Genomic DNA, 60,542 nt, shown 5'->3' on the forward strand with positions numbered 1-60,542 from the left:
GAGCAAAACCAATAATAATCTGCAATAAAAAATGACTTTTTCTATCAAACACAGGACACGAATTCTTCACAGGCAGTCATCTTATTTGCATTGCATGAGCCAGAGCATGTCACTCTCCATTCTGTCAATATCTCTGGTCAACACATTATTCAGCACTATACTTCCCTTTGAAATGATCAACTTCACAAGATATTCAATTTTTAAGTTCTATAAATATTCCTGGCCTCAAAAGGGTAATATAAATGTGTTGTTGTAGAAATCCTCTTTACATTAAGCAATACTGAATAGCTGTGCCCAATGTTAGTTCACTGCAATGCAGGATAATGAGTAAACACGATTAGTGTTCCGTTGTGCCTATGGTGGTATGCCTTTATGATTTTTTTCCTTTTCAGCATTATTTTTACAAACCTTTTAAATGGGGGTATAATCCACAATGTATAAAAAATGACATGTAATTTATGGATGACTCAGAAAATAAATGAATAACTTTTAGCCCTCAAGTAAAAGAGATCCCTTAATGGAACAAACTGCTAGGTTAATTGATCAGTTCTTCAGGATCTCTTTTCCCAGTGTTAAAAAAAAGTTGACCTATAAGACTAGCTGCACTGAGGCTCCCTAGTTCAGGCCTGTATCATGTTATATTATATCATGTCTGTAGTTTGTGTCTTTTATAATGAAAAGATCTCATCAGAACCTAGAAGCTAAGCAAGGTTTGGTTTAATCAATACTGGAATGGGAGATATGTAAGAGGGCAGCTGTAAGTGGTGCTGGTGGACCAGTAGGGGGCACTCTTTCCACCCCGACAGAATTCCCCAAAGTAACAGACTTCAGCATAATGACTGGAGACACTGTGCTTTAGGAGGTACCATCCTTTGACAGAGCTTTTAAAATGAGGTCCTGATATTTTGGTCCTTAATTCATTTAGTGACATAATTTCTTACTTCTCCACCTGGTCTGCTGGATAGTGGGGCTGCTGACATAGAATGGCTGCTGCATCATCCACTGGGGGCAGCACTTCAGTGTTCAGCAGCAGAAGGAGTGGGTCCCCTTCTATAGGGCTAAGGGATTTAAACCGCTACACACATTTAAGTAATTTCTAACTAATAACTATGAATCTATACAGTTTAATGTTATTCCCTGGATCTTACTGGCATATTCCATAATTAAAGGGTTGCTACAAGAAACACCAGAAAGCTTAAATAATTTAAGAGCTTAGACATTTTATGCACAGTTAAATGAAAAAACATGAACACATTTTAAACAATCATCTCTCTGTAAAATATTTCCCTGTGACATAAGCTAACATTAATACTACCTAAAAGAAATTTCTCTGGAAACATTTTGTAAAGGCAAAACAGTATTTTGTGGTGTGCAGAGTAAAATTACACTTGATACTTAAAATTGATACTTAATTTATTCTTTTAAAATTATCCAGCTGGTTTTGAGTTTTGTCCAGTTTCAAAAGGAAATTTTTCTGTTTCTCCGAGTTTTTCTCTGCCTAGCTGCAAAGTGTGCATAGAGGGGCCCAGCCGAACAATTTTCCCACTTCCAAGACACTCGTCGCCCTTGTAGAACACAGCAAACTGAAAGACAGACAGCAAATCCCCGTCACAGGCTGTGAATTATACGCTGAAGGATGAGAACTCTGCTGACTGTGGAATAAAGTAAAACAAAACTGATCTTGTCTGCAACACACTGAAGAGCTTTGTTTAAAAAGACCAATGACCAAAAATGATGTTTCTAGTACCTTCAGTTGCCAAATCATTTTAACAGTATCTGGCCTCTGGCCCAGTACTGTAGACAAAGCCAAAAGATTTCCATCAGGTCTCCCAGGAGCTAGTTAGGAGATATGTTTTAAAGAAAAGAGTGAGCTTAACTAGAGCCAAGTAATTAGCACACTGGCATAGACTGTCTTAATCGCTTTAATTACAAAACTTTCTCAATAATAAAATAATTCTCTCAGAGCAAAGAACAGTAATCTCACAGAAATCAACTTGAATTTAAAAGGCCTTGTCATAGATAACCCTGGTCTCCTAACGATATATGTATTAAGTCTCTATAAAAACAAATAAAACATCATGAAATCATAAACTTCAAAATGTTGGATTAACACTTAACTTTAGAAATCCTGCTAACATTGCTTCCATGTTTGTTTGTAGCTAATCAAGGTGCTGGAACACACTCTTTGAAAACCCTTTATTTTCAGAAAACCTTGAGTTTTCTTGGTTTTGGAAGAGAGTGAAGGGTTAATAATTAGATGCTAGACAGGTCATTTCTGTGAAAGAACTATTGGAATTTAAATGTGAATACTTAAGTGTTGTTTTCACTAGTTATATGATGATGATTTACATGAGCAGTTTATCTTTGTAGTTACCTGCCCAGGTGTGAGTGCTCTAACCGGCTTAGCTAATGTGACCCAAACTGTTCCATCCTGGTTAAGGGTTACAGTACATGGCACTGTAAAGAAAGACAAAGAGAAAACCACTATATATTATGGAACTGTTTTGTTATTCTTGCTGTTATTACAAACACTAATATCATTATAGTTATTATGAGTACCATTACTACTATGAGAAAGAAGAATTATCTACATTCAAATTAATGGTAATAAAACTGACCAGATCACCTGCATATTGAAGGAGAAATTCCTCCTTTTGCTTGAAACAGGTTTATTTTTTTCAAAACAGTTTTTCATTCTGCCAGGTCCTCTGCATTGCCATTCACAAGAAAAACTGTATTTGGAATTATTGGGTTCTGATGATCAGACGTATGGGCACAAGAGTGTCTTACTAAGTGGCATCTGGTGCAGGAATCGGAAATGACATTCCATCATTTTTGTCCTAATGAGCTCTGCTGGAGGTTCTTCAGCAATCCAGTGAAATCTGTCAGTACGCAAATTGTCTCTGAACATAGCTGGGTGGTTGGTTGTTGGTGCCTAGAAAAATAAAACACAGAAAACACAAAAATCTGAGCTGCTGTAAGTATCTCCAATAGCATCTTAAATCCATCTAATTTATACAAAGAGCAGGGCAAAGTAAATCTTAGATCTGTCACTTGCTAGAGAAGCAATACGTTTAAAAAAGTTAAAACATAAATATTTGAGTTAAAAAGTATTACAGGCTTGGTATGGACCACTGAATTCATTAGGAATTTGTAGTTTTCTTGAAAAGCAGATATGAGGGATATTCTTTATTTCTCTTATCTTCACTTCAATAAGCTACAGTACTAACAACTTTGATAGACTGGCATCCTGTCCAGGATGTATCCTGCCTTGTGCCCATTGCTTGCTGGGATAGGCTCTGGCTCCACCACAACCCTGTATTGTGGAAAAACAGGTTAGAATATGGATGGAAGGATCCATATTCATAACTAAACAAGCTAGATGGGCTGAATGACTTCCTCTGTTTGCAATCTTTCTTATATTCTTATTTCACAAATGCCTCTAAAAAAGAAGAGTTAGGAATGTACAGTGCTTAATGGCTTAGAATATCCTTAATGGCTTAACATATCCTTACCACAAAGACATCTCCAGTAGTTACATCCTTATCCACAACAAACCAGGCATCTCTTTGACCACCAATTCTGGCTCTCTGTCCCAAGGTGAAAGTGAACCAACCTATAGAGGAGGACCAGAGTAGTGTAAGAACAAGGAGAACTGCAAAAGAATGAATGATTTTACAGCCCTTTTTCAATTAAAAACCTACTAGGAACCCCTCATGAAATTCAACTTTCTACTCTTTCTGGTTAAAAGTTTGGTCATGTTCTATTCCCTGTTGTGGGCTGAAAAATGTCTGCCTTAACTTATCCATTTTGTGTATGTCCATACATGCAATAAGCCAGATATTTTCATTGATACCCACCACGCAAACAGGTGTCTGCTTACATTATGTATTGAAAAGAGACACTGACGAACGATTGGGGATGAAACAAATAATTCCTATTTTTCTTATATCATATGTGTAAATACACTAACAGTCAAGTGCTAAATGCTCCACAAAATTATGTCCATTTTCAAATCATTAAAACATACCATTATAATGTACAACACATACAGTGTCTAAAAGCATTACGTTAATATTAAAAATACGTATTTTTAAACTAAGATTAAAAGGCTTAGAAATGGTTAACATGAAAACAATGAATCTTTTTTCCAGTCCTTTCTTGTTGAAGTGGAGAAGTATTTTGTAATTTTACAGAACCCTAAAAAAGAATCTTCACAATGCTCTAGGAATGTAAACATATCAAGCAACCATGAGGCTCACAATTTAACAAGATCAAAATAACAACTTGCCAAATTAATCTCAATTAGGACTGGGTTTATTAAGAGCATCTACTCTGATCTCTACATCTTCTCGACACATTGATTTTACTATGGCATGTTTGTACCTTTGTGGGTTCCCATAATCTTTCCATCTTCTATTGAAACAAAATTTCCAGGATGAGGTTCTAAATACTAAAAAGAAAGAATTCAGTTGCTTATTTTCCTTAAAGTAAAAGAAACAATGTCTAATGTAAAACTTATTTACTTATTTTAGTTAAACCCAGATGGACCTGTGTTACAGTCAAAATGCAGTATGTGCATTATATCAAAGAATCTGAGTCACATTAATGCTGCAATATACTAAGAATTTCCTTACCTCAAGAATAAACTTCTCAAAATTTCTTTCTCCAATGAAACATATCCCCATGCTCTGATCAAGAAAAAATATTTTAAGTTTAAAATGTAGTAATCTAATTCACAATTCAATCACATTCAGTATTGTTCCATGATAGGTGTGTCTTAAAAAATGCCTATAATAAGTAGTACCTATTGTGAAGGAGAACCTCCAACTCCATGCTCCAGTGTATCTGGGGTCACCAGACAAACTGGGTATCAATCCTACAATTACATCCAACTAAGTCATCAGTCTGATCTTTTGGAGACAGGAGGATGGACCAGGATGGCACTTTCCATAAAATTACTAGCAACTAGCAACAATGAAACCACGTAATGTAGTCACAAAAAACAGCAAGGAACAGAATAACAGAATACAGAGATTCTGGCAGGAGAGCAGGAAAGAGTGAGTTAGTCTACACTCCCACCTTTATCTTTGGTTTCGTCCTTAACTTAACAAGAACTGAGTACTTAAGGGACATACAATTAAATCAGGAAAAAACTCTGTATTTTTATATTGGTGGAACCATTAATGTTTCTTTTTTAAATCAATCCCTTATGTATTTTTTTGGGATTATTCAAATCATGAGAACAGTTTAAGTAATGCTTACAAAGATTTGAGTCTACTCCTGAGTGCCTTACGATGGCTACTGTCCACAATGGTAGACTCTCAGAACTCAAACATACTGTAAATAGCACTAGTAACTTCAGTTGTCTTGGTGTTTTGTTTCTATGCGAGTTCTGTAATAAATATTTGTCTTTATTGCCCGTTCCTTTCTCCACCACCAATTGTGCATGAACCGTTAAAGAAGCCTTCTAATGAAGCTGGTGTCAGGACTGATTATGTTTAATAAATTTAACTATTAAAGAACCTAAACTTCCTTTGTCAGTAAAATATTCTTATATGCTGTAACTATTTGTTATCTGCTGTGCAAACTGCACAGATTTAAGTCCACATTCTACCATTTATCGGAAGATGTGGTGAAATGTTGATTAAAGATAATGTCTCAAAACAGAACAGACAAAAAGCAAATAAGGCATTTGTGAAGTACATGGTAAATCTGTATGGCCAGTAGGACAACATAAACATATGGAGCAAATCTGGACGGAGTACCTCCTTTTTCCTGAGAATGTGTCTAAAGCCTGCCTCGGCTGCCACTTTCTTGACAAAATCCTTAGTGAGTCCTGCTAAGGGGAAGATTGTCCTTCGTAGTGCATTCTGGGATATCTGACTGAGGAAAAATGTCTGGTCCTTAAAGAGGTCAGCCGCCTGATACAGTCTTACAGCTTTGATAAAAAGATCAAGAAGTAACAAAAGTCACTATTCATATGAATGAAGTGAATGTGACACAAAATATTCTGGATTAAACAAACATGTTTCAGCCTAGGATAGTGTTTCAGTAGAATACATTCTAGAGAAACTTTAAAGGTATTTACAATTAACAATTTACATATTTGATGTAAGGTTTGATTATTAAGTCTTAAATCTTTTTCTTGAGAGTATAATCCTTTTATTTTTTTAATTTAGTAACTAAGACTTATTTATGTAAAACTAGAAAATGTTAAAGTAATTGTCTAACATTTTTCTAGATTTTCCTTTGTCAGTGAAGCTTAATTCTTATGTGCCAAGATAATTAAATATGTAAGCTACATTTCAAAAGTTTATTGTCAAATGGTAGAAGAATCTTCACAATGCTTTCAACTATTCATAAAGAAATACCTTATGGCAGAGTAAAATTGAAAAATACACCTATGTTAATATATTTTCCTTTATTTAGCTTTCTGAAGCAGTTATTTCGGAAAACCTAGCACCCTAAATATAAACCACAGCAAATATATTGATGCAGAAGATGCAAATTTGTAAGCATTCTTATCATGTAGGGTTGCAGAGATTGGAAATTGCTGCCTAACTATGTTAATGAAAGAGCTTCCCTATGATTTTTCAAGAAATGGCTGTGAAAGATCCTTGAATATAAAACTACTAGTGAAATTAGGAAGATGACCCACAAGGTTTCCTCTCACTTTCTTTCTTTCTTATGTTCCTAATAGAATAAGATTCATAACATAAATGGGCTGTCGATTAGAGTCTCTTCAAGAAAAATATAAAGGCATTAAGTTTTATGTGCTTACAATTTCTTATCTCAAATCTATCTCTGAAGAGTGATTGAGGTGTTGTATAATGTCTCTGTTGAAACACATCTTCATCTTCCAGAGATGTTCTTGCATAGTGACCAGTAGCTATAGCGTCTGCTCCTGTAACAGTTGAAACAAATTAAATCTAGGATCCTCCATATTTTCAGTTATAGTTAAAATAAGTTACTTAACATAATCTAAAAATCACCATAAAATGGATAACAAATCAATTGGTAATTTTAACAGCTCCTTATACAATTGGTGCTTAGTATGATTTGCTTCTGAAAAAATACAACTTATCTTCTTTCTTTAAATGGACAAGTAAAGGTTTATTGCATGTTGAAAAGAGAAGAAAAAAACACAACGTTTCGGCTGTGGAGCCTTCTTCGGTTGTGTTTTTCTTCTCTTTTTAGCATGGAATAAACCTTTACTTGTTCCTTTGCAGCCTACATATGCTGACGCAGCTACCTACTTTAACTACTTATTTGTCCTTATGTTGTTGAAAACAAAAATAGAACACAGAAGAGGCATTACCTACCCAAACTGTTGACAGCATAATTGAAGAAGTGTTTAAACTTAATATGCTTATTACACAATATATCAGGATTCGGAGTTCTTCCTTTCTGGTATTCCTTTAAAAGATTACTACAAAACAGAATACATGATATGCACTAATACACACAAACACGCAGAGATCAAAACATCTGCTCTTTATAATCTAATAACAAATGTAAGATTTTTCATTATAAAATATAAATTTAAATAAGTTTTTTAATACACTGTATCTTACATTTCAGGTAACAGATATGAAGAGATGTGAATATCGATCATTCATTCTTCATTCACTGGGCTACATCAAGAACATTTACTGAGACTTAAAAACAAACACTGTGATTTTTATATATTTGAAGACTGTCTACACTGTCTGACAATACCATGCCATCACTGTTTTGCATGTACAATTGTTCAGATTTTTTTAGCACCATGGTCTCAGACTCAATCCATACAGGGCCTGGTGTCTTCTGTGCCACTCCAGCTATCATACAGTGACACAAGTGGTCTCATTATTTAAACAATTACATAGTTGCAATACTTCTAACCAGACTTCAGGGTGTTTTACAGGTAATTCAACCTTTAAACAAGTAAATGTTTTTAGTTATCAGGTGTAAAAGACATTTAATGTTTAAGAAAAAGTCTAAGAAAATAAAGGTTAGTTCTTCAATTAAGTGCTCGAGTGAACAATCAGAAGTTACTAGGCACTACAGAAAAGAAGACTTGTTTCTTGATATTTTGTTTTCCATGCTTTAATATTATTCTTTAATTTAACTCAAAGTAACACCATGTGTAGCCTTCTTAATGCAACCCAGTAAAGATAGATAGATAGATCTAAAGGTCATGACTTTGTAAAGTACTTTGAAAAAGTACAACCAGTAAGGATTTTTATTAAGCAATTCATTTATTCTTAAACTGTGCAAAGAAAAACCATTGTTTTGAGATTTGGATTACCTGAAAACTTCATGCCAGTACTCTTTAACATAAGAGACCTGATGAAAAGGAATGTCCAGCATGTGACAGACTTTATAAGCATCCTCACAGTCCCGCTCTGAGGTACAAACACCTTGTTCATCCAAGGAGTCCCAATTCCGCATAAAGACACCAGTTAGCTGGTAACCTAAAGATGAATATACATAATGTGAATTATTTAATCATAATTATTAATATAAAACTATAACGATTACGGGTTCGTGCAGAGCGCTACAATACAACATAATGTAGAAACAAATAAATTACCACTAAATAGTGGCCGGAGGGACGACTTCAATCTAGTTATTCTTATACGTAGGTTATCCTAAACCACCTCTTATTTAGAGATCAGTAACACTTGTTTAAGGAATTAATTAAGCAGGTAAGATTTAATTGAAAGGAACACTGGTCCATGACGGCTGAAGGATATTTCGATTTCGGTTCCAAATTATCTCTAAATTACTTAAACACACAAACTCCACCATTTTTAACTGATCACGGTAAAACTGTTCAAAGCCATTATAAATTATAAGGCTACCTTAAAAACCCGGAAAACTTTACTAGACTGGACTTTTTGCGACCAGCGTTTGAGTCCTCTTGCGTAATAGAAAGTTTCTTCGGCTTTTTAAAGCTTTATGAATATGAAATAGTGAAATAAGTGAAATCACTCAAACACAATCATTCATTTCCCCCTTTCTTTTGTTGTAGAACTCTTATTGAAAAGTAAGTGTGAAGTAATCTATCTCACACGTAACAACGATAAACATCAAAATCAATACACACATTAAGTAATTCTTATTCTTACCTCTTCTTTTCAACAGCAGTGCTGCCACGGAGCTATCCACTCCGCCAGACATTGCACACACTACGTGTCTCACAGCGTGCATACTGTACAAAATAAATGATCAACTACAGAAAAGCAGTACGGGGTCAACTAATAAGCTAAATAAGATATACACTCCTCGGGCATGTTGTAGCAGCACTTGGAAGCCGCCATATCTCACAGTCCCACTATCAAATATGTTCCATGGGAAACAACCTCCATTAACGAAAAGTAACTTCCTTTGTTTTCCATTGCTATTGCAGGACAGTAAAGGTATTCAGTACTCCTGTATACGTGTTTATTGCCTTTTTGTAAAGAATGTCTCAAAGTAAACTTACTTTATTAAAAAATACTGCTTTTTCTTAGCATTACCATTAAACGTGTTTAATATTCAAATATTTTGCTTTGTCAGGTTTTGTATTTCTGCCTTGTTGATGAATACTTAATTTAGTAAAGTACATACTTCGCAGCAAACTGATGTACAGCGCCCGTACCCGTATATTTGTTTAAAAACCGGTGTCATCTGTATTAAAGCGAGTGCTGTACAGGTTAATACAGGAACAGTTTGGATTTCGATTCGGTAAAATTCCTATTCTTACACAGCATGGAATCTGGAAAGGTCATCAGTTTGGAGATGCTGAAGGAAGCTAGAGAGACTGTGATGTCAAGTCCGTTAAGAGTCGTCAAAACACCATTGATTCCCTTGCATCAAACAACATTACCTCTCAATGTGGAATGCAATCTTTATATCAAGATGGAAAATATGCAAAGAACCGGTTGGTTTTATTCCTTGATTGTTATTTCCTATATTTCACTTAAAAATAAATGAAAATAAATTGAAAAGTAAAGATATCTATAAGAACATGTGATAGATTTTAAAAGTTGCTTGGAACTTTTAAAAATCATTAAAAAAATCATAAGTAACTTGTAATTTCTACACACAGATGAATGTGGGATCTTTTACTTTTTTCTTGTATGACCTATATACTACTATATTTTGTCAATGGACAGGTTCCTTTAAAATCAGAGGTGTGGCGAATCAGTTTGCCAGAAGACCAAAAGGAGGTCATTTTGTTACCATGTCTGCTGGGAACTATGGCAAGGCATTTGCCTATGCTTCACAACTCTATGGCTGTCGAGGAAAAGTAGTGATGCCGGAAACAGCCCCTTCATCTAGGTCCTCTGTGATTGCTGTGAGTAATTGGTATCCAATTGTGAAGGACTCAGATTCAAAAAGTAATATAAAAAATAAAATGTAAATACATGTGTGACTGTCTAATGAAACGTTGAAAACAATATTTAACAAAATGCAATGTTTTCACATTAAATTTTGCATAGTGTAAAACAAAGTTTTGACTAAAGTGGTAAAGAAGTTTGCAATTCAATATTAAGAATTACATCCATCCACCCATTTTCTAACCGCTTCATCCATTTGAAATTAAATGAAAGTGGTGATTAAGTTGCGAAAATATTCTACAAGCACAGATAATTAATCTTTTATTTCTTTTTCGATTACACTAACCATAGATTATTTCATGAACTGTTGCCTAGACGTTTTGAAGTAGTAAAAACATAAAAAGCTCACATTTGTTTAGGGAAAGAAGTTATAATGAAATTGTAAAGACAATAAGAAAGGTTAACAATCAAGAAGCTCCTCAGGAAATCTCTCAATTTCGTTTCTAGTAGCTAAATAATCCAAGGACCTCATCCAGCTGTTTCTTTAAAGAAAGCAGCATGGACCAAGTTACTCATTCTGTTCTTTTAGATACATTTTCCAACTATGAAAATAAGAGTTTTGTACTTTGGTTGTATCACATTATCAGTAAATCACTTCTTACATCTTTACCAATAATACAGAGTTTTGGAGTTGAAGTGGAACGCGTACCAACAACCTCTTTGCTAAATGCTGTGGACCGTTGTGTACGAGAAGATAATATGCTGTTTCTGCATTCTTATGATGACATAGACCTAATTGCTGGGCATGGGAGGTACAACCTAATAAAGTCAGTTACTCTTGTCTAAAAACTAGGTCAGTTGGACAAACTGTGCCTCTGCCATTTTCCTCTTCTTCTCTAAATCTTTTTGCTGTCTTTTTCTATCATTTTGCATGCATCTTATGTATTGAGTGTGCTTTTGCACAGTGTTTTGAGCTTCTTGAAAAGAACTCATGAAATTGTTTAACTATTATTTACCAAGAACCCCACTAGATGCATTCTTAGGAAAATAAAGCATTACAGTTGTTCACTCTAGATGATTTAAAATCATTACATTACATTCTTAGAATCAGAAAGAGATAAGAACTTTATATCTATTGATGTTTGCAATATTTCTAAAATGCTAAAAGGAAGGACATTTTAATATCTTTTAATGTGACTCAAACCTGCAGTCAGTCAAATAGATCCAAACTGCCCAAGTCAAAAAAGTAAAGGTAGTGCTGAATATCACTGGAGGCAAGATATTACCAATGAAAACAGCAGCAGTCCTCCATCTAATGAACATTGCTGTAAGCACGATGAAACTCACAATGAGAAAAGTTGCAGAGGCATTCCCATTATAAATTGCCCCTCTTTTATGTCATTGATGAACTGAGGAACTCAACATAAAATGGCTCTGAACTCTCTATATTGGTCTTATGTGGGAAAATTCACTTTTATATATATATATATTTTTTTACACATTGCAGCTTTCTAATCCCTACCCCCAATGTACCGTATAACAGGGACCACTGTAGTTTCATCGAGAGTGCATGTTGAGCTAGGTGGCTATATTATTCAAATTTGTGCCAATATAAAGAAATGATTTTACCCCCAAATTATATATTTAGAAATCATTAAGAACTAATGGAATTTTATTCTAGATTGCAGCAATTAACAAAAACACCCAATAACTGTAATAACCGAATGTGAGTCAAATGTCAGAAGAAACTAGACTTCGTACACAGTTTTTTAGCATTTTGGTACATTGTTTTTCCAAATGTACTTTTAAAAGTGTTAGTATATTGCAAATCACCGTTTTTCACTAAAAAGTCACCTAAAACAAAACTTACCAATAAATCATACATAAGATAAAACGTTTATTACTTATGTGTGACAAAAACTGCCTTCATTTAATGTACAACAGAATATCACAGTCTATGAATATAACGACCTAGAACTGTATTGCAAAAAGTTTGAACACTGTATATTCCTTGTAGTCTTGGTTTGGAAATCCTGGAAACCATCCCTAACCCAGATGTCATAGTTGTGTGCTGTGGAGGTGGAGGATTGCTTGCTGGGGTTGCTGCTGCCATTAAACTTTCCAACTGTGGCAACACAAAGATATATGGAGTGGAACCAGAAGGAGGTAAAACTGTCTTATTAACAGAACACTATTTTAGCAAGGTTAGATTTGACCTTAGTGAAATCTACAGTGTTTACTACTACAATCTGATATTTAAGTTACCATTTAGTTTTTTTTTTCTCCATACAGAGATTTCACACGTTTTACAAATTGAGCTATTGTATACATTTCAGCAACATAAAATTGTTTATAATAGTTAAATAGTTTATCTGGATTTTAAGACAAATGTTAATGTAATTAGAATTTGAAAAATATAATGCTATGTAGAACAATGGTATTCAAAAGGCCATCCAATAAGATAAGATAAGACTTAGAGCAAAGATTTTCTGCAGTGAATTTATGAATTGATGTTTTGATTATTTAACAGCCTGTACCATGTTCAAAAGCTTTCTTGAGAAGAAGCCTGTATCAATGGATACAAAAAGCATTGCTGCTGGGCTCGCTCCCCCTGTCGCAGGTAAGGTTGTAACAAATTAAATGTTTCTACTTGCTGCCAGTCTCAGCATTAAAATAACATTTTTTACATTTCTGCTGGAAGGCTAAAGGATAACAGCCTCTGGATAGATATACAAAATCTGACATAACTATAATTTAACAATGAATAGAATCATGAGATGTAGTCTACTGTTAAAGAAGATGTGATAAAGCCATAAAGCATGGTATTTTCATTTTATATTTTCTAGGTCAACTCACATATGAGATTTGCAGACAGCATGTAGAAGAGGTTGTGCTTGTCACAGATGAGGAAATTAAAGCTGCAGTTTCTGCTCTGTACAAGGCTGGCATTGTGGTAGAACCTTCAGGGGCAGCGGCCTTTGCAGCCATAACAGAGAAAAGGATTCCAGACATCAAAGGAAAAAATGTAATTGTTGTCATAAGTGGTGGCAACATTGGAAAAGATGAATTGCAAAACTTCCCTGATTAAATAGGTTTCCTAATAGGTTTGTAAAAAATGCTATACTTTACTGGCTTCAGAGATGGGTTTATTGTACCAGTAAACCATATAAAGAAAGTTCAGGTGACATTTTATACAAGACAGAGAAGTACAAGACACTGAAAAATAAAGTAAAAGGCAAAAATATCCAGCCGCATCCTTAAAGTTCTAAGAGTTTTTAATTCACTAATTTTATAAATTCACCTGATTTAATAAAATATGCATAAAAACTCAATTTTAGCAAATTCAATTATAGTTTCATAATCATGTCACTGTTACAGTATGTGTTAATCATTAGCTTTTAGTCTTCTTACAATAACATTTTAAAACATTAAAACTTGATCAATGGTGAATCCATTTTGTTTTCCTTTCTGGCCACAGGACTCAAAGTTATTAGTGGAGAACTCAGGTCAATTAGCTGCATAAAAAAATAAAAAGGAAAAACAAAAAAATCAAATTACACATTGCATAGTAAATTCTGTTCCTGTCTTCGTGTGTAAAAACTAGGGGAGGACTGAACAAATTCATTCCTCTCATGAAATATGTACTGATATTTCCCAGCTTTAGTAAGATACAATAAAGAGCAATGTAATTGGTTGTTATTCCAAAACTGTGGTGTAACTGTTGTTAACCTAGAATATTGGATGGTAATATGATGTCTTTCTTTGCCCCAGAGCTAAATCATTCTGAAATGCTCCAAAGACACCTAGTAAAGAGTTGTACACATTTTTAGGAAGTCGGTGAATGTCAGTGCTAAAAGCCATCACAGATATTATGAGGTATGGTTTAGACTTAATGGTATGGACTATCTAAAACCAATAAAACTTAAAACAGTTTAAATCTCAAAGTACTCTTAAAAAGTTAAATTCACAATGAAAGCAAATGTTTCAGATTTGGAATACTGTGAGTTAATCTCAGTGAAGCACGCAACATTCTATCATTATATCCCCCCATCACAACAAGTGTCAAAGCACAGTAAGTTTATTATTATAAGAAAGATTCACGTAGCATGAAATCAAAACATCACTACCTGGCTGATTGCACTTGTTTGTAAACTAGAAGAGACTGTGTATCAGTTCTGTGGTATATATGCTGACTTGGAAGTTCATTTCATTATACCGCGAGTCTTACTATGAGCATATTTTCCTGTGTAACAAAAAAGTAATTACCTGTCCGTGCTCAGCTGGCTTAATTGGCACTAGTTTAATCAAGTCTAGTGTGTTGGAAAGGTCAATCAGTGGTCTGTCTTCCAACCTAACAGGAGGTGGAGCATCCACTTCAATAAGCAAAATCTGTTAAGAAAAGTAGACTCTAAAACACTGGTGCAAACAATATACAAATTAATTATGACACAAAAGGACAGTACAGAAATCCTAACTGGACCACCTAATGCACATAGCGTTCAGTACAAATAATGGCCCAAAACTGCCAAAATGGTACAGATTATTGCAATACCTATTTACTGGCTGAATCTTAAAATCCAGGCAAAGCATGCTATGCCTCCTTACTTTAAGAGCATCTTTGATTAAAATATAGTTTTAAATAAGTAAATTTACTGGAATTGAATATTCTGTATTCCATATTTGAGTTAAAAAAAGAATCTATTTTATAACTAAGAAATTATTAAATTACACTAATAGGAACAGATAAAGGTTACCTTATCAGCACTCTTAAATGTATTCTCTTTTGAAAAGTCTTCAGGTATGTCAGGACTCTGAACTGCTATGTTTGCAGATGTTTCATCACAATTCTTGACTGAAGTCTGTGCAGGTGTTTGTGGGCTCACTGCTTTAGCAGATGCATCAGGTTTAACAGGTTTTTCCGGTGAAAAATCCAGAGAGCATAGTGGTATTGGTGAAAGGTAATAAGGCTCTTTTACAGGCTCGGAGCTGGACGGAAGATTAACTTTTTGAGGTGTTTCCTTTGCTTGTAATGGACTTGAAAATAAAGTGTGAAAATAAAAAGAAAAATTAATAGTGTACGTTCCTAATAACAATAGAAAAGTGGTTTAAACACAGAAACCTGATTTAATATACCAGCAGATTAATTTTAACATAATGCGGATAATTTAAATTCAAGAAATAAATTGCAATTTTTAAGTAAAAAAAATTGCAACTTATTTGTATTATTTCTATTCTCATGGTATTGTCTACTACCAAGTGCTTAAAAATTTATAATATGCATCTTATTTCCTTGCTTTTTATTTATAAGGATTAGTTCAAATTCTGCTTTCACTTCCTAAAATGTTGGATCTTGCATTCTATCTCTGAAAAGTTCTGAACAAACAACCTGTTAGTTCAATAAAGGATTAATTAAGTGCTCATCAGGAATGAAAACCAGTAGGTAGTGGGTCCCCAGCACTTGGGTTGGAAACTTCTGCTCTAGATCCGTTAATACTTGTGGTGACGGAATCGGCATAACAAACAAGCCTGAGCCAAGTCATTGTCTACATTCTCCACTATATGGCTAGTAAGTACATTAACTGAACACATCTGTAGCTGTTCAGTTTAAAAATGCTTTAGATCTCTTCTGGTATTTCCAGATTAAAAAAACACCAATTGCTTACCTTCTGAAATTATCCTTCTTGGTAGACAGAGGTGCTTCTAATTTTTCACATGTAAGACTGAACACTGAACGTCTTGTTGCACTTTTGGGGGTCGGTGCTGGGATTCCAGACACCCGTCTTTTTACCGGAGTTGGCAAAGCAGAAGAGCGCCTCAGTTTTGACATTGCCAAAACAGATTTTGCAGGTAGATTAAGAATTTGAAAAGAATCTGCTGAAATATTTGTAGCCACGTTTTGCTGACCATCACTGGAAGGCAAAAAATTGAATATTTATTGCAAATTATTGCAAGACATAATATGTCTTGCTGTTCCTAAGTCTAATTATGGAAACTATTCAAATGATTGGCAGAATCATTTAACAATGTCTTTATGTATATTATCGTATTTAAATGTACATGCAATCCATTAAAAAAAACATTAAATTAGCTACTGACCTTTCATTATTACCACATGACATCAGTCTTTTTGGCTTCATAATTCTTGATGCATTTTCAGGAGAAGAAACTAATTTGAAAAGACAAAAAAAGGAGTGTAAACGATTCCAACTCAATTCAATTAAGGTCAAATTTAAATGGTACAAAAAGTATACATACTGTGTATTCCCTCTTTTTGATAAATGTGATTTCACTTTTTATAAATACCATCTATCAAAGGTATAGTTTTAACAATTTTGTAAAACATTTGTGGAAGTGAATTTGTGTATATGCAATAAGGCAATAAAGCAATGCTTTTATACTGACAATTTAAGGATCTATTAAATACTGAAAGTGCCCCATTTGTCTTAATGTACGGTGGAAGTGACAGGTACATTGGAGAATAAGTGTTATTGGTCTTGCTGCACGAAACTGCACCAATATATTTAAGCAGGTAAAAATGACGTAAAATAAATTCAGTAGACACAAACATATCCACATTTCAGAATAAATGTTTTGTTGGGATGTTAATAGGCTCTTACCCCCTGAAGGATGAGGTCCTTTAATGTACCCTGTTGGTGTAGGTGCTATAAATTCTTTAAGTTTTGGACTTCTTTTTACTCCACTTTCAGTTTTGTTTTGTGTTGATGAATGAAGCATACTTGGAAGTGAACTTAACCGGTCTGCATTTGTTTTTGCAGGAGTTTGATGAGGATTTGTAGAATGTTGTTTTTTCAGTGGAGTTGAAAGCTTATTTAGGCTTGTGGATTTTACAAGTTTTGAAGGAAGGACCACAGATTTTTTAAGTTGGGATGACATGGATAATTTTCCACCAGCCAAAGGTGGTTGTTGTCCATTTACATTAGAAGATATCCGAGTCTTTGTTTTATTCATCAGATTTACTGATGCATTAGGTTTACCTGCAGACAAATTATAAGAAAAACAATGGACTAAAAGTAAATTTTCATCATAACACATCATTTTATATCAATTTTAACAATGACAAATGAAGAAAATACAAAATACATTACACTTATTTTACAACTAAAATAAAATACTTTACTACTTCAAATAAAAAAATCAAAATTCAACAACTACGTGCAATTCCAGCTATTCCAGGTTTAACTGATAATGTATTTAATTTGTAAACATGTATTACAAAAAGGTGCTTTAACTTGAAGTTGCAGGACACACATAGTTCCTTGTATTTTAGTGTATTTAAGCATACAAATGTGTAAATCAAGATATTGTCCTACCATTTCCAAGAGGGGATATGGAAAGGCTAGAGTTAAGGCTTGACACTGAAGAAGAGGAAGAGGAAGATGTTTTATTTCTTTTTTCACCACCAGTACTTCTATTCTGTACTTCTGGTGGTTTAATTGCCTGTGGTTTAACCAATCCCACCTAGAGAAAAGCAGAAAAGAAAAATGCAATCCAGCTAACAATTTTCTCTAAAGGCATCAACACCAGAAAGCAAATGACAATGACAAATTTGGGCACATTTAAACAAGCTGATCAATTCATACACCATTCACTGTAATGAGCAGCATAGGAGAAAATGTAAGGAAAATCTGACCTCCTTAAGCCTAAGAACACAAGAATTCTTAAAAGAACAGGCCCATTTGTCAAACAGTATCTAACTAATCCAAATATATTTTCTTTGAAAGAAACCCAGATACCAGCTTTAATAACATGACTGAATAGCTTACGCCATACTTCCACAACACTTTGCATAAATAAATGCCTTCTTCCTTTGTTAGAAATGCATTTCAATAGTCTCAATTTGTGCCCTTTGCACAATGGTAACTCTTGATCTGAAATGTTCTAAGACATTTAGTTTATAATAAGCTTTAAATTATCCATTAACCCAGATGTTTCCAGCTATGTTTTGGTTCCTAATTATGGTGGAGGCTTTCTTTTAACTTTTTGCACAACTAATTTATGATCTCCGATTTCTGGAAATATAATCTGAAATGTTCCAATTATTCTTAGTTCAATTAAGGATTCAATTAAGTAAAGAGCTTAACTGAAACTGAACGTCTTGAAAATTAGCAGGTTTGTGGCTCCCCAGAACCAGGGTGGGAACACTAACCTTCTCAATATTTTTAAAGGTGATAAACAAATCAGGGTCTAAAGCAAAGTACCCTTTCTCTTTTTACCTGTTTTTAATTATTTATATACTTCTTGCCAGCATATCAACGCTTTATTTGACCTGTTATATGAATTATATGCAAAAACGTTATATATGCCATACTCTGCACTCAGAAACACACAGAATTCCCACAAATATGAATAAGATGATTTTCATTATCAACAAAAGAGTGGAGGTGGTGTCATCATAACAATAAAACGATAAAACAAGTCCAGTTATTTAACAATACTTTTTATAATCAAACCAACTAAGTCTTTAACTACATAATGTTTTGATATTTTACTGTTTTAGATGTTTTAGTCATTGGTCATTTTTACATACAAGTACCTTTTTGGGCACTGGAACGTTCTTCTTTTCCAAAATACTGGATTTTAAGGATGTTTCACTCACATTTGAAGCAGTAGTAATGTTGTTGGAATGGAGATCCTCAGAAGAGTCTGCACCACTGTAACAACCTCTTGTTGGACTGTGTTTCAGAACAGCTTTCTGCAGAAGTGAACAACAACAACACAGGTAATAACTAGCATACATTTCTTCCACACCCTTTGAAAAAAAATGACATCAATTGTATAACCATTACCATTTACAGGATCACATACTACGTGCTTTAAGCCAAAAGCTCAGCAACTGATGGCCCTCCACCAATTAATACAAAAGCACCATCATTCCATTGTCTTATCACATTGAAAGACATGTTTCATTTGACCACAAAAGAGTTTGATTTTATCTATTTAAGATCTTAAAATGAGAAAAACACAAACCTTCTCTACAGCCAAGTGTCCTCTTATATTTTGTCCACTCACTGCTGGAGCTAGTGGTCTGCTGGGAAGCACTCGACTGGTGTGGCCATTGGATAATGCAGCCTTACGTCCTAGATTTTGTTTCTGTCCTTGGTTTTTACATAGCCTGGCTGGACTATGCCCACTGGAAGTCTTTTGTGAAGGACTTTTAGCAGAGTTTGACCCCAAGAGACGTCGCTGAACCACTGGAGGAAGCTGCTGTAAAGGGCTGTCCTGAACACAAAATGTTTCTCTCTTGATTGGACTTAAAGCAGCGTTCTTTGGTGTATTAAATATGTTTATTTTAGATTTAGAATCTTCAACAAACTTTTCAACCACTTCATTTTTACCACCGTTGAGTTCTTTTTTGTGTATGCTATCACTGCTTTTTTCAAATTGCCTGGCCAGTAAATGGGCTTCTTTAAAAATCTCAACAAACTTATCCCCAGTCAATGGACTCCAATTTGCACACTCATCACTCTGTTCCATTTGACAATTTTCTTTTTCTTTCACTTGGACCTTAATTCCAGCTGCAACACATTTCTCTTTGTGACAGACTGGACCCACAAATACTTCGTCGTCGTTCTCGTCATCGCCATTTCCACTGTACAGGGGAAAAAAGTCACAGTATGTAAACAGTCATATTTTCATTTTTAACTGTTTCAGTCATGCATAAACATTACAATTATACTACACCACTACTGTACCTTGCAGGTGACAATGAAATGTCGAAGTCAAACCTCTCATCAGTAAGGAGCACAAAATCTAGAAAAAAAGAGTTATTCATTTTCAGCATTAATAAAGGTTAGAGAAACATATTGTTAGATTAATATGGCAGTGAACAGATTCACATGCACCCATCATTAAAGCAGTCAACATTATCTTTTACAGGGGATCAAAATTCCAAAACAGGAGAGCTGCTGTAAATTTGTTGTACAAGTCAGAATTTTCTAAAGTAGATTTAAGATCTTTCGGCCACCTCCTAGAAAGCTGCAATCCTGCATTTTTTAGGCAGCAATTAAATTATAATTTTATATGGAGTATGGAACAACTGCAGGCAATTGGTTAAAAAGATTAACAAAATTGAAAGTCTGAAAGTTGAATTAAGGCCCATAAGTACTGGAGTCTTCCCTACAGCTGTTTCCATTTGAAGAAATTACAAGGTACAGCCTAAGAATTAGCGCTATGCTGTTTTTAGATTATTCTTACAATTTATCATCCAAGTCAATCTGCATAACAAAAAATTACCATTGTTGATCAGAGAATCCATTTTCAGAAAGTATTGCCTTAAGTAAAAGAGAAATCCAGCTGCAAGATAAAATTAAGAGCTAGTTTATAACTTAACTTTAACACACATATAAGTAAATACAAACATGTACAGTAAATGTATACTAACGCTAATATGATCGCAACAAATACATTGTTATTTTTAGAATGACACAATATTCCACTTGACTAGGATTCTAAGACAACATGATGAATTAGAACCATAGTATGGTAATATACAGTATATTTCAATACTAGAGTAATAAAACAAAATATCCTATAATTTACATAAAGATACTTAAAAAAAAGCTTAGACTCACCGAAACTAAGAGATTCGCCAGCGTAGTACAGGCCGCCTGCCTCAGATATAGTCTGGGCAAAAATGCGCAAAAACAGACAAAATGCTTTTGTAAACCTCTTTTGATATATTATACAAAGCGTTAAGCGACGTACATTAGCTGCCTAAATAAAACATTAAACAATTTAAATTTGTATCCTTTATGTAGGCGTAAAACTGAGTTACTTCTGTAACTCACGGTAGTTACAGAAGTAAACTACACGGAACAAAACACTTAAATTTTATAGAAGATCATAAATTATATAATCAAGGTTTTTTTTATATACAACGGTGATTATAATACTGACGAAGCATATATAACTACATAACAATTGAGCCTCTTCAACCGGAATACTACCAAAACAAAAATTCAAATACTGATACCTACGTTTAAACGGTCATGTGTCTAAAAATGCCACTCTGCATTGGTGAGTAGAATCTCGCGGAAAGCCAAGTTTCTCGTTCAGGATGGAGGGTTACAGAGAGTTCTGGGAATTGTAGTTTTGTAGAGACGAGTCACTAGTTTAGGCGAGCTTTTTATTGTTTTAACGATAACTATTAATGAATCAACTATAATAATTGTGTTTTCGAGAAATATATAACCATACAGGTTTTCAAAAATATTCGCATTCTCAAAAATATTCGCAAATCATTTTTACACACAGTAATAGAAGGAATTACGGTATGTAGCTTTAGTGAATGCAGAATGCTTCTTGCTTAAACATAATGAGTACAGTACTGCCCAAACTATGCTAAATTATTCCTGTTCAGTTAAAAGTATGAATTTTAGTGTTTTATTGTCGAGGGACAGAACGAAGCATATATATAGTATTCTGTATATATCTGTATTCCAAACTACTGGCTGTTTTATTTTTTCCACTTGTGGGAGACTTGTCTGGGCATTATTAATTTCTCAGAACAGAAAAGAACATCATCATGCTCTCTACATCGCTTGAAACTTTATGCAAAACCCAGTCGAGAGCTGCTTTCACTAGCCCTGCCTTCTTGGGTGCCGTCTTCACACAAAACGTAATTTAATAATCTCTGCGATGGTCTCAGTTTTGAAAATAAATGGCATACTTGAAGTCTTCTGACATAATTCTATATTCGAAGAAAACCTTGCACAGGCTATTGTTCAGGTCTGATATTTCCACTTGTGAAGGTCGAAATAGAACTCTATTCGAAGGTATTTTTTTATAATTCTTAGTTTTGTTGCGTTACTGTTGCAGGGTGTTTTTGCTATTAGCAATAGTGTATGGGTAGAGAATACCGCCACAGACCATCTAATGTATGCATATATTTTGTAATAAGAAAATCAGCTTTTCGCAAACAGTACTCAATGTTTTCTCTGTTCACATGTTCCTGCACTCTTCTTTATTAAAATAAGGGTGTCTGAAAAGAATTATGGATGATTATTTGAAAAGGATCTTTTACTTATGTGGAGTTAACCGAAATAAACTATAGTTATGAACAGTAGAAATTATATCAGTTCATGGCGTTTATTTTTTTAATCCAAAAACTGGATTTGCTCTTAAACTGGGCCATAAAATACAGTACAATGACTTGTGTTCAAGAGATACAGTATATATTTGTCTTACCATTATTCTGAACAGAACACCAGTCCATCGCAGGGCGCACAAACAAGAAATGTAACACAGAATCTTAGTAAAACAAATTGTATTATTTATTTTGAATTACTCACTCCCGTGTGTAAACCCTCTCCATTTCTAGAAAGGTATCGGGAACAGAGAACAGTATTACAAGGTTTATATACTGTACACTTCAGGTTTTTTTAATGAATAAACAGCTCCAGTCTTGCTTTAAATCCCATACAGGAAATTGTGCTTGGCAGTTCTCACAATCCAGGGTGGTCTGTTACACAACATCTTTTACAGCCATCCTGCAAACAACAGCATCCAGCAGTGTTCCAATCTTTTCCTCCTGAGAGGTGAGTTTGTATATCTGAAAGAAAATACACCGCTCATCAGCCATAACTTTACCAATTTAAAATGATACTACAATAGAGCTAAATTAGCTAGACTATGCACCTCACTGTAATATAAAACAGTACCATGGGTTGGGCATTTTTTACCTGCAAGAAATTAATTAATGGTAATTGATCGTAACGGAATCCTTACTAGATCCCAGTTCAGTTACCCCCTGAAATGTTGATTCATTCTTTATTAATATTTGATTTACAAAATGTACTTGAAATTATTCTGCACTGAACACATCACTATATAGTGTGAAAAAATATTCATACAGACATGTAATTTAAATGCTATTGAAAATAAACAGAACGACAGAAGTGTAAAAATCTTAAAAAATGAACTCTAGACTATGCTGTACATCCATAGTACTGAAATATGAGTTAAACATGCTATAACAATGTACGAAACATACTAGACAAATGAAACCAAGAATTATTATTATCTTCGATTAGTGATTACCATCACTTGAAAATTTTGTCTCGGGAGACTGCTGAAAAAACAGTTTAGTGTTTTTAACTGGGAAATATATTTAGCCTATGGTAATAATAAAAGGAATTCTGTGCAGTTAAAAAATAAACACTGAAAACTTTGAGCACTAAGGTTTGTGCAAATACAAGTAGGATTACAGGCAGTAAATTTCCAAGGAGAACAATACAAACCGAGGGCACTAGCATAATCGGTATCCACTAGAGAAGGATACAAAGATCTTCACCTCTGTATTATCACAGGCCAGTTAAAACAGGCGCCACTAAGTCTGACCATGAAAAGCTCCAATAGTATATCATTAACATGCCAATTATTAAAGACATGGAACAACTGTGTTCATCCAGCTATCCGTTTTCTAATCCCTTCATCCAATTAGAGGTCATGGGGGAGCCAAAGCCTAACTCGGCAAGCGATGGGTGCAAGGCGGGGTACTGGATGTACGCCAGTCTTTCGCATGGCACACACAGACGTGCATACTCACACTAGGGCAAATTTTCCCAGAAGCCAATTAACCTACCAGTATAACTTTGGATTTTGGAAGTGAGAACATACACACTTCACGCAGATAGCACCCCAAGTCTGGAACTAGCCCCAGCGTCCTGCCCACAACTGTATAAAACTGCAGGCAATTTGCTAAATTATTTATAGATCATTAGGAACAAAAATCTTCAGCAATGAATGATCTGAGTTAATTGATAATTGATCAAAAATTAAATTAAGTGTGCGTAAGCATCTAAAATGAGTTAGGGTCACCTATAAAATATAATGTATTCGGAGTTTGCAGACAGGATTGGAGGCTTCTGGGTTTGAACATTAGGAAAGTTAAACATTAGAATTGACCATTCTGCCCATCTTCTTCATTTGGTTAGCTGTAGCTTTCTTACCCAAATAACTTGTCCAGATGATTCTAGAAGACCCTGGGAATCTGCTAATAAAGCATTCTCAGCACTTTTACAGTTTATTGACAGACCTTTTTAATTTTATTGACGTCACTCAAGGATAGGATTTCATCAAGGGGTATCTGCTGGCCTTCCACCTTGGACACAGTTTCCTCCAGGGTGTTTCTCCCATCTTTTTCATGCACCAGTACAATCAGAACTGCGGTGTCATTCTCAGAAATGCCAAATTTTTTAAAAGCATCAGAAATCTAGAAATAAAAATAAGATCTTAAATAATTTCATGCAAAAAAAGCATATTCACATGTGATTTAGAAATATAATTTTCCAGTGTATGTGTTTGCAAATTACTGCAGACTGCCACGGTCAATAACAGCACTTATTAACATTTGGCCATCAAGTCCTGTTATTTTCTTTAATTTCAATACACACTATATGCTGTATACTTTTCTATCCACACATCAAATAAAGCAAAACTAATCTCACTGCTGTATTCTTCATACAAACCCCACCTTAAGGCATTGCGGTTATACTGTAGGTCTTGAACTCTTTTTCCTGTGCTTGAAAGTTTAGATTTCAGTTTCGAAAGAACATTTCTTCCATATCTGTGTGTGCTGCCTTTTTCAATAACTGTATATAAATGAAACTCACATTATTTGTAGGTGAAATATTAAATATAATTTCAGAATAAAGTGTTCTGGTCTTCATTTTGCCAGTCTTTTGCAAGTGAACAGCCTTGTTGGTAGCTACTAGTACTTGGAAAGGGTCGATTACCTGCAACAAAAAAGAACAAAAAACAAATGTTTCACATCTGAAGTTGTAATATGAGTATCTTAAAACGTATCAACACCGTAAAAGTATATCAGATGGATACAACTTTTAAAAATATTCCAATAAATTCTACACACAAAATGTTTAATGGTATTTGTAAGACGGTATTAAATAGTACATCATTCTTCTATAATGATGGTACAAAGTTTAAATTAGTTATGCAGTGTATTTCCAATCTGAGAAATAAAGATACAAGTACAATCAAGGTCTCAATGATATTAAAGACCCAATCTGGAATTGAATAATTCTTATAGAGACCATCTATAAGAAGGGACAGAGCCGACTTTACTTCTTGAGGAGGCTCAGGTCCTTCAATGTATGTAGTAAGATGCTACATATGTTCTATCAGTCGGTGGTTGCGAGCGCCATTTTCTACGCAGTGGTGTGCTGGGGCCCTGGGATTAGAGCATTGGATTCTAAAAGGCTGAGCAAGCTCATCAGGAGAGCAAGCTCTGTCATTGGGTCTGCCCTGGACCCCTTGGAGGTAGTGGCTGAGAGGAGAAAGGTGTCCAAACTAGAGGCCATCATGGACAACATCTCCAATCCCCTCTATGACAGGCTTGTAGAAATGAAGAGCACGTTCAACAACAGACTGATTCATCCACGGTGCGGCAGGGAGCGCTACAGGAGGTCATTCTTGCCGTCTGCCATAAGACTGTACAACGCATCCACCTTGCGTCTGGGCAAAGGCAACATTGACAGTGACCTGTTTCTGGACTGAACACATCTACTGCTACATCTGTTCTCTTTCTTTTCCTGTTTAAAACGTTTTTTTGTGCAATATATGCCAGGGACCCGTGCAATACATTTATGTATAAGCAATACATTTATATCTATATCTACATCTATATCTATATTCATATGTGTGATACAATTTGTCTGCGTACTGTTCTGTTCTGTTCTAGTTTGTTCTGTGTGTCAGGACTGTGAGTAACTCTTTTACTGCTACCCCTCACTGTACTGATTGTATTCTATGTATTGTACTATTATTATTATTGTATCATTCGTTACACTGTGGCTGTGTTGTCTGTGTAAAGCTGCTGTTGCACTGCAATTTCCCTCACGGGATCAATAAAGTCTCTAATTAAAAATACATGCATGGCAGGTAATATGTAACATCTGAACTACCCCTCGTCCTTCTGGTTTTGGTTCCATTTTAAATGTTGGCTAATTAATTCAACACCAACCTCAAGAGTTGTATCCCTTTTAAGAGCTTAATGCAAATGAAAATGACTAAATGAGTCAACTAGGTTTCTTCAGTTTAAATTTCAGCTCAAGGGAAACCCAGAGGAAACAGAGGTCCTTTAGAATCTCAAGTTTTTTCAAGGCTTGAAACTACCAACATACGATCGTGATTATTCGCTTAGGAAACCTCTGAAGAACCTGCATGGGAGGAAAAGAGTTATACAGAATTTATTCTGAAATGTGAAGCACTAACATTACACCCAGCGTCCATTCAACCCGTTGTGTTACTTTTCAAAAATTAATTCTGCACTTGGGTGAATACGAATGCAATCAACAAACTGTATTTGTTTTGCAGACATCTGACATTTTTCTGCCATAAAATGCAAAACATACTTATGAGTGCCTGCATAATTTAAAACACGACCTTCTCTCCACTAAATAGTTGCCAGAATACCAGGCCAATTTTCCTAGCGGATTCAGTGAAATAAATATGGATTTAACCAACATAAAGAAATAATGGAGCTTTTACTGGTGAAATTCTGGGAACACTAAAACAAATTGCGAATAAAATGCACATTAATACATACCATTCTCGGGTTTATTAACGCGCCATCAATATCACCTTCCATCGCTTTTTTTCTTAGTTCTGCAGCATTTCTAACATCTTTAAACAACACCTGTGTCACGACACATTCTGGAAACAGCTCTAACTGCTGAGTTAAATACATTTCTTCACATTACTACAGCAATACCTAATGTTTTACTTAGACACAGTCCAAGTTAGACCGTATCTCAGCAGTGCTGTCGGTAGACTCCCGAAATCCCGAGTTCATAAATAGTATGTTCTATTTTATTAAGGCTTATTCCAAAGGTACTTTAACCAACTGGCAAGAGCACTCTAAAAACATAAACCAATGACGTGATATTGTAGCGTAAAAAAACACGTGATTCATATAAATATTTAATGAGTACTTTTTAAGGTTTAGACATTTTATTGCTCTCAAAACAAGCCCCAGCTTCCTACTTTAACAACACGCTGAATGCTTCAGTAAGTGCCCGCACAGTCTCACAGGTCCGATCAGAACAACATCCCCTGAAAACTAGAATACTGTACATGATATTTATTGGTTTATATCAATCTAAAATGTATTATAACTTAGTTTTTTAGCATATTGATTTTTTTTAAATCACTAATCGCAAAACTGATGTTTTATTATGCTATGTTTAAAGATGCACCATTATTATTCTAGGAGATATTAAGCACCCATGTTCCCTGACGGAATACTTAAATCGCGGACCTATTTTTTAAAAACCATTTTAAAAAACCCAACGTTGTGGAGTATGTTGCTTAATGCATTGAGATAACAATAGTGGTGTTTTTAGCACGCTTTAAATGTTTATTTGAATATATACGTGTTTAGATCAAGCTTTGTTTGAGTATAGGGTTTAAAAAAATAAGTGAACAATAATGGAGAGGTTTGAAATGTACATTTTTTCCACTCTGTGCAGTGTTTATTTTCTTGTTTCTTGTATTCTATTCTCAAAAATTACCCGAGAGCAAAGAGAACCTTACATGGATGAGATTTTTCACGTACCGCAAGCACAAAAGTATTGCGAAGGAAGATTCAACGAGGTAGGTTATGTATTCCTACGTTGTTAGACTGCATATATTGCAAATTAAAAAAAAAACTCAACAGTTATGCATTGCTAACCTCGATTAGCGTTAGATCCAAGATAATGCTTATTTGTCCTGAGCTACTTTTAGGAAATGTTCGCTGAGTGAAATGATGTATTTTTCCTAGCTCATGGGTGTTAGTCATAACTATTTCATTTCAAAGATGTTATTTTAGTATTTGTATTGTTGTTTGGTTGATGCCTCTCTCCAAGGCGTCTTCATTGGGATATACCGATATGCATTTGACTGGAGGAATCTTAGTTGCCTTTACTCAAATTTAAAACACCAGTGCCCTACTCCAGCTTAAACCCTCATCCATACAACTAGGAAACAAAAGCCCTAAACTTTTCTCCACACTGCTCAGAGTGTAGCAGAAAACGTTAATGTTTCACAAGAACGTTATTCCCGTATACAAAATGTATTTATTTTAACGGAGCCCTTTTTATTTTCTTTTGTTTTCTTTGTTAATTTATTTCACCAAAGGTTCAAAATGAAATAATGAAAAAAAAGTCATCTACCGCTAAAAAAAGGTGACGTTGTCTGTGTCTTGTATCTTATAAACCGCTTACTATACAACAATACCTTTGTTTCTCTAAAGTGGGATCCTATGATTACAACACTTCCTGGATTGTACCTGATCTCTGTTGGAATTATTAAACCATCAGTATGGCTGGCTGGATGGACTGGAGAGGTCGTGTGCTCCACGGCTATGCTGCGCTTTATAAATTTGCTGTTCAGTAGTGGAAACCTATACCTGATTTATCTTATTACATGTGAACTACACCGAAAAGATAAGGTATAGTAATTATTTTTATTCAATAACTAATGCAAAGAGTTTTAGGAAACATAATTTGAGATTATACTATATTATGTTTAAATAAAGCTGTGCAAATTATTAATGGAAAGTAAAGTCTTCAAACTTGCATGAAATTAAAAAAAAATAAAATTTTAAGACAAATGCAGAAAGTAATAATGGGTAGAGAGTGCAATACATTTGTACTAGACAACCATATAACATTTTAACAATTTTTTTGTGTCAATCAATGGCAAAACCCCCCAACACAAAATGTGAAAAAGTCTGGGGGGGGGGGGGGATTTGATTGAAAGCAAATGCCAAGGAATCACCCATTACAGTTCTTGTTCTAGGTCCGTTATACAAAGCATTGACAGTTAACCGATATTTTTACCATCTTTTCCAGGCTGCATCTGCTTTTCGGAGACTTTTGTCATCTCTGGCCCTCTCGTCTTTTCCAGTGTTGTATTTCTTCACGTTCCTCTACTACACAGATGCTGGGTCCACATTTTTCATCCTCTTTGCTTACTTGATGTGTCTATATGGAAGTCACAAATTATCAGCACTTCTTGGCTTTTGTGCCATTATGTTTCGCCAAACCAATGTCATTTGGGTGGCATTTTGTGCGGGCACAGTGCTAGCCCAGAAAATGGAAGAGGCGTGGAAGACTGACCAGACAAAGAAAAAGGACGAAAAGTCCCCCAGCCCAATACCGGGTTCCCTTGCTGGGGCCAGAAAAATTATACGTTTTTTGTTGGAATTCCTATTGACTCCAAAAAATGTAACAGTTGTGATCAGATTGACATGGCCGTATGCCACTGTAGCAGTGGGCTTTCTTGTTTTCATTATTTTAAATAGAGGGATAGTGGTAGGAGACAGAAGTAGCCATGAAGCCTGTCTGAACTTCCCACAGTTATTTTACTTTTTCTCATTTGCTTTGGTCTTCTCAGTTTTTGACACACTTTCCTGTCAAAAGATTGTAAATTTCTTTCGTTTTCTGAAAAAGTACCCTTTGTTGTTTCTCTTCCTGACTGCCCTCTCCTTATTCATGGTCTGGAAGTTTACTTTTGTTCACAAGTATTTACTTGCAGACAACCGACATTATCCCTTTTATATATGGAAGAAGATCTTCCAGAGGCATGAACTGGTGCGCTTTTTGTTGGTTCCAGGCTATGTTTTTGCAGTGTGGATTTTGTTTGAAGCACTGAAATCCAAATCTCTTTTCTGGAACCTCATGTTTTTTGCATGTCTATCAGCAGCATCAGTTCCCCAAAAATTGTTGGAATTTCGATACTTTATACTGCCCTATTTAATCTACAGACTTAACATACCAGTACCATCCATCTTCAGGTTAATTTTAGAGATAGGTTTTTACACAACTGTGAATACAGTGACCATTTACATTTTTTTGAATAAAACCTTCAACTGGCCTGATAGTACAGACTTGCAGAGGTTTATGTGGTAACTGTTTTATGTCAGAAGGATATTGAAGAGGTTAGATTTAGATATTGTATTAATTTAGATATTCCCTTTAAGAAATGCAAGAGTGACCAAGTAATTTGTTATATGTTGCACAAAATAAATTATTTTTAATAATTGACATCTGTGAAACCAACCAAAAGATGATTTTTTAAAAGAATTCCTAAAATGTTTCAGGTGGAGAAACACTTAAGCAGATCCCTTATTTATTAATGCAGTACAAAAGGGACACATTATTTAGCAATAACTTGTAACAGGACTCCAGTACTTGGATTGTGCACTGAAGGTACTGAACTTGACATTGTAAGTTTTTACTGTGGAGTAACAGTATTTGATCAATGACTGGTTCTTTCCTTTTGACTTTGCTATACTGTGATATTCTGTCTTTATTATGTAATTGTTTTCTTTTTGTTTTCTATTTTCTCCATTGTCATGTTTTAAGTATAATGGACATTTTCATTTGCATTATATGATAGACAATGATGAATATACAGTAGTTTTATTTAGTTGATGCTTAAATCTTGTTGATGCTGGCTAAAGGTTTGGGGATACTGTATTAAAGCATCTCACACCCTGTTCAGTGCGATCAGAAGCCGTCATCTCAAAAACTATTTTTTTGTTTGAAACGACTGTTCTTTATGGGAGAACATTAGTGTAATTAAAGAAGGGAATACAGAAACTGATCCATGATCAAGTAGAAATTGTTTCAGTTTGAAACCACTTTGCATCACCTTAAATAACAAATAATGGAATTTATGCAATGCTGTTTTTGGATAATAGGTTACATTATTTCATTTTATCTTAGAAAGTAAACTAACATTCAGTTTAAAAAGTTAAATCTGCAAAATTATAATTATTATAATTGCTCAGACCCCTCGTATATAGGTCAGCTTTACAAACTTTATAAAACCCATGCTGTGTTTGAGAGCTGACATTTGAATACCCATTAATCTTAAATATTGTATTCAGAAAACATTCATAAGTAATCTGTTACCTAAATCTGAGGAGTATTACAATTTTTCCGTGCTCATTTGATAGAAACCTAACTTTTCTTACAGTGTTTGTTGTTTTTGTTTCATTGCCAATATTAAAACACCTTTTGACAGAGTTTTCCCAAGGAACAAGGATGCAGATTGAGATCCACCCATGCAAATCATATGTTGTGATTTGTCTTATATTTCTGAATGATTAGAATAAGTTCATGAAAAATGTATTTGTAAACCATTCGCAAATATCAAGTAATAAGCACAATGAATATCTGCCTATAGAGGGTTAAGCAAGTTATAAAATCCAGGCCATTTCTTAAATTTAATGGTTTACAGGCACACTAATTTGATTTATAGATAACTATTGTGGCTTTATGCGGGGGTGTGATCAGTGTGGAGGTGGGGCCCTGGATGAAGGGCGACACATTGCCTTAGTAGCCACAGCTGTTCTGGCTGTTAGAGGATGAGCTACAACTGTGAAGTTTTATAATATTTTATACCAGCGATCTAGATTCTAACTTAGTAAAATAGTCATGCTCTTTCTTTTGAGCCTGAACTGCCTAGATCAATTAGCTACTATCAAATGAGCTAGAAGGACTGCATGGACGTTTTTTGTTTGGTGCCCTTCTTGTGTACTTTTATTCTTATATTTGCTTTCAGATGGTGTGGATGTGAAACGTAATGCAAAGGGTGTTTAGTACTGGGTCATCTTTTATTCATTTGACCATACATTACTCAATACATTCTTAATTTTACTGTGTAAATTTAGTAAACCTGACTGCGTGTGAGCAGGCTATTGCCATAAAAAACTATACTATACTGTAAAAAGGTACCGTTCTTCGAATGAGACGTAAAACTGAGGTTCTGGCTCTCTGTGTTTATTAAAAAGCCCAGGGTGTTTCTTGAAAACAGTAGGGGTGTAACCCCAGTGTCCTGGCCAAATTTCCCTTTAAGCTTTACCAATCATGGCCTCATCCACATCTATGAATTGGGTTTCATAATTTTTTTCTCCTCTCAACTGATGGATGATGTGTGGTGAGCGTATTGGTGAACTATGGCTGCTGTCACATAATCTAGGTAGGTGTTGCACATTGGTGGTGGTGGTTGGGAGTCCCCATTATGTGTGCTTTGAGTAGAGTGTCTAGAAAAGGTCTGTCTGGCTGACAGGGTCTTGGGTGGAAGAAGAGCTGAAATCTTTAACCACAGCTTTCAAATTGGTGGTACAAGTACCTAGCATCTGCATCTGAACATGGCATTGTTTTTGTATGGTAACGAAGGCTCCCGGTTCTACATCCGGGGTGTGGACAATGACAAGCTGGAGATGAATTTACAGGTTTACTGATAATTTTACTGCCCGTTTCATTACAGTGGGGGCATGCTAGCAACGAGAGGTAGAGAGAGAAAGTGCAAGCAGCACATAGAGGAAGCATCATTCATATTATTTATTTTAATCACTAACTATAAGCTTGTAATTACTGTTTATTTTAGTTGATCAATGTTGTTTAAATTAACTTAAAGCCAATGCAATAGTACATTACTTACCATATAAGGGAGGCTTACATATGTCTTTTGACCATACATACGTCAGTAAATACTGTAGTAAATTACACAATGGTACAGGGGTGTACTTTTGGCTATTTGTGAGAGTTCTCTGCACAAAACTCTTGCGAATGTTGAGGTCCTGTTGTATAAGTCTTTATGTGCAAGTTTATAGAAATTACTTTTGGATAAGAAGTGTTACTAAGAATCAACTCTTCGGCCTTCAAACTCAACATTATGACCCATACTGTTCCTGTCTTCTTGCACCACCTACTGTACCTGTACACCACCCATATTGTACACCACCTGTCCTTTGGATGAGATGTAAAAACGAGTTCTGACCCTCAGCTTCCTGGCCAAATTTCCCAGTAGTCTTTACCATGACCTCTTAATAATCTCCATCTCTGATCTGACTTCATCACTTTGTTCTCCTCCCCACTGATAGCTGGTGTGTGGTGAGCATACTCGTGAATTTTGTTGCCATCACATCAACCAGGAGGGGCTACACATTGGTGGTGGTGGTGGAGGTGGGTTCCCATTACCTGTAAAGAGCTTTGAGTTATAATAATAATAAGGAATTATTATTGTTGTTGTTGTTTTTACTGTAGGTATAACTTCCTTCCACTGTATGGATGGCTCTTTGCTTCTGCTGGATTCTGCCTCAAATGTTAAATGTATATTTTTTTGTTTTGTTTTTAATTAACCCTGTGGTTAAATCTTTAGAAGTTAAATTGGAATTCAGTTCAAATTGGAGTTTTCTGTTGTTTGGTTTAAGACAGGCATATATTTATTGAGATTTATTCTAAACATCAAAAGGAATAAAAGAAATAGGTCTGTCTAAAAATGTTGTTCATTTATATGTAATGATATATTTTCCATATTTTTAAGAAGCATTAAAGAGTCTTCCCATCTAAATGTATAATTGTATAATATATAATGTACCTGTAAAGCGTTTTGAGTGGAGTGTCCAGAAAAGCACTAAGTGTAAGGAATATTATTTATTTTTAAAATTACTAGGAAGGAATGAGCTTTCTTCACTAGAGCCCTTGTAATGCCAATCTTCCACTGGGGGGCACTACAGTACTGTATTTTCAAATAAAAATGTAGAAGCAAAAATATTCTTCCATTTTTTGAAAAATCAGACTTAAGGCTTTGAACAAAAGATGATTTTTTTCTGAACTGTCCAACCAGAACTCAATGCTGATTAAAGGTGAGAGATAACTCTGATGACATTGTGTTCATTTTTCCATTAGAGCATCCTCTCGAAACTCCTTAATAAGAACACCTCAGCCCAGGTGTGACAATCCCTGTAATCCCTTATTCTGATTTGTCATCCATCCAGTCAGGGTTGCAAGAGATCTGTAATCCACAGTGTTTTGTCTCATTCAGTTCATTTACTGAATCCTTCATGCCCTGCATTCATAAACCATTCCCCAGGATTCAGAATCCAATTCAGCAGGAATCATAGATTATTTGGTGCATAGGTGATTGATTTATTCATTCTGGTCCCAAGACCTATTTTAAATGGCAGAAAGCATTCAAGATTTACATTCTGACTAGGTTTGAAGCTAAAGCACCCTGTCTGATGAACTGATTCACCTGTGACAGTTCTTTCTGCCCTGTCTTGTTAGTTACACAAACACATAACTATTGCTTTCTACATATACAAAAGAAGATGTCTGTTATAAAAGTTTGAGGTTTTTTTATTTAACTATCCGAGTACTAGCTCAGAAAAAAGGTAAGATAGAGAGACTACATTGCAATAGATGAGATGTTGACTATGAACAGCCTGAGTAGCTCAGAGATGGCATGTTCCAGTCTCCAGCACTGGAGTAGAGAACTGGGAGTATGGTGGTCAAAGTGTGGAAGAGATGGGAGTGCAGGAAATGACAAGACAGGTGACGACAGTACAGTTCAGGAGGAAAAGATGTTCAGAGAGTGGCTAAATGTAGGGCTTATTTTTATCCATAAAGCCTTACATTTTGTTTCCTTATTCTCAAATGTCATGCAATGGGCCCTTAGATGCTAATTCCTGTCATTGCCAATTTCTTGATATTTAATATTTACCACTGACATATTTTAAATTACAATATGGTTTTTGTCATATGACCGGTTCAGTAGATATTGAGGTCATTTAGGTAACAGCTATCAATTTTGCAGGTGTGTCATGAAGCTAATTATTATATTTTATTTATTTTGATTTATGTTTGTTTCTATGTATTTCAGTTTTGCATTTCTGTAGGAACAGAATGAAATAATAGATGGCATATTGAGTTCTTACTGCAGATACATATTTGATTTTTTGAATGTATAGATTTACTGTTATTTCATTCAACTTATTTTTTTATTTCATACAATTAGAACAGTAAAGCTGTATGTCCAATGCAAACCATCTTTTTAGTACTTGGGATGGTACTGTTCTCATGCAGAAAAACAAGATCATCACCCCTTAAAATAGTGGAGCTGCCAATTACTCATACTGCATTGTGTGTGAAGGAAAAAAAATGAGATATGCAATTAGAATTCAATATATAATACTAGCAAAGTTTCACCCTTTACCAGAGATCATGTGGCAGATCACTTTGAATTTGACCAGAGTATGAGCTCTTACCCTGTCAAATAGATGTGTACTTAACGTCACCCAGTTTAATGACAATGGGATTTCATCAGACAAACATCAATGTCCATCAAGCATTATACCATATACCAAAAGAGCATTAATAAGACAAGTCTGAAAAAATCTACAGTGTGCAGAAATGAGAGACACAAGCGAAGATAAGTTTGTTGAATCCTACATAAGTGCCACAAAAGGCATGTAGCTAGGAGAAAGCTTTTTTCAGCTACATCTTAAAAAACAGTGACAGTCCTTGTCCACTGAAGTATGTCACCATCATGTGGCATTCCAGAGGTCAGCAGCCTGAATTCTGTTTTCAGCAATCCAGTCAAAGCAGAGATGTAAAGGTATGGAAAATGACAGGGGATGAATTCCGGCTGTCGAACATGATCACTGTCATGGCGTGGGCTTCTATAAAGTAGTGTGAAAAGCAAACCTTGTTTACATTTATGGTAATTTAAATAGTTGCAACATTAATCTACAAAACCACCACTTTCCACTCTTCCATCAACGTGTTTTACAGTCTTATTCACACATTTCAGAGGGACAGTACCATTTCCTACATGGCCAAAATATCTTCAACATACAATAAAAAGGCATTACATTTTTACTGTGTTCCGCAGAGCCCTAATCCGAACTCAATAAAACACAGTACATATGACCTAATTCATGTTTCATTCTAGGAACAAAGCATTATTTTGACAACATATTGTCTGTTTATCATATTATATTTTTTCCTCTTCCTGCTGAAGGTCAAAATTTTTTTTGTCTGTTCATAATATGCCTTTCTGTTGTCCTTTTGACGTGAGCCTCAATTTTGTCCTTGAAAACAATTAAGCCCAAATGACACCATTAGATTTTATAGAAATCCACTTCATAACATTGTAAGAAAAATCTAAAATGAAGAAAAGAAAATCTAATTATAAACTACTGTTATTCTTAAAAAAACATATTCAGTGAATGAGAAGCTGCTTTCCATCAGATCAGATATTATTTTATTTTGTTTCTGATGTGAGTTTCTTGCTCTTTCATTATGATTAGCTCCTTTCTTGAAATACCATTCACATCACCTGTAATAATTGAACTACAAACTTTTATTTGGCGTATTTTGGAGACAATATACTGTTCAGTATGTGACTGGCCTCAGCAAAAATGATATATGTGGTATGTTTTATTTTTGCGTTTTATTTTGTCATATTCATACAGATACTCTAACACGGAAGGGTTAGCACCTGTGGAACAGTAAATATTAGGCTGTTTTTGTTTCCACCCCACATGTCAGCTGTTGAGTGTTGATAGTCCAAACAATAGAGCGGATCCATTTCACATCTGTTATATACTGTATGATGTTTTAATCGGGTAACGTTGGCTACTGTAGTCAGCCTTTTGAATTCCTCGGGTTTTGTCTTTGGCAGCATAAGCTGTAGGGCATAACCTACAAACAGTACAGAGCTGAAAAGTGTAATTTCTCAAGTTTAAATGATATTTATGAAAAACTTCTAAAACAAGATTGATAATGTTCCATGTATCAGAAATATTTTTACATGAACAACTCAATCTTATACACCTTAAAGGTTCATTAATATTTCAAAGTATTTATTATTAAATAATATCCTCTCTTAAACCCTATAGGATCAGGTTCCTTAATCCATTAGAGAAAAAGGTTTGAGGGGATGAGATTCAAGAGCACAAAAACACAGTTCACAAAATAAGTCTGCATAATTTTTCATTCATTATGTTAGGAAAATGTGTACTTTATTTCAATACCTTATTGCACACTTTTCCTTTTTCTTTACAAGCATTGCATTTTAGGACCTGATTTTAAACATCTCTCTTGGCCCTTTATTTTTTTATTTTTGGTATAAATTAAGTGTTGTAAAAGTATAGGACAAAAGAGAACATCATGTATACAGGGCACGTAACTTTAACTCTATTTTCAGTATTATTTCAACTTAATAATCTGGCATAAGGAATTTTTGATTTTTCAGTTTTTCATTTTGCAGGCTTCAGATTTTAAAGACTTTCTAAAAGACATTTATGAACTACTGTTATCACTGTGCATTTTAACACTTGTTCTACTGTTACGTTTCCTTTCATTGCACAGTTGTTAAAATGATTCTACTGCAATAATTAAAGCCCATATGTCTTTCTCACTCAAATAGGCATGTATACCGTATATACATCAATTTTCTATATAATTCAGGTTTCCCAATAAACAAGGATAGAGATTAAGATCCATCCATACAAATCATACACTGTCAATCATTATCCATTCATTTCACAGCACCCAGGGGAAACCGATGCAAACAGTAAGAACATAAAAACTCCATGCAGATAGCACCCCAAGTCTGGAATTTAATCCAGGGCCCCAGCACTGCGAGGCAGCAATTCTTACCACTGTGCCACTTTGTTGGATAACATATTGTCTTAGTTTTTGACCATTTGTGCATCCCTTGACTTGTTTATTTGATAAACACCCCAGGATTGGTCCCCTGGTGAATGAGGATTTTTCATATTTTCTCATATTTCAGGGATTGCTGTTGCTTGGCAAGCTGAAGATACTCTTAACAAATGAGCATATGGCTGTGGCTCAAACTTGCAAGTGCCTTTATAGACTGAGGCACATGGTAGTTCCTTCTGTGTTTTTCATTTAAAAATGTACAAAAATGGTTTCCATCAAAGGAAAGCTAAAATGAATGCTATAAAAATAAAGTAAGAACATAAGCATACATACAAACAAAAGAAGGCCATTTGGCACATCTGATCGGTCTGGGAGTTATCATGCCATTTCTTGAAGAAGGACAAAATAGTGAGTTCAAATGCAATGCTGAGTAACTTGTTCCAGGCTCATTTTAAAAGCACTTCCACACAGTTTTCCCTATTCTCCTGCATTCATAAATTATGAATTTAAATAATCATTGAGTATTTTAAAAAGGTATTTTGGACAATTGTAAACTGTTTCTTAATGCATCTACATTATCTATTCATATATATAGTACAACTTGTGTTTAGTAAATTCTAATGCTTTAATTGGTCTAAAAGCTTTTGATCAAATTATTTCTACTGCTTCTTTGAGAGTGATTACACACTGTACAGCTTTGGAGAAACCATATGGCTAAATATTCCTGAAAATGATCAGTCTTGCATGCATTACATGTACTGTACAGTACATAAACTTGATTTGTCAGCTTACATTTAGAAATGAGTGTGACATTAGACTGTGCTATAAAAGAAAATCACTAACCCATTCTTTGCTGAAAAAAATTGTAGGTGTCACGGATAGTGATCCCTAAATGCAGGAACTGCTTTTGCTTTGCAGCCAGCTACTCTACCTAGCAATTTTAAACGGGAGCTGAAACACAATTTTTACATTTGTGGTTATAACAAATCAGCAATGATAAGTGCATTTCCAACCACAATGAAACTACCAAGTACACGGTAAGGTGTAAATCCTCCAATTTACATCACAAAAGAGACATATGAATAGCACCATATTGTCAACACTATCTGTGATTCAGAACAAGGCTACAAATTTTTCTATGTCAAGCCTCCCTATTATATTGTAAGCCAAGCAAATTTTGCTACTATATAAATAGTAAATATTTTCATGAAACCGATACGTACAAGGTAATGTTTTTAAGATACTTTTAAGAATTGCAAAAAGAATGCAACCTGCCAACGAACTAAAATCCACTCATAATAATGTTAATAAGAAACCATGTTTCTCATTTGCTTACAGTGACTAGTGAGCAGGAAAGACTGCTTTCACTTCACAATTTGCGGGAACATTCGCTTTCTCCCTCACATGGCGAAACCAGCGATGACATCATGGCAACCATACAGTACTTTCACATAGTTCCCGATTTTAGACTGAGTTCAAAATTTGTAAAACTTTGTGATACCATCAGTTAATTTATTTTGATACTGAGATTTAATAACCAATCAGAGCCACTTTAAGGGTGCTAGGACCTCTTTATCCCCACAACAGGTTTTTCATATCTTCCATTCATAGACCAGACATGACAGTCATACTATATAATTACAATTTCTATTACAGTCAAATAATCTGGCAGCTACAATATCTACTGCTGTATACCTGACATTAAAGAACCCATGACACTCTCTTGGAACATTAGTCCAAAGAAAGGGTCAAAAGAAGAAAGACATAGGTAAAGAGAGAGAAATAGACACTGGAGAAAATGGAAGAGATAAGAATCTGCTGTGAAAGAAATCCCCTTCAACAGACCAAAAGAACAGAGTTCCTAATTTATTTGAGCACTACAAGAGGGCTGGGTTCTATTCCTTAAGAAAGGAGCTTATATTACATTAGTTGGAAATACTGATTTCCTTTCTATATTATCCTTCATTCTGGAAGAAATCTGTTTAATGATGCATTACTTTGGGCAGGGTATTATAGTAAATTCTGCTTTGTTTAGCTCCCATTTTATAGATGATTTAGTCCCGAGTGAGACTATGTTATATATAAAACATTTGTTCCTTTTTTTTTCCTATGTATCAGCAAGGTATATTATTTCACAGATTTAAGTGTTATTAAAATTTCTAATAATCTTTCTGTGCCTTGAAGAAGCAGCTTAGGCCTCTTTGTAAATGCAGGTGATTGAAGCTAAGAGGCCTTTCTGATAAGAGACATTGTAAATCTGTGTCCAGCGCTAAACCATCTAATTACAGAAGTTCAGCATGATGCTAACTTACTTGCACAGCTGACCTCAGCAAAGCTAGTCAAAGCTCTCTGCCTTAATTTTCTTCTCTCTAAGACACTCTGAGCTCAAAGCAAGCATTTGCTATGTCAGACCACAGAAAACCAGCCCAGCCCCCTTTTCTGAGCAGAAAATTTAAACTAATCAAGGATATTTGTCCGACAGATCTTTGAGTATAAAATGTATTTGCATTAGAATTCTCGAGAGTGAAACTTTTATTCCAAACACATTTGATTGTTTAGTTCATGATAGTAAACATATATAATACTTGTATGTAAGAATATGGATGTGTTGTAATTATATGAGACTGATAAAACCTATGAGTTTTTTATCACACCTGAAGAAGGCTCCACGGCCAAAATGTTGTTTCCTTTCTTTTCTCCTCAGCATGGAATAAACCCGTTACCTGTTCCTTTGAAACCTATGAGGTAGACAATAACACATTATAGTCAATTTATTTTAACTCTGAAGTTATTAACTCAAATTTTTGTAATCCCCAAACACTGCACATCATTTCATAAATACGTTCTATTATATTTATTGTTTTGGTTTTATATAAAGAAATTGTAAGTTTAGAATCCATGTATAAGACTGTAAATTACTGTGATTTCTAACAGTCTTCAAGAACTCTCACAATTTCCTGCTCAAATTTCTAATTGTTATAGTAAATTAAACCCCTCGCATCACTACCCCTGTATAGCATGTATGTTGCAAATATACAAAGATTTCTGTAAAAGAATAGGACTGTAAAGATCTGTACATAGCTGTGAAATATTGTATGGTATGTATTTGTGTAAATTATTGTAATATATATTTGTTTTTTATTACTTTATTACCAAACTGTGCCATGAACAAAGAAAATGTGTTGTATTAAACTTGTAATAGCAAATATATATGTATATATGTTTATGAAATAGAGTTTGTAAAATGTTTTTCTGCATTAATATCAGAGACAAGATGTTACAGTAATCACACAAAAAAAGCTTAACGTTCATGTACATCCTTGTCAAAGTACGTAAAATGTGTCCATGTGAGTAGGCATTAATGACTGCAATTATAACTAGTCTATTAATAGCTATTATGGAATTGTTGTCTACGAAAATAAAATAAAGGATTAATAAAGGGTTTATTATTGAACTTTATTTTAACAGTTCCAAAATATTATGCTTAGTTTGTATAAATGGAGGAACTACACTTAAAGTATGGAAGTGTGTACTCCTTTCAATAAAATATCCAAGCTGTGCAATTTACAAACTATAGTCATTATGTAAGTATATAGTAGGAATGTCATGGAAACCAGAAAGGAAATATCAAATGAAAACAGTTAAAAATACCATTGTGGTTTCTGAATAATTGGCTATGTTAAAAATACCTGCTTGTTGATTAAGTAAGTGTGAAACAAAGGAGAAATGCCCACGTAGGGGCAGAAAAAATTTAATGATGAAGCTTAAGTGCCAAATAGTAGCTTTAAAGTTGTATTTCATGTAATCCAGATCACCCACAGTTTCATGCTTATTCTAACAAGAAATCTAAATATAATTCACCAGATGCTTGTGAAGATAAAAAGATGAAACTAGTCATATTCCCTGAATTTTGCATCCAACAGACTTTACATTTCAGAATCATAGCTACCTTATTGTGGGATCATTAAACCTGAAAGTTCATTTCTCCTGCACTGCACACCTGTCTGTGTGACTGGTCAATTTTTATAGGCTTCATCAACATCCTATTCCATTTTCAAAATTTGAATTATTTTCACATATCAAATCTTGCCCAATTGCAGGCAGGCAGCTGTCAGAACCTTTATACTGTATGTATCAACTGATAGGCTGCTAGTGAGAAGACAAGCCAAAATCAAATATTAGGTTACAAATGTAGAGAGCAATGAAACATAGATTTCATGTCGTTCAAAAGCTGTTCATAATGCCACCTTAGATTGACCAGTAGGACATATTTAAATTATATTATCTTATTATTATATATTTTACATAGTATAATGTACATCCTAATCCAAGGCAGCTCGGTGCTAACATCTATTTTTAACCCTTAGTAATTTATATTTAATTTGTGTTTAAAATTGATATGGCTTATAATGAGAGTAATACAGTGGATAGTGTTATCACTTCACAGCTCTGGAATCTTAGGTTTGAATTAGTCTCTATGTGCAACATGTTTTCACCATGTATTGTATTATAATATAATGTAATGTCACACAGCTTTGTTAAGTGCCTTGGGGCAGCCTTGTTGTGAAAGGTGCTATATAAAAATGAACTGAATGGAATGTCCACATAGGCTGTAGTCCAGTTTCCAGCAACGTGCTATGTTATGCTTGGAGTGAAATACCTTTCACAGTAGGATAATGTTTCTGTATGAAACTTGTAGAGTCAAGTGTCAGCATAAATTTATGAACTATTTCAAGTCTTCATAAAATATTTCTTCTCTCTTCGAATGGTTTTAAGTTTTAAATATTTAATCTCCTCTCAAGATGAAGTAGACATCTGTAAATGAAGATGTAACTTGCTAAAAAGTTACATGCAGGCTTAAGGAGGCAGGCAAAGTCTCAGAAGAAGTGGAAACCTCCAAGGGCTTGCTAGAGATTTTCTGTCCTCTCAGGCATCCCAGCAGGAATGGCAGGTGACAGTTATATGCAAGCTATTCACATGGAACCCTAAGGAGCAATTTTGTTAATTAAGTGCTGAAAATACAAATGGCAAAGCATTTCTGAAGTGTGTATTTTGTGTATGTCAAGTGTGTGTGTGTGGGGGGGGGCTTCTGATTTCTGAGATGTGACAAAATACTTTTCCAGGTGCTGCTTGAGGGGTTACTGTACAGATAGAATACATTTTATTATTTTTGTTAATATGTTAAATTAACTGCATCTCTTTCTGGGGAGTAAATATTCACTTTAGAAAACATTTAAAATGTCTTTGATGTTGGTGATTAGATTTGAACTGGCTGTAGTATAAAACAGATTAGATGTTTCATTTGTGTAATTGGTATTGACTGCTTAGAACGCTTTTTTTGCGCTTTGCACACCATCAGAACAGCTGTGATGTTTGGTGGTAGAATTTCTCTGTTCTGCATTGAGAATATTAGTAAACCTGACTACAATGATTACTTTATTATCAACATGAATATCATGATAGCAGGAGCAAACCAGAGAATAAACATTTTCAGATTTGTTTGCAATGATTTTCATCACAGTCACCCAAGCATACAGTATGTAATCTAATTAAACTGTGTATAGTTTATTTATCTTGTCTTTAACAAATATTTTCATATCTTGCCAATTTGGCATCATTGCAAGCTCACATATGCCAATAACTGCCTGTACACTTGTGCACTGCAAACCGAGAATAATCTGGTCAAATGAAATTCACCCCAAAATGTTAAAACCCATCGTGCATCATCATTACAGAAATCATGAACACAGCCAGCTAAAGATATAGCCCAGGTTCAAGCAAATGGGAAAGTACTTCACTTCAAATTTGGATTTAGCTAGGATATCATTGTTAACCCTCCTACTTTTACGAAGAGTGTCTTGGGATCTTTAGTGACTTTAGTGACCTCAGTTTAACATCTCATCCAACACATCACTACTACAGTATAGCCATTATTGGTGCCATGTTTATTTAGTTTGAGGGAAGAAAACCACTTACTGGTCCATCGACACCACATCCATTTAATGCCAACATGGTATAGACAGTCAACAAGTTACGTAGGGGTTATGTTCCTGAACCTGCTAAATGAACTGAATTCTATGTAAATCGCGATTTACAACACATTTACAGTGTACATAAACAATTACTATACGTATTGAGCCTAACACCTACATTAAACCTATGTGTTAGAGACACAACTCAATGTATTTATACCGTAGATAAAATTACATTGTGATGTGATATTTAAAGCACAGACAGAAACTTAATTGTGTATACTGTATGTGGTGACAAGATCTAATATGTTCATATCTAAAATTGCAATCTACGTGACATATTTCTGTCTATCTGAAAAAGAAAATGATTAAACACAATCATAGAACAAATGCAATATTAATTGGCACACACATACTGGTAAGTCGTAGTTGGAGTTGACTCTTACTGTTAGTGTTTTTTCTTAAGAGAAAACATCTAGAGTGGATTGCACAGATACCCTACTTTCACATCATAGATGATTCTGTAGCAGGTGATGCTATGGCATGTTCAACAAGGCTATTTTCTATTAATCTTTCTACATTTGGCTTTATCTCCTACAAAGCTGCATTGCACCATGCAAAAACTTGAAAGCTTTAGCCAACCCCTTTGTAGTGACCTTCTTTATATGGTTTTCAGTGTCTTTTTTTTCATATGTTTCCTCTGCAACTTACTGAGCCTCCAACTCTATTAAATTATTCCTGATAATAACTGTCAATTTTTGAATATCCGCAATGTTAATTTCAAGCTGAGGGTCTTTTGCCAGACCCAGAATATTTTTGTCCCATAAATCAATGGAAATCATGAACAGTTGTGGGCACATTGTCATGTATCATTCCTTCTTAAAATTATATATATATACAGCATATCCAGTCCTCAATGTGCAGCATCCACCTGGGTGATGCGATGGCAGCCATACTGAATGCTCAACACACATCAGCTAGTGGGGAGAAGAACAGAGTAATGAAGCCAATTCGTTGATGGGGATTATAAGGTGGCCATGATGGGTAAGGGCCAATGGGAAATACAAAAACACGACTTGGCCTCATACTAATACACTAACGATTGATTTTACTTGTTTAAGGGAGGAGAATAGTAGGGGGGTCTAAAGGCGACTGATGTGATTATACGCGGTTTGGTGAATATGCGCCACATCAGGAACCTTAAAATGCGCGTGTACCGTATGTACAAATAATAAACATAACAAAAAATAAATAAAATACTCTACTGTATTTACTGTTTTCTATTATAAACAGAATATCATAAGCACAAGCATAAACCACAGACCTTTACAGTGATCGATTTCCGTAATAGTCAGGAAGTAGAAAAGATTAGATAAGTAACACAGAGGAAAACACGTGAGAATTTTTAATTAAACCTTAGAGAAGGTTTGAAAAGCTTTGGGCATGTGTGAGATTGCTTTAGAAGCTTCGAGACACCGTAAGTATAATACCTTGAATAAGAAGGAAGGGTTGTATACATATAATAACTAAATATATATTTTAATGCTGGAAATTCCACACAACTTTCAGGTCAAACAAAGCAATAAAAATGTAAAAAGATAAATTATGTATTAAGTAACAAAATGTGTGTCAGCATAATACTGTAAAAACTGGGCTACTTGGACTAGGTTAAAATGAATTTGTACAGTTAATAAAGACTGTAGAAAAATGCAAATCAAGTGGCAATTACCTCCGAGAGTTAAATATAATGTTCAATAAGAAGTAAGATTTTTATGTCTAAAAAAGGGAGCAGATTATGTGTAGGAGGAATAAATTGAAATGAGTAGGACGAATATTAAAACGTCTTTTTTAATCTTTCAAAAGCAATTAGAAACGAAGTTCCTGTAAAGACTAATGCAAGGGAAATGAGTCTGGTTGCAATGCAAAGCATTATGCTCCACCAGTAATAACATTATCTTAAAAGCGTATCACTAATATAATTGTTAATTAAAATAATCCAAAACAATTTATTTTTTAAATATTTTAATCGCCTCTTGTATCCTTCTGATGAATCACTTTTAATTATCCCTGAAGGTGATAGGATTTCATGTTAGGCACCCATATTTAGTAACCAATGTTGTCTCATGGAGGAGAAAATTGACTCATCGTATTATATATAAATCTTGTCAAGACAGTAAAGGTAGAACATTATTATTCAATAATCAAGGTCAATAATATTGTGTAGAATAATATTGATTTGATTCTATTAGATAGTTGTACTGAACTCTGAAAAATGCGAACATTGTGTCCATTGGGATTTTAAAAGCTCTATTCTGTGCTTCTAGGAAGAGGTACAGTATTAGCTCCTTTCATTGATAGAAAAAAACTTTGATTTCAGATTGATGTGGTTTAACTTTAAATTCCATTTTCAAACTAGTAATAGACAATGGAGATGTGTTTCACTTACCACATTTTTATTCATAATTCCCAAAAAGGACATGCATCCTTTTATTCAATAATTGGAAAGTGGCAACTCATTAGTTCACAAAGACTTAGGATTGTTGTGTTGATTGCTTCTAAATGAAAGCTGTGCTGTGCTGCACTGGCAAAAAATACCATGATGAATATTCTTGTAGAAAGTCTTAAATAAACCAGTAACAAAAATTACTTGGAAGCACCATAAAATAGCTGATTCATTTAACATAAATTGGTACTCTTGCCAATCAGGCAAGATTTCCACACATACATTTTATATTATTATTTTCTATAAAAATATATATTCTGTAGAAAACTGCAATCTGTTGTATGTGTGTATGTGATTTCTGTTTTCATACTGTATTTGTCTAATTTGCATCCGCTTTTTTAAAAAAAAAGAGGATCACAATTTACAGTTTATCTATTTATAAACAGTTCTGTATATAAACAATTATAAAAGGGATCATGTGTTTAGTGGTACATAGTGTGTGTATTCTCTCAAAGAAATGCTGCTTTTACCACAATCAGATTTGCTCAGAGCAATGCAATGCTGTTGATACCATTGTTTTTATTACTTGCATTAGATTACCGCCAGAAACAGCTGGGCACCAAAGGCTTTCACTTCAGTAGGCAGACCTGTGTAATATCAAGAAACCAACTCCAGACTTTACAAGTTGATTCTTTGATAATATCATTCATTTCATAATGCAGCCATTTTGCAACAGTTATGACTTTGTATTTTTAAAATGTTTCAATGTTTAAAGTTTCTGACCACTTTATATTTAAAATGCATTTAATTTATATTTAAAAAAAGAATATAAATTTAGCTTTTCTATTTGGACTTACTGGCTGCTGCCAGAGGCATCATGTTGAAACATTCTAACAACACATAACAATGACTTTGGTAGCGCTCCCTGATTCAAAGCATTTGTGTGGTAAACATTTACTGTAGATAACATTATGTTTATACACAAACTATTAAGAATTTACTGGTAATACATGACACCTGCTTCACTGGTTTCCTTATGAACTGGAACCGAATTCTGCTGGTGTGTGCATATGTTATGCATGTTTTATCATATACATTGTTTTGCACTGCAGGAATATAGTTTAATTTGCTATTACTTCAGTCATGGGCCAAAAGTTGCTGTTTGATATGTCGATGTAAAGAATTCTAACAGTTGATGAGCTGACTGGAAGGGATAGAAAAACAGCAATCTGAAAGTATGGAGAGGCAGCAGAGAGAGCCTCATGCTGCCTTCTGGAATAGGGTGTTACTCCCAGGTGTGTCTGAGCTCTCAGCACCTGGTTTCCCCGACGACCAGTCACATTCGCACAAGGAGCTCAACCCCACCCAGTACTACATGCAACAGATAACATGCAGTATGTGTTCCAGCCATCTGCTGTCTGTTAACCATGATGAACTCAGTATTTGAAGCCCCTAAACACCAATGCTCAGTGCTCTGTTATTGAACTGCACTTACTCACTCTCTGTCCTTATTTGTGAGCTCGATTTCAGTTGCATTTTGCTTGCTGGTAATCCTGTGTATTCCGGTTTCTGTTCTAAGTCCAGTCCTGCTTGCCTGGCAGTCTCTTCCAGTCTGGTCTTGCTTCCTGGTTATCTAGTCCAGTCCTGTATTTCTGTGCAGTCACCTGCCTGCATCACTCCAGCTGCAGACCATTCTTCTAGATCTGCTTTTGAATGTTCCATCAGCCTTTGCCTGGGAATCTTCAGGTGTTTCTGTTAGACCTTATCCTTTTAGCTACAGTACATCAGGCCTTTGCTCCTTGTATTATTGGCTTATTTCAATAAACCAGCCTCTGTCATGCATATGGATTCCTTCATTACTCAAAATGCCATGGGTTATCTTCCATCTGGCTGCAGTTTAACACAGGGGAGAGGGGTTAAGCTGGAGGCTGGAAGGAAATGGGCAGTGACTGGGTATCTCTGCTGACCCACCAGCAGGAGGGCACTATGGATAAGGGTTGAAATGCCTGATGAATGCTGGGTTCCACCTGATGACATCAATTCCTGGCCAACAGCAATAGTCAATGCAACTATTGATTAAAGTGACTATCAGTAGATTGATGACGTTTTCTATCAAAGAAAATGCAAAACACGTTGAAATCAATCACTTGAATACAGGTCATTGAAGCAGAGTAAGAAAAAAACTGTAAAAGGTTTCAACACTTGGAAATTATGTTCTTTTACTTTCAGCATTTATGGTTCTTAGCTCTTTTATTGAGGTTTTTCATACATCAAAATAAACAAATGAACAAAGTTATAAATCCTTTAAATTACCGACTCAAGATCCCCTCCTATGCTAACCCATAGAGCGTAGTATAGCAAAAAGGCAATAAAAGTGCAATAAATCAATTTAGAAACAAATTCAACCAAAACTCAAGAGGAAGCAGTAACAAAGATAAAAATAAAAGGAAAGATGTTTCTGTTTCTTTGACTGAGGAGCTTGGACCGCTGTGTAAAAGCTTTGAAATACAGCTAAAAGGGGCCACTCTGACATGAAACGTATACCGGGTTTGGAACAAAGACATGAACATTGTAAAAATGTGTTAATTCTGAAGCACCCTAATGATATGGTACAGCCTGGCTCCCCTTAGTCTGCTCTTTCCTTCTGACAATGTTTGGAGGCCCGAGTTCTGAAACTCGGTGGAAAGGAAATTCTGGAATTTTTCCAGTTCTGGAAATAGAGCCACCATCAAGCTGCAACTACTGAATATTGGTCAAAGAAAATGAGGGCTTCACAGTTGGGCCAACTCCTTCATCTGAGGTCGAACTATCTTGTTTAGCTTAAGATTAAGACATTATGTTAAAGAATGTTAAGTACTGTAAAAACAGTATTAACAGGGACACAAAGAATAGTTAAAATAATTCAGGGTTTTAAAGGTAAAAAAAGAAAAGTGTGCAAGAGCACGAGGTAAACACGTTTCCATTTAGCCGGAAGTCAGAATTTATAATGTTTCAATTATATATTTAATGATTTTTATACGTTTCAATTTTTCACCTGCAGAAATAAATATTCAACTATTTCAGTTAAGTATGCTAAATTAAATTTAGATGAAAATAGCAGTTCAAATACAAATACTGTGATAAATAAGAATTCTCAAAAAAGAATAAAAATCAAACTGTTATTCAGATAATAGAATTATAGAAAAAAATCTGCACATTTACTATAGATTTTAATTTGTTGGCGAAAAGGTTTTTTTCTTCCTCTGGAGAAGCATTAAAAAGAATTTGTATTTAAAAAGAATTACAAATGCTTCTGGTTCAAAACTCACAACTCGCAGTATACTTTTGAAATTTTATCTTCAAGTCTATTTAATATATCTTACTCATTAGAAGTAAGAATTATAATACTGACTGGTAATCTTCATTCCATCTATTTTCTTATCTCTACTTCCAGTTCAGGGTCGCAGGGGAGCAGGAGTTAATTCACTTCAATTCAGCTTTATTTGTCATTATACTTACACGGTGCATAGTATAGTGAAAATTGTTTCTCATTTGTCTCTCAGGTGCAATATACAAATAGAACAGCAGACAAGACAATAGATAGTAATACAATAGCAATAACAGTGAAAACAATAGTATGGTGCCAGTGCACAATTGTCAAAAGCTGTGCAAATACACAAACAGAGAAAAGTATACAAACAGGACAAAAACAGTGCAAAAGTAACATGGCAATTAAGAAATAGGAACAAGTAATAGTAATAGAACAGTAGTCTGTCGTTAAGGGAAGGGAGAATGTTATCCTAGCTGCAGAATAATTTTAGTTTCGGTGGTCTTTCTGGTGTATGAGTTCGGAAAACCGTCTTTGAGAACACAGATGGAGAGATTAGAGTGGTCGTGGCCGTCAGAGGTGAAATGAGAAACAATGGGCTTGGAGAGATCTTTAATCTTCACAGCCCTGACGTGTTCTCTGAAGCGGTCTCCAAGTCTCCTTCCTGTTTCTCCAATGTAGATGGCTGGGCATTTACTGCAAGAGATACAGTAAATAAGGTTGCTGGACGTACAAGATGCTGTCTGGGTGATCCAGAATTGTCCTGAGGGGCCTTGAATGAGTGTGGTGGTGGCTGTGTACTTGCAGGTGATACAGCGAGCTCTGTTGCAAGGGAAAGTGCCTGGTGTGGATGGTTGTTGAGGGCGGTCAAGGGAGCTGTGAACAAGGCGCCCTGTCAATCACACTGCTGGGGTATCCTCTGTTGATGAAAAATGAGTACATTTCGAGGGCTTGGTTCTCAAAGTCGATGTCGTCGTTGCATAATCGTCGTAACCTAAGGAACTGTGAAAGAGGAAGAGTTTTTAGTGTGGTTGGGGTGAAATGAGCTGGACAGGAGGTAGCTGTGTGAATCCGTGGGTTTGTAATAAACTGAAGTGGACAGTCGGGGGTAGTTGATAGAGAAGTTGATGTCTAGAAACGGAAGAGTAGTGGAAGATATGTTAACCGTATATTTGAGGGACGGGTGGAAGTTGGTGAAATGGTGCAGGAAGAACTCAAGCTGATCGTTGGAACATGTGGCGGCACCGACGCAGTCATCAATATATCGTTTGTATTGGTCAGGGACATAGCCAGTGTAGGAAGCGAAGAAGCGTTCTTCTACCCAACCGACAAAAATGTTGGCATAACTGGATCCCATTCTGGTGCCCATGGCAACTCCACTGACCTGTTGGTAAAAAAGATTATTGAAAGAGAATGCGTTCAGTGTGAGGACCAATTCTGCAAGGCGTACCAGGGTGTGAGTGGGTGGATCAAGCACTGTGTGCTTGAGGGATGTAAGGCCGTCATTATGGGGAATGACAGTGTACAGAGATGTGATGTCCATGGTAAAAATGTAGCATTCGGTACCCTGAAATTGGAAATCATTAAAAAGTTGGAGTGCGTGGTTGGTGTCTTTGATGTATGAGGGAAGATCTTCAACCAGCGGTCTCATGAGGCTGTCGAGAAAGGCTGAGATGTAAGTAGTTGGACAGTTACATGCTGATACAATGGGGCGTCCAGGGGTGTCCGGTTTGTGGATTTTGGGGAGGAGGTAAAATTGAGATACCTGTGGATGTTCCATGATGAGCCGGTTTGCCTCCTGGGGGAGCTCATTACTGCTGATAAGAAGATAAATGGTGGATACCACTTCCTTTTGGTAGTCAGTGGTAGGGTCCTGTTGGAGAGGGAGGTAGGCATAAGTGTCAGTTAGTTGTCTAGAGGCTTCAAAGATATATAGATCCTTACGCCACACCACAACAGCACCTCCTTTGTCCGCTGGTTTGATGACGATATCATCCCTGTTGCGGAGAGACTGGAGCGCCTGATTTTCTCCCTGGGTGAGGTTAGACCTATGTTTACTGGGTATAGAGAGTGCCTTGGGAGCTTGACTAGTGCATTGGTTGATGAAATAATCAACTGGTGGAAAACGGCCAGAGGAGGGAGTCCAACAGCTCTGTTTGGGATTAATGTTGTTAATGACATCAATAACCGGGTTGTTATCAGCTGCCTGTGAAGAGGAATTGTCGGCAAAATGTGCTCTGAGATGGATCCTGTGGTAAAAGCGGTTAAGGTCGACATTGGTCTGGGGGATGTCCAGCTTCCTGGGAACTGGTACAAAACTGAGCCCTTTGCTGAGGAGGGATCGCTCATCCTGTGAAAGGGAAAGGTCAGAAGGTATGGTGACAACAAGGTTAGGGTTGGTGAGGGTGTTCGGGGTGTTAATGGTTTTCTTCTGTAGAAGATGACTGAGTTTTTTGTCCTTCTCTGTAGTGAGAAACTGGTAGAGTTTAGAGTCGAGAGATCTAATGAGGTTAGTTATGAAGGGAAGATGATGTGGAGCTGTCAGCCGTAGAAATTCCTTAGCCTCTTTGATGTTGTTGTCGGAAAGGATAATCTGTTTTTTGAGGGAGAAAATGGTAGAGAGCATTAGTTTCCTAGAAAATTGTTTTGAAGTCTCTGAGTGTTACTCTGGGTGGTATCAGAGTCAAAAGAAAAGGTATTAAATTTAAGGTGAAATCCTTTAGGGATGATATGTCGACGACATCTGTAAAGGAATAGAAGGTGGTTAGAAAGCCTGGTCTTGGAACAGATAGCTGTGAAGAGACGGAATGCTGGTTAAGTGAGAGAAGCGGGCAAGTGGCCCAGGGAGGAAGAGAAGTTATGACGAAGAGATCTAGAAAAAGATTTGGAGGAAGGCATAGTGGGTCGCAGCAGCTGTAGGCGGTAGTCCACTGCTCCCGCCTCTCACTCCTCCTCCCTCCCAACCTTTGTTCTCCCGCTACATTACCTTTGCCTACTGCCCTGTCTCTCTCACACCTGAAGAAGGCTCCACGGCCAAAACGTTGTGTTCTCTTTCTTCTTTTTTTCAGCATGGAATAAACCTATTACTTGTTCCTTTGCAGCCTACGTATGCTGACGCAGCTACCCACCTGAATGATTAAGAAATAGTACAACTAGTAAAGTTTTAAGTACAATTTCAGCTTACATTCAGTTGTTGTGTATGTAGTGGTGTAGGAGTACAGTCATTGTGGGTACAGGAAGAAGTGGGGAAAGATCATAGTATGGAGTGAGGGTGTCACCAGTTTGACGGCTCTGGGGAAGAAGATATTTTGGAATCCCGCCAAACAATGGGCACAAGGCACGATATACCCTGGAGAGATGCTAGTCCATCCCAGGGCTGACACACTGACACGGGCATGCACGCAATACCACTTAGGGCCAATTTTTCCAGAAGCCAGTTAACCTACCAGAATGTCTTTTGGAGAGTCAGAGGAAACCAGAGCACCAAGATTAAAGGTCTGGAACTGAACCCAGGGCTCTTGCACTGTGAGGCAGCAAATGCTTACAACTGAACTACCATGCTGCTCAACTGGTAAACGTATGCTTCGTTAACTGACTATAATGAACATATTCAAGTTTTACCTCCCTTGTAGCACATGGGGCATATGAATGCAATCATTCATACAGCTTCTTTATTAGCAATTTGTTAATATTAACCCTTATACAGTATGTGTAGACTCGTAATCCAAATTGTGGGGTCTTCAGGATGGTAGGGCTGGTGCATCAGTTTTAAAACCTGCTGTTTTTCATTTTAATTTAAATAATTTAGATTTAAGTGGGAAGCTGTGTCAGTATGTGTTGGCTCCAAAAGCTGCATATTTGGGCCTTTAGGCCACAGATGAGCAACAGTCCTTGAGGGTTAGGGTCCTGTAAGTTTAATAGTTGTGTTTTAATTAGCAGCTGATTCATCTAAACTAGGGATGCCCTATCCTGGTCCTAGAGGGCAGTGTGTCTGCAGGTTTTCAAGGTCTCTTTAACACAGCATCACCTTAAGTGCTAAGAAAAGCTACTACGAGAGGTCCAGTTAACTCAGTAATTTTATTTAACAATGTAGCTTGTCAACATTCAGATGAACACATGAAGGCCCTCCTCTATGAGGTTTCTATGAGATAAACCACAGGATGCTGTTAACATTTTGCAATATGGAACACTGACTAAAACCCATAGACAGACAATAATCCAGACAAAGGTAGCCAAGACGGAAAGAGGAAGTAACGAAAGCCACGGGGTGTGAAATGCCAGGAAGTTAACCTTGGTGTTCTGGCCAAAGTTGCCCCCTGGCTTTTATCAATCATGGCCTCCTAATAATCCCCAATTATCGATTGGCTTCATCACTCTGTTCTCCTCCCCCCTGATAGTAGATGTGTGGTGAGTATATTGGCACGCTTTGGAGGGGAGTACACATCACCTGTGTGGTATTTTGAGTAGAGTGCCCAGGATAACACTATAAATGTAAAGATATTATTCTCATATGTATTGTGATCTGTACCTTGAAGAACAATTGCAACAAAAACAATGCAACCAACTACAGTAAGTCACTAGATTTGGAGATTTTGAAGATCTGGGGGATCATTAGAGACACTAGAGAATTTAATAAAAAGTCTAAAATATTCCCTGTCCTCAAGAATTTCCTGCTGACTGCTCCTTGGTTCATTACTTAGTACCCCCCAAGGAGGGATCGATGCCTTGGGGCAAGTAGGGTTCCATCTGGTTCCTTCACCAGCTGCTCTCATCTCTTATCAGGATCTGGAACTCTCAGTTCTGGCGTCAGCTTTAAGGTGCCTCTATGCCAAATATCAAGGACAGGAGAAATATATTAGACAATTTAATTGATTCTACAACTTTAGCTCACAGTACAGATCATCTAAACCTCCCTGAGGACCTAATTATTCAAGCAGGAATATGAGTATTTTAATCAATTGTTTACAATCAATATCGGTCCAATCAACATATTACATTTTAAGGTCCCAGGATATGTGACTTCAAACAAATAATCATACAGTATGCTGTAATGAAATCTTCAAATATTTTTGTATTAAAATCCACCAAATGTGAAATCAACAGTTAGTTAGCATACCCTTAAAAGTAAAAGTGGAGAAAAAGGTCTGTTTCTCTGTTTGCTCACTGATCACATATATATATATATTTATTTGGGATACTGCAAGCTTCATGCCTTACGGTGAGTAGTATAGTGATTAGATGAGTGTTGCTTCTCTTACTGACATCACTGGAAACCCACAGACACCCAGAATGACCCAGGAATCTGATTTCTCTGAACAATTATGTTATTCAGCCAGTTTAAATGATTTTGTATTTTAATTATTTGTTAAATGTCACATTATTCACAGGGGATGTCTTCTTTTATTTAAAAGATGTCTTCATCACAGTGAGGCAAAGGCTAATGACTGTTATGTACTGTACAGTATTCTACACATTGCTATATAGAGTACCAAATTTGGTGGAACGAGAAGCAAAATAACAAAACAGCAATTCATAATGGGTTTAACATATGCATGAAGTCTAAGGAACTGCAGCAATCCTACAAGGTTTAATTTTGAGGTTGGTGCCAACATGTACTGTTTTCTACTGCCATGCATTATTCCCTGCAGCAGATGTTGACAACTGTAAAGCTATAAAATGCCCACAATCTTACTGATGCTGATATATGCAACAGCTACTAGCTGATACAGTTATTTCTAATCCATATGCCATGCTGGCAGGATCTGAATGTGACAGTGTTGGATATTTCCTTTAGGTAGTACACATGCTTCTCCTACTTTGTATATTTCCTGGTAAAAGAAGCTTGCAAAATAGTATTGATAACATCATGTGTTTGCATGTTTTTCTGTGTGTGCGAGTCTGTAATTGTACATATTATGTCATTCTTTCTGAATATGGTTCTATTAAGGTCTTAGTACACTTTCCCCTGTGGTCTTGTGTGTTTCTATGCTTTCTAAAGGGTTCTATAACGTCCAAACTGACTTCTAACCTAAAGGATTCTGTTGTCTTAATCAGGTAGGCTTGTATTCTGTTCCCGTGTTACAGAATATTTCCAAGAGGGAAAACCTATGGTAGTTAATAACTGACATATACCAAATATATGTATTTAATCTGACCATAATTACTAACATAAAATAATAGTGAAATATGTAAATTAGAATGTCAAATTATACTCTATATTTGCATGAACTGAATGTTCAATAATAGTGTAGGAGCTAAAAATGAAATTGAATTTTTAGCCAAATCTGATATTTTTAATCCATGCAGCCATCGTTTACCTCATCATTGTTCTTAATTTCAATCATTTTTAAGATTAGTGGTAAAATGCCATTGTCACCTTCTTTAGAGGAAAAGATGGAATATCACCTAAACAAGTGGCACAGTGTACTAGGGATAAGCGTTGCTGCCTCATAGCACTGGGGACCTGGGAGAATTCGGGACTTGGGGTGCTATCTGTGTAGAGTTTGTGTGTTTTCCCAGTGTTCACGTGAGTTTCCTCCAGGATGTACTTTCCTGTGATCCCCACAGTCCAAAAGAAATACTGGTCGGTTAATTGGTGTCTGGGAGAAAGAGTCTGGTGTCTGAAAGTGTGCGTGCCTGTGTCTGTGTGCCTGCCCTGAGATGGACTTGGATATAACCTGCCTTGTACCTTTTGCTTGCCTGGATAGGCTTTGTCTCCCCTGCAACCCTGAATCAGAAGAAGTGGTTATAAAATGGATGGATGAATATTCCCCAAACAGAAACAGTCTCTGATAACAGGATTTTGTACAATACTTATATTATTTCTGCCAAGAAGCTTTGCTTTTTTTCCAGATCTTTTAAGTTTGATGAATCATAATTTAGAATAGAAAGTATAACAATTGTAGGTGTTTTGTGGGCTGTCTTTTAAAAAAAAAAACTTGTAAAACTAAAGCATGTGTTTTGGTTTATGAATACATAGATTATTTCAGTTTCTGTATCTCTTTTTAAAAGTTTAATAAAGTGACATTTTAGAGTCACAAGTGTTCATGGTTTTTCTTAACATTTTTCTTTAAAAGCTAAATGAACATGACAGCTTTTTCCTGTTATTTCACCTCTTTTATCAGACAGAACCATTTAAGTTCCAGTGTTTTAAAAAATTAACACCTTGTAAATATTTGTTAGAAAAAAGTAAAACAGATATATAAACAGACTTTGTGCTATTGGTAAGGGTCAATTATGCATTGATTTTCTTTCATTTTTAAAATGAGTCACTTTTCAGTCTACAATTCTGTGACTGAAATGTTGCAAGAAGAAAATAAGCATTTTTAATAAACCATCTTACAGGAGAATCGTGCAAGGAAGCTTCACAGACTTTTATAGTTTGGTAACATTAAGTAACTGTTTTCTTTGTATGGGTGGGATATTAGACTTCCAAATTTTTAATTTATACACATTCATCATATTTCCTTTGGTGCAGGAAAAAGAGACTACAATACATCCTTGACAGCATTGGCAAAGAACTTACAATTCTGCATAGCTGGAGAGAGAATTATCCCTTCTGATTGATTTGTTCTCTAAATCATTAGAACATTCTTTAATTAAGAGCAATAATTCTTGATGAACACAAAATTTTCCAATCAATTGTCTGTCATTCAAATCATTCTTCTGTCTCTCAGAATTGGTTCTCCTTATTGTTTGCTGTTACTGCTGCTACAGATACTCTTATGTTCAATAAGGTGCAACATACTGTAGATGAAATTTATATCGGGTGAATTCCTAGTTTTAAGTTGGATCTAGTACTAAACCCGGTGCGAGTAAAATGTTCCCAAATGTAAGAAAGGATTCTTAAATCTTTAAATCCATAAATTGTAAAACAAAAAAGCAAAACCATTCTGAAAAAAATAATATCCACCTACTCATTAATGTGGCATATGGAGTGAAGACAAAGATTACACTTCATAAATAATTTCTATGTAAAAAGAGGATTTCATCATCAAGCATGTATTTTTCACAGAGAGCACTAGGTAATCATTGCTGCACAGAAAACTGTACCCCAGTGATGCATTACACATTAAAGAGGGAGTTAGGTGAAGACAAGATGGAGATTTTTGTCTGACCCACAGTGTCCCACTTGTTGTTGGAAGATTGTTTGTAAGGTGCCATTTAAAAACAAAGAAGCACAAGCTTCCTGGGTTGTTAGCCTCTGATATACCAGAGGAAAGCAGAATCTATGAGATGTACTGTATCAGAGGGAGAAGGTAACAAGGGAGTGACTGAAGGAAGGATGCAATTTTTGCCCTTCTGCTTATAATAAGAGGGGAACTTGGGAGTATCCGCTGTGTAACTAGAGTTTGAAGACAGCTTTCCAGCTCTGTATTTGTATATCTGTTTTTCCTGGAACATGTTTATTCAAAGACCCTGTTAGGGTACCCCAACCTGGGTATGACAGTTTTTTTAAATGTTTTTTAATTATATTGTGTGTCAACTAATGATTAAGCCTTTGTGATAAATGTTAATCAGCATAATTAATGACCTATGTTATGTCTGTTCAACGCTATAAAAGATTATTATTTCCGTTATAGTAAATTTGAGAATCTGTAGCAGGTGTAAGGGAAGTTTTTTTTATGCTCAGTATATTTGGTAGTGGTGTGGCAGTGCCGCTTTAAGAGGATATGCAGGCTTGATCTCCCATAAATAGCCTTAAACAAAACTGTGCCAGCTCACACTATCACATGCAGATGCATGACTCCATTTCTTATGGCTGTCTGGACTTTTCCAGCTGATTTCCGACAGTATTAGAAGATATTTCAAGTGGCATGATGATAATGGGGTCAATATCGTTCAACTGAAAACACTAGGCTTTAAAGTACAGGCCTTTTCAATTGTTTTTCTAGTACAGTAAAAACAAACTATTTGTGAGACAAAACAAAAACGTGATTTATACTGAAGCAGTATCATAATTACCACAATACACTGTAGTGCACCTTCCCATTTTTGGTCATAAAACATAGAAGCATAATTATACAAAATTACAATATCTAACAGATATAATGCACACTTTAAGGCTCATGAGAGCCTTTAATGTGGACTCCATCATTGTGAAGCACTACACCAAGCACTGGATTTATGATATACTTAGGCAACATGAGCTGGGCCTAAACTGTTGTGAGACGGGGTAGTTTTACCTTACTGATGATGTATGGTTGCAATAATAATCCTTCTCAGCAAGAGAGGAAATCATTCAGTCGTTTGGTGTATATGCTTGGCTGAGAAGCCTCGAACATTTCTTAGTCAAAATCTCCTTTACAAAACTCCACTCATTACACACATAATTTTGTCACACTAAACTACTGTTTTTTTACCGTTTTCTCTGTATTTTTTTCTGTTTCTCTCTCTCATATACATCACACAGCCTGCAAACACACTTAACATACTACAACACCTTTTCCTTCATATCACATTCTCATACAGCCATAACAGTCTGCCATGTATTCACCCCTGCAAAAGGTTATTTTCTGTCCTTACAATGAATTACCACGACAGTACAAGGGATCCAGGAGTTGGGTAAACAGCCCCTTCCATTCCTCTTTCACAGAACCAGGATTCCTTACAGCTGCTCTGGTTTTCTTCATACTTGACCTGAAAGAGTCAGGAGCTGGACAACCCCACTCTTCTTTCACAGAGCCGTGTCTCTGGCATTCTCTTGCACTTTTTCTCCTGTGGCAGCCCATATCATTCAGTAACCACTGTTCACCGATACACAACCTGAATAGATATTTTTTAACTGGGCTCTTAGTTTTCACACATTACTCCTCTTCCGAGGCAGACAGCATGGACTTTCTCCTACTGCTCTTCCCCAACTCACCACTCATGCGTGCTAGGACTCAGCCCATAGCCTTGCACCGTCGTGTCACATCTCAGGCAATTCCAACAGCCGGTCTTCTGCTGCTTTTCGAGGCTGTATTTCACTGGGCTCTACCTCGGAGGCCCAACAGACGGTGTGGACTTTATTCCACTCACATTACACACACCTCCACAACATCTGCAAGTTACAGCTCCTTTGCTGCCGAACCCCCACACAAACAGACTCACAGATTTTCTAGCCACCTCAGTCACACAACACTCACACAGTACATACATTATGCTGTTTTTCCTTGCACCTCATTGGTCCTGTGGTTGGCAGCTCTCGACTTCCCTGGTGAACACAAACTTTCAAACACATGTTCAGCTGCCAGCAGATCTGTCGCATTTGACCAGCCTGCATTAAACACACCCACCACAGCTCTTTCTAAGACACTTTTCTGGCGAACACAAACACCACTACTACTACTACTCAGGTTATTGTCTCCCTTGGACACTACTTCTTTGATAGACACTCATCTGCTGTTACTCTGTGTCCAACAATGGGCACTGGAGACCTAAAGAGACCAGACATGTCATAAATAAAGGAAAACTCCCAGCTCCAGCCAATTCCATGCAGCTGAGCAGCCCCAAATGAGCACTGACTGATGCCTGTCACAGTGGGATTATAAGGTACATTTTAAGATGCATGAAAGCCTTAAAAACTAAAGTTCTGTATAAGAGATAAAACATCAGCAGCAATTTCAGTAGAATCTTCACTGTTAATAAGAGATACTGTAGATGAGTTTGTATTGCAAAAACTTGTTGTCTCACCTCCTCTGAACAAGAGTTACTGAAGCAATTAATGAAGACTTTGAGCTTCTAGTGCTTTAAAAAGTTTTTTTTTTAATTCTTCATGGTTTTAAGTTTTCTCTTCCCACACTCTCTGTTGCTAAGCTACAAGGCTGCAGAGAATGATACTTGTTATAACTACATTGCTCAAATAAAGGGATGTCCAAGCCACTGGTTTACCAATATAATAATGGCACTCTTTTCTTTTATTAAAAATAATATCCCTCTTTTTAGCTCTTCAATCACAATAATTATTGCATCCCCTGATATATGTATAACATGCAGTAAATTACTTAAAAATCAGGAGTATGTTCTCCAGGTCATCTATACCCT

The 60,542-nt window shown here is 35.7% G+C and overlaps 5 protein-coding genes across 8 annotated transcripts; 2 read left to right on the plus strand and 3 right to left on the minus strand.

Annotated features, from left to right (window-relative positions):
• Positions 1 to 1,395: 1,395 nt before the first annotated feature.
• Positions 1,396 to 9,199, minus strand: trmu (tRNA 5-methylaminomethyl-2-thiouridylate methyltransferase). 2 transcript variants are annotated; one of them, XM_006633483.3, is made up of 11 exons: positions 9,117 to 9,199; positions 8,294 to 8,459; positions 7,326 to 7,432; positions 6,785 to 6,907; positions 5,769 to 5,941; positions 4,638 to 4,691; positions 4,387 to 4,453; positions 3,516 to 3,616; positions 2,791 to 2,935; positions 2,375 to 2,457; positions 1,396 to 1,583 (listed from the first exon to the last, which is right to left on the minus strand). In XM_006633483.3, the coding sequence occupies exons 1-11, from the start codon at positions 9,196 to 9,198 to the stop codon at positions 1,428 to 1,430; spliced, it is 1,257 nt and encodes a 418-aa protein (XP_006633546.2). In that variant the 5' UTR covers position 9,199; the 3' UTR covers positions 1,396 to 1,427. The 2 variants fall into 2 exon arrangements, 1 of the variants encoding a protein (XP_006633546.2); XR_001479006.2 differs by lacking the exon at positions 1,396 to 1,583 and having other exon boundaries at positions 2,627 to 2,935.
• A 90-nt stretch (positions 9,200 to 9,289) lies between these two features.
• srr (serine racemase) lies at positions 9,290 to 13,554 on the plus strand. 2 transcript variants are annotated; one of them, XM_015352666.2, is made up of 7 exons: positions 9,290 to 9,365; positions 9,738 to 9,910; positions 10,146 to 10,327; positions 10,992 to 11,122; positions 12,328 to 12,476; positions 12,841 to 12,930; positions 13,157 to 13,554. In XM_015352666.2, exons 2-7 carry the CDS (start codon positions 9,739 to 9,741, stop codon positions 13,396 to 13,398), a joined length of 966 nt encoding a protein of 321 aa, XP_015208152.2. In that variant the 5' UTR covers positions 9,290 to 9,365; position 9,738; the 3' UTR covers positions 13,399 to 13,554. The 2 variants fall into 2 exon arrangements, with proteins under 2 accessions (XP_015208152.2, XP_006633547.2); XM_006633484.3 differs by having other exon boundaries at positions 9,320 to 9,407.
• Positions 13,555 to 13,567: 13 nt separating this feature from the next.
• On the minus strand, positions 13,568 to 21,316 carry gtse1 (G-2 and S-phase expressed 1). 2 transcript variants are annotated; one of them, XM_015352662.2, is made up of 12 exons: positions 20,903 to 21,316; positions 20,565 to 20,624; positions 20,024 to 20,081; positions 19,299 to 19,920; positions 18,865 to 19,023; positions 17,642 to 17,789; positions 16,928 to 17,305; positions 16,407 to 16,476; positions 15,974 to 16,219; positions 15,065 to 15,344; positions 14,577 to 14,699; positions 13,568 to 13,825 (listed from the first exon to the last, which is right to left on the minus strand). In XM_015352662.2, the coding sequence occupies exons 2-12, from the start codon at positions 20,584 to 20,586 to the stop codon at positions 13,739 to 13,741; spliced, it is 2,193 nt and encodes a 730-aa protein (XP_015208148.2). In that variant the 5' UTR covers positions 20,587 to 20,624; positions 20,903 to 21,316; the 3' UTR covers positions 13,568 to 13,738. The 2 variants fall into 2 exon arrangements, with proteins under 2 accessions (XP_015208148.2, XP_015208149.2); XM_015352663.2 differs by having other exon boundaries at positions 18,928 to 19,023; positions 20,903 to 21,315.
• A 1,263-nt stretch (positions 21,317 to 22,579) lies between these two features.
• Positions 22,580 to 27,374, minus strand: tprkb (Tp53rk binding protein). Its single transcript, XM_006633440.3, has 4 exons — positions 26,896 to 27,374; positions 24,944 to 25,066; positions 24,367 to 24,543; positions 22,580 to 22,881 (listed from the first exon to the last, which is right to left on the minus strand). The coding sequence occupies exons 1-4, from the start codon at positions 27,034 to 27,036 to the stop codon at positions 22,795 to 22,797; spliced, it is 528 nt and encodes a 175-aa protein (XP_006633503.2). The 5' UTR covers positions 27,037 to 27,374; the 3' UTR covers positions 22,580 to 22,794.
• Positions 27,375 to 27,534: 160 nt separating this feature from the next.
• On the plus strand, positions 27,535 to 33,896 carry alg10 (ALG10 alpha-1,2-mannosyltransferase). Its single transcript, XM_006633441.3, has 3 exons — positions 27,535 to 27,941; positions 28,582 to 28,779; positions 29,183 to 33,896. The coding sequence occupies exons 1-3, from the start codon at positions 27,777 to 27,779 to the stop codon at positions 30,239 to 30,241; spliced, it is 1,422 nt and encodes a 473-aa protein (XP_006633504.2). The 5' UTR covers positions 27,535 to 27,776; the 3' UTR covers positions 30,242 to 33,896.
• Positions 33,897 to 60,542: the final 26,646 nt, after the last annotated feature.

The sequence above is a fragment of the Lepisosteus oculatus genome, chromosome 7, assembly GCF_040954835.1.
Source record: "Lepisosteus oculatus isolate fLepOcu1 chromosome 7, fLepOcu1.hap2, whole genome shotgun sequence".
Classification (NCBI taxonomy): Eukaryota; Metazoa; Chordata; class Actinopteri; order Semionotiformes; family Lepisosteidae; genus Lepisosteus; species Lepisosteus oculatus.

Excerpts from the sequence above, each read along its gene's own strand:
- tprkb (XM_006633440.3), bottom strand. The coding sequence starts at position 27,036 with ATGTATTTAACTCAGCAGTTAGAGCTGTTTCCAGAATGTGTCGTGACA. Across the intron at positions 25,067-26,895 it reads CGTTAATAAACCCGAGAATG|GTAATCGACCCTTTCCAAGT; the intron begins GTATGTATTAAT and ends TTTTTGTTGCAG. Across the intron at positions 22,882-24,366 it reads ACGTCAATAAAATTAAAAAG|ATATACAAACTCACCTCTCA; the intron begins GTCTGTCAATAA and ends ATTTTCTTTCAG.
- gtse1 (XM_015352662.2), bottom strand. The coding sequence starts at position 20,586 with ATGGATTCTCTGATCAACAATG. Across the intron at positions 17,790-18,864 it reads ACGTTCCAGTGCCCAAAAAG|GTGGGATTGGTTAAACCACA; the intron begins GTACTTGTATGT and ends GCTTTTCTCTAG. Across the intron at positions 17,306-17,641 it reads CATATCCCCTCTTGGAAATG|GTAAACCTAATGCATCAGTA; the intron begins GTAGGACAATAT and ends ATTTGTCTGCAG.
- srr (XM_015352666.2), top strand. The coding sequence starts at position 9,739 with ATGGAATCTGGAAAGGTCATCAGTTTGGAGATGCTGAAGGAAGCTAGA. Across the intron at positions 10,328-10,991 it reads CTAGGTCCTCTGTGATTGCT|AGTTTTGGAGTTGAAGTGGA; the intron begins GTGAGTAATTGG and ends CCAATAATACAG. Across the intron at positions 11,123-12,327 it reads CTAATTGCTGGGCATGGGAG|TCTTGGTTTGGAAATCCTGG; the intron begins GTACAACCTAAT and ends TATTCCTTGTAG.
- alg10 (XM_006633441.3), top strand. The coding sequence starts at position 27,777 with ATGGAGAGGTTTGAAATGTACATTTTTTCCACTCTGTGCAGTGTTTAT. Across the intron at positions 27,942-28,581 it reads GCGAAGGAAGATTCAACGAG|TGGGATCCTATGATTACAAC; the intron begins GTAGGTTATGTA and ends GTTTCTCTAAAG. Across the intron at positions 28,780-29,182 it reads AACTACACCGAAAAGATAAG|GCTGCATCTGCTTTTCGGAG; the intron begins GTATAGTAATTA and ends CATCTTTTCCAG.
- trmu (XM_006633483.3), bottom strand. The coding sequence starts at position 9,198 with ATGCACGCTGTGAGACACGTAGTGTGTGCAATGTCTGGCGGAGTGGAT. Across the intron at positions 8,460-9,116 it reads ACTGCTGTTGAAAAGAAGAG|GTTACCAGCTAACTGGTGTC; the intron begins GTAAGAATAAGA and ends ATTCATCTTTAG. Across the intron at positions 3,617-4,386 it reads GATTATGGGAACCCACAAAG|GTTGGTTCACTTTCACCTTG; the intron begins GTACAAACATGC and ends CCTCCTCTATAG.